Here is a 58,361-nt window from a genome sequence, read left to right as displayed (position 1 = left end):
AGAGGAGGTTCAGCCCACATTACAATGCTGTGCTCTTCCTATAATGTGTGATGGCATGTGAGAGCTAACATCAGTTTATGAGAATGCATGAAACTTTCATGGTGAAATTGTAGTGGTTCATTATCATTCTGGCAGCATATCTTGGTCCAGTGTGTGGTGTGGAAGAACTTGGTATCAGCACCAGTACATCACCCAGAATGTGTGGCCCACTCACAGCTGTGTGGCTTGGCCATCAGACAGTTTGAACAAAGATCCTTACTGGGGTTGTGTTAAGGATACAACCTCTGCATCCCAACGCCAGACTGATAATGCTCAAAGTGATTTATTCTAAAGCTCTTGGCACCATGGCTGCTATGTGTATTGGGTCCTGATACTGCTGCAACAAAAAGGGTCTAACCAGCACCTGGATTAGACAATTCAAGCCAAGCAAGAACAAATATTGACTTGAAAAAACACTTTTGCTGTGTTTGGGCCTCTTGGACATAAAGAATGGTATCTGCTGCAGGATAGATCTCCCAGTGTGCACTTCTCCAAATTGCGCACATTACACAGGTTGCTAAGTGAAAGTGGGTTGACGGTTCCATGGGCTGCACTTTAAATGCTTAATGTTTGTCATGCTGTCAAAGAGAAGTTCTGGTGTCATATTTTACAAAATAGAGAACAGGTAAGAGGACAAAAAGTACGAGAAGCAGCTCATATGTATTATAATTATATTATAATAGCGCAGATCATAAAAACTTTCAGGCGTCAGAGCCTCAGTGTGATCAGCTAACAGTGATTAGTGCAAACAAACTGATTAGGGATTTTGTGTGACTGATTCTTCCTGACTGCATTCACAGAGATATAGTGCTTTGATAAAGTGTTTGGCCCCTTATAGATGTCTGGTTTTGCTTTTTTGCCATGTTAAATGTTTTAGAACATCAAACAAATTTTAATATTGGGTGAAGATAACCTGAGTAAATGCAAAACGCAGTTTATAAATAATGATATCTTTCAACCTGACCTGGCGCTATGTGCAAAGTAATTGGCCCTTAGACCTAATACCTGGTTGTGCAACAACTGACATCAAGAGTTGCCATAGCTGGCAATGAGTCTTAAAAATTCCAGAGAGGGAGGGTTTTTGAGTACGAAGGGCATGTTTTAAGGTCATACTATCTGAATTGGACTGAAGTCCTGACTTTAACTAGGCCACTCCAAAACTTCATTTTGTTTTTTTTGTTTTTTGAGTCATTCAGAGGTGGTTGCTACTGTGCTTTGAATCAAGGTCCTGCTGCAGAAGTGTGATTGTGTACCAAGTTCCTCTCCTTCAGGGAACATTAGTTATATGCATAACACCACGTTCTCTTTCAGTCAGTTCACTTGGTAGAAACTATAAGTACGGGATATGTTTACACGGCCCGGAGGGCAGCCGTCAAACCTGAGCCAGTTTGTGGTGCCCCTTTAATCTAGCAGAAAGAACGGAGTGAGCCACAGAGAGGGCTGTCACATCCAGGTAATAATACTGAAGAAAAGCGTGTGGTGAAGACCAACTGGCTGCAGAACAGATATCACTCACAGAGACCCCTCCGAATAAGGCCCAGGATGCCACAACACCCCTGGTTGAATGTGCTCTCACACTGTGAGGTGAAGAGAGGCCCCTGCTGTTGTGAGAAAGATAGCCGACTGAGAGAGCTCGTGGTCAGAGTTGTGCCCCTAGCTGGATTGCCCAAATACACAAACCGTAAAGTGTCTTTTAGGACATCAGCTGAAAACTGAATATGAAAGGGGTGCACTGAAAGTGCATGCAGGTTTCCAATCCACTTTGTATATGTGAAAGCAAGAAGATGACTTGTCTTATTTGACAGAATTTTCATCTCAACCGACTCAAGGCGCTCAAATGGAGTGCTACAAAGAGCCTCCAGCACAACAGTCAGATCCTAGGTAGCAACACTAAATCTCATCCCTGGTCTTGGTCTACAAACCCCTATTAAAAATCGCACAGGCAGGGCATGAGCACCTGGTGTCTCTATTAAAGCTGACATGGCAAGCAGAGACAGCAGCCAGGTAAACCTTAAGTGTGTTGTGTTGGACCACTTGTTTGCTGAATATTGGACTACTTGTACGGTGCGGGATGCCACCAGGCTTCCTGGCGTTTTCGGCCATTTTGTATCCAGGACATTGCGACTGATATGACGGGACGCCCCAAGTCTGACGTCACAGGGCGCTATATATGGAGGCACCCAGTTTGAACATACGTCTTCAGCTGGAGACCGGGTCCGGTTACCAACATCTGAAGCATCACCTGGAGAAGAGTCCCGAGTGGATCTCATTTATTCTCTCTCGTTGGCCAACGAAGAATTCATAAAAGAGGTTTCTGGAATAAGAAGGCCAGAAATTTCACTTTGCCGATCGAAGACGTGAGCTTAACATGTAACTAAAAAAACACGGCGTTTCAAGGGCACGAATCGCCACCGTGTTTTTGTTCTAGTCGACTTTGATGGTCAGATCATATTTTCTCTTTCGCCAAGGAGGCCAGAGGACAAAGATTGACCGCTTTTCCTGAAGTTAACTGGATGCACAGTAACTTCCAACTTCCACCCCATTCTCTCTCACCTCCGCTCAGAAAGAAGGCTTCAACAAAGTAAAACACATCCTTTTATTAATTTTATTTCTTTATTAGGAATAGCCGGGCAGGGTAGAGGAGAATTTTAGTGCAGTTAGAATCTAATGTGTTCTGAATGATATGTGCATGTAACCTTGTTATTGAAACTTTGATGTGCCGTGTTTGACATGCCCTTCGTACTCGAAAACCCTCCTGTGGAATTTTTAAGACTCATTGCCAGCTATGGCAACTCTTGATATCAGTTGTTGCACAACCAGGTATTAGGTCTAGGAGCCAATTACTTTGCACATAGCGCCAGGTCAGGTTGAAAGATATCATCATTTATAAACTGTTTTGCTGTTTTGCTTTATTTTTGTTTAGTTAGATATTTTACCCCTTTTGTGTAGAACTTTGCATGTTTCAGTAGGTGAAGATTATTAAATCAGAAGAACGGATTGTATCAGGCTGTGATTTAATAAATATTCACATAGATAAAGAAGATGCGTTTCTGGGTTCATTGTGTGCAAAAGTGATTCGTCAGTCAAGATAAGGTTAAAAGTTCCACACGTTTCGGCAGAAATGGTCGATTAAACAGTGACATCTCCGGTAATAGTTATTAATTATTACTGAGTATGTAACGGTTGTAATTATCAAAGGCGTTGAGCCACAATTACAACACCAGAAGACATCTCTGGTCTCGATTCATAAATGAGGATTTTGGTTAAGAAATTAAATTAGTCAAATTATGATTTTTAATTATAATCATTGATAAAGATTAATCAATCAATCATAATTCCTAACAGTTGAATCCATCAGCTAGTGTAGAAATGTTAAAACATTCATGTTTTGCTGTGACACCACTGCTGCCATGTATTTGCATATAAGCGCCTAGTTGAAGATGCTCTGGCACTCTGAATGGTACTCTTAGCGGGTAGGCATGCAGCACCCACAGTTCTGGGTGTGGATTAAATATTCCTCCCTCTGGGTGCGAGAGGGGATTCCGATGGATAGAGAGCTTCCAGGGCTTCGCCACCACCATGCTGATTATTTCTGCATACTACTACTAACGTCGCTGGCCAGGTAAAGACCACCAGAACCACCACTGTGAGTGTGTGAGACAGCTTTAGCAAGGGAAGAGAGTGAGGGACCTCTGTTTATGTAAGACACCATAGTGGCATTGCATGTCCTGGTCCAAACATGGTGGTCCATCTAAACCCTGCAAAAATGTCTCAGATCTAGCAATAGCGCTAGGTACCAGGCGGGCTGACATGCAAGCGGCGGTTATTGCTCCTGTGTGAAAAGCCTGTGAAACACAGTCATACGGTGCTCTGAAAGGCGCACTTGAGCTCACAGAGAGCATATTTTCAGCACCAGAAATGAAAACTGCTGAATGGGGGTCAGTGAGCTTTTCTCAAAATTTACCAAAAAGACCAGGTACTCATATTCTATGTCCTCACAAAAAATCTCACAGACTGGCTCAGGATTTATCCGTACATGAAAGCAAACACCTGTGACATCGATTGTTTGAAACCAATTACATGGGCCAACACCATTCAGATACTATCTCAGAGTCAACATTTGAAATTTTGCAAAGGTTCTTGTTTGACACTCTTAAATCCAGGATGGGAAGAACCCCACCTTTCTTCTTCATTCGAAATGGCAGCTGTACCAACTATTATTGGTTTCCAAAGTGAAAACCATGTGCACATCTTGTTTTCCAAAAATATTTTTATTTCCTCCTTCAGAATCTTAACTGTTTTGGTTCCTAAAGTTGTATTTACAATGGAGAGGACTCTTGGCGGTCTTATCCATAACTGCAACTGCTAACCTGTGGCAACAGTCTTTTCCACTGATAGTAGGGGCAAGCATGTGTCCTAAAGAGATTTTTTTTCCTGAGTGTAAACTTCACTTTTATGGAATCCAGGGATTCTCCACACAGCCCTTTGGTGGACACCGGCCCTGTCTTTATCTAGGATGTCAGAAAGTGTTAGCCATAGATGTCTTTGCCCAACCACTGCCGAATCGCTCTTCCCAGTGAAAGTGCTGAACAGCAGGATGTGCAGAGGGTATAATCTGTGGAGATCCTGATCTCATTTAGGAGGGAGACCAGAGGGTTCTCAGGTGGCATCTGATCTCCGAGTTTGGATAGGCACATAGATTGATAGTTTTCCTGCATAGTAGCCGATGTCGGAGCATGAGCATTGGTCGCTTGAGTACAATAAGTTCCCATCCAGCCGAGATGTGGAAAATCTGCCTTGTTTAGATGGAATGGTTGTAGGGCCACTCACATGTAGATTATTTTGTAGATTATCAGAAAATCTCCTTGTGCAGATGTAATATCCATGGTGATAGTAGGATCACCAAGAAAGCAGCAGAGAAAAACCTATCCCCGGAGCATTAAATAGGCTGTTGGCTCATTCCATGTCTTTACACTGACATGAGCTTTTTTTTATTAATCACAATCTGAAGCATTCGAACAGTCTTGGAGATTTTGGAGAATGAAGGAGGGCTCATGACCCATTGTGAAGCCTAAAGGCTTGTTGTCAGTTAGAAACTAGCATCTGTAAGGTTATTGGGGTGCATTAGTTCAGGTAACATTGACTTGGACATGCACACCAACATTATACAATATAAATATTTTATTTTTGTATAGATATTAATATTATTACCTTTCACCTGTGAATTGCTGAATTAAGCAGTAATGAAGTAACTTCTCTGTCCTTCTCCAGCTGATTCAAGAGGTGGGAATCCAGAAGGATTTTCTTCCTGTTGGCAGAGAGGTGGCTGGGGTTGTCCTTGAAGGTATCAAACACATTGTTTAAAATACTTTATTGCATTAGCAAATAAATATCTGACATAATTAACATATACGTGTATGCCCTTATGGATCATTGTCTGCACTAGTTTAATAGGTCAGTATGTGTTTTTTTTGTTTTACACAGTTGGACCCAAAGTGACCTCCTTTCAGCCAGAGGATGAGGTTGTAGGTGAGAAATGACACTTTGGCTCTTAAAGCTGGGTGAAGATGATGAATAAGAGGGATGATGATTATTAAGTTAAGATAAAATATTTTTCCATGTTTTATTAATATTCTGATTCTTTTTACTGTGTTAGAGCAGCTTAAGTAGTGGTACTGAATAATTCTGCAAGTTTGTCACTTTTTGTCTTTTGCATTTAGTGCAATGCTTGGAAAAGACTTTTACCTGCACTTATCGGCCACTTCATTAGGTACACTTTGTTAGTATTGAGTTGGACCCTTTTGCTTTAACAACAGCCTTAATTCTTCATGACATGGATTCAACAAGGTGTCAGTAAAATGTTTCAGAGATTTTGGTCCAACTTGACTTTATATCATCACACAGTTGGTGCAGATTTGTCAGCTGCACATCCACGATTTAAACCCCCACATCCCAAAGGTGTTCAGTTGGATCAAGACCTCATGCACAAAAGAGGGCGCAGCATTCATACTAAAAGTTGATTGTGGGGAGAAATACTAAAATTTCAGCACACAAAAAAATTCAGATGTATGACACTGTGCATAGACATGTTACCGCACATGTTGCCTTCATACGTCCCAATTTGAGGTGAATTCTGCACAGCTGCACGTGGCGCTGGAACCGCCTGGTCTCCGCCCGTAAATACATATGCAAAAGAGTATAAATAACTGGAAGGCACCCACCACGTGTCCAAATAACCATGGCAACAGGAGTGGTCGGTAAGACAAGAGGAGATTCACTGAATATGAAATACAGATCTCAGTCTCTGAGATAAAGGCAAAAAGTTCATATTCATTCGGTATAAGTAATACATTTTAAAAACCGAGTGGCAGAAGGTTAAATGCCATTAACACGGTAGGAGCTGAATTATTATCCATGGCTGAAATAAAACTTATTTAGCAATTTAGGCTATGTGTCAAATCCAAACGATGCTATCTAGCTTCTGCATTAAGCTCAAATATAGTTGGCATGAATATTCATCCTATATTTCTTATAGTTAGAACAATGAGAATTATTATTATTATAGTATAAAGGAATCTTCAGTTCAGGAGGCCAACGTGCCATTGTGTTCATAGAATACATTTGTGCATCACATATATTGAATGAAGATGCTTTATATTCACAATAGAACATTAATTTAAAGATGGTGTCCTAAAGCAGTGCATAGCTCTGATTACATTTAGAAATCGTCAAATTGCTGCAAATTGCAATATAATGTTTACCATTATACCACAGTTTAGGGGAATTTAATATATATCTGAGCAACATACGTGTGAGGCCGTCCCATATAGCTGGCATGGCCCGGCTCAGGGATGACTGTTAAATACCCGACCTGTCAGTCAGCTCCCTCTGAAAAGCTTTGGTGGAAAAGACCGCAGCGTAGGGAGAACTGGAACTGGCACCAGCGGCCCACGGTTCCTCCTGGTTTCCCTCTGTAACACTGAGGCCAGCTCCATGCAGAGCTCCAAAATAATTGCTCTGGGCAATTTGAACCGGTTGATAAGCCATGCATCATCATGTACCAGCAGGTCAGTAGGATTTCTGAACAAAAGGCTCCCTCTCACTTTTTCCATTGATGGTGTTCTCCAGCTGAGCCAAAGCTGCCATGGTTCCATAATTATGCACAACTTTACACAGCTATTTATGGACATGTGTGATTATCTCTAGCTTGTCCAAACCCGACTTGTTTAGAATTAATCTGCTGATCCGACACAGTTTTCTTTCTCAGTGAGAATAAAAGTGACCCTTAGATGATTCACATGCATTTTATGCTCCTTGGCGCACAGACCGATGAACATTTCCATCAACAGGTGACAAAAACAAAAGAGGTTTCACGGTTTACATCTGACTGAGGTTGTTTCCATCATTTTCTGAGGTGTGTTACGTTATTGTATGAGGCTAAATGTGATTCAGTTCCATTGCTCAGATTTAAACCATAAAAGCTCAAACTTATAAAAACATCAGCTTTATTGCTCCATGTATTGAATAAAACTGAATGGAGTCATATTTCAGTGTATTCATATGAGTTTTAATTCCTTGTAGTTTGTTTTGTCGATTGAAAAGGTTTGCGTAGCTCCCGCACATTTTCACAGCAGGTTAAAAGTTGCGTGGATTTCCGCTCACTTTTACGCAACATTCATGTTTGCACATGCCAAACACTGTGCTGCAAGGTTTTTGTGTGTAAGTACACTTTGTACATGAGGCCCCTGGTGACTGCGAAGGCCATTGCATTACAGTGAACTCCTTGTCATGCTCAAGAAACCAGATTGAGATGGTCTGAGCTTTGTGAGATGGTGCATTATCCACCTGGAAGAAACCCTCAGAAGATGGCTACAGTATGGTCATAAAGGGATGGACGTGGTCAGTAACATTACTCTAGGAACGCTGACGGGTTTATACAATGCTCAATTGGTTCTGAGGGATCCAAAGTGTGCCAAGAAAATATTCCCCACACCACTGTTGTTCTTACCACCTGGTGTGGTCATCTGCCACTGTAGCACATCTGTTTTAAAGTACAACACGTTGTGTGTTTAAAGATGGTGTTCTTACATTTGTTGTAATTAGTTGTTATTTCAGCTACTATTGCCTTTCTTTTCACACCAACAAGTCTGCTCATTCTTGTCTGACATCACAAAAAATGTTTTGTCCACACAGCTGCCTCCTAATGGAGATTTCTTCTTTTTCAGACTAGTCTTTGTAGACCAGACAGATGGTTGTGTGTGAAAATACCAGCAGATCAGCAGTTTATGAAATGCTTAGAGCAGCATCCCAGTGTCATGTTCATTTAAGTCTTTCTTCCCTTTTCTGATGCATGGTCTGAACTTCAGCTAGTCATCCTCTCCAGTACCCCTTTTCCAGTTGTCCCTACTCAGCACGGTTTGGCACAGCTCACTCGCTATTCGGACTTTTCCATTAGTAACAGTTACGTGGAACCGTTACTAATTTGAGTACCTGGTTTCTTGCAGTTCCAAGCAAGCTGTTCCGTGCTAAACATGCAATGTCGGAAGAATGTAGATGACCAATTGGGTAGGGGGCGACATAACTAGTCTCAGTATATTTTAATAATTAATATCTTCAACAGTTGTTTATATGATCACTATAGCAAGCTAGCATTAGGTAGCATTAGCTTACCCTCATCTTCTAGCTTGCACCCTTCAGTTTGATACTGCTCCATGGCTTCCCTTTCTTTCCTATTCCTTTCCAGAGTGCTTTGTCTTGCTGCCTACAGCCTTCTCTGGATCTTTCCTTCAACTCTGAGTCTGACAACAGCCATAGACTGAGCAGCAGGTCCTCCATTGTTATGCTTGTGTCACTACAAACACATCATGTTACTTTTTCGGACTGTGGGGCCACCTTGCTCTTGATTTTGCCCACATTGAGATGGTACTCAAGTGTAATGGAAACAGAATCAAACCATGCAGAGCTGACCCGACCCGAGACGAACTGCGCTGAGTAGGTACTAATGGAAAAGGGGCACAAGTCTGAATGCCTAAATGCATTGAATTAATGCCATCTGATTGGCTGATTTGAAAAGTTGTACCTATAAAAGTGGCCAGTGAGTGTATGATTTTATATATATATATATATATATATATATGTGTGTGTGTGTGTATATATATATATATATATATATTTTTTTTTTTTTTTTACCATTTTAATGTCTATTGTTGTGACTAGTCTTAAAGAAAGAGGTCCCAGAATAAAGCTCCCATTAATCTGTTTGGCTAATGGCATTATGTTACAGGAGGGAAAGCACACAGTCTAATTTCTTCCACTATGTACTTGCTAGTTTAGTTTTTACTCCATTGGATGAGATGCTTTTGCTTCTTTTGGTTGAGATTTGTAGGACAACTGATGGTTAAATCCCAGGCTGCTCTCCTGTGAATTTGACACATTTTCCTCAAAGGAACGCTGGTTTTGTTGTCTGTTGGCAGTTTGAAATGTGTCAGGGAGACCCTGGTCAAGCTGCCTCCCCATTTGATTAGTGCTTGTTGTTATGCCCCTTCACCGTTTCATATCTTTGTGGTTTTGGTCAACTTATACTTGACCTTTTGGGTTTGAACTGGAGCCATTTGCCACAGAACATTTCATATTGACCAATCATCAATTAAAACCAACCAGGGGGGCAGTTTGTACCCACTTTGATTTAAAGTCATTTTCTTTATTTTTTCCCACATTACTGTAAGAAAATATTGGCAATATGACTCAAATAAATGATACCTTCAACTAGTAAGTCACTTAGAATTAATGTGATTTGGTCAAGGGAGAAGGGGTCTAATACAAATATTATTATTATATCAAATAAAACTTGAAAAACGTGCTTTTTTATTTCACAATTTCTCTCCACATTTCATCTAAATAAAATTGGCTAAACAAGTGGCACAGAAGAGAAAAATTCACCAGTTTGAGACCCGACTACAGAATGTGTTCTGTAAATCCTCACCATGCTCCCATCCACTGGTGGTGCTTTTCCGTAGTAGAGGCAGGAAACCCCTCCCAAAAATGACCTTTGACCACACCTCTAACACATTGAGTTAGGGCTGTGGTCAAAGATTTGACTCATCCCATATTTGACTTTTACCCAAACTGTACACTGCAGCGATATTTCAGTTTTACTCTCCACAAACTTGAACAAAAAAGAACCATTCTTTGTTTATGTGGAATTTTTTCATAGATGATTGAAGAAATTAAATATGAAATGAAATATGAGGCTGCATCATGTGAATATTTCAGAAGCAGCTGTAAAAGATGAAGATAACTCTTAGTGTTTTTTGATTATTCAGTTTTATTTACTTTTTTGTCATTGTGTTTAGGTTGTGTCTTATAGACCCAGTAAAAACAGTAAAAAAGACAATTACCTTTTGATTTTAGGTTTCTTTGTTGTGTTGTGTTGTTTTTTGTTTGTGCTTACTCTTTTCCTTCTCCAGGAGTTCTTCCTCTGGACTCTCTCTGTTCTGGACTCTGTGAAGTTATTGACGTAGATGAATACTATTTAGGTAAATGCATACCTACATATTCTTTACAATCAGCTTTTAGCCCCACTGCTACCATGTTATAAAAATAAGCCTTAGTTACTTTCCACTAAAAACATGAGTTGACTTAGTTTCCTTTTTCTTTAATTCGATACATTGAACCAACAGAACACAGGCTGAGAGGAGGGTGAGTTTGACAGAAGTCTGAAAGCACCTTAAGTGCAGCGACTCCATGACGCCTTTTCTAAAAGATGACAAATACAATATAATAATCCAAGCACTTACAGGTAAAGAATCTGTGATAGGTGTCAACAAATGGAATATCTACAATTAACCAAATTGTTTTTGTTGTCATTGAGATGATCCAGAAATCCTAATTCTTTTCATAATTCAGTACGTTGCAAAGGTTTTCACACCCTTCAACTTTTTTACATTTTGTCACATTAGAACTACAAGCTTCAGTGCATTTTATGTGATTGACCAACACAAAGTAGAGCATTATTGTCAATAGCAGGAAAACTCAAAAAGGTGTGCTGTGCATATATACATAGCTACCTTTACTCGGATACCTCTAAATAAAATTATTTGCCAAAAATTGCTTAGAGAAATCACCTAGATAGTAAATAGACGTCACCTGTGTATAATTTAAGCTCAGTATAAATCCAGCTGTTCTGCCTGAATGGTTTGTTAGAGAACATTAGAGAACAGGCAGCACCACGAAGACCAAGGAATGCCTCTCTGCTCAATCCATCATTCAAAAATGGAAAGAGTATGGCACAACTGCAGATCCGCTAAGACATGGCCGTCCACCTAAACCGACTGGCCAGGCAAGAAGAGCATTTACCAGAGAGTCATCCAATACCCACATCCTCTCTCTGGAGGAGCTGCAGAGATCCACAGCTCATCTATATCTAAATCTATAAACAGTACCTTTAACTTTATGACTCTACAGTGACAAAATGTTAAAATGTTGAAGGTGTGCAAATACTTTAGCAAACCACTGTAAAAACAAAATATTTGTTTGTTCTGCAGTTCAGAAGCCGGAAAAGCTTAGCTCAGTGTGTGTCGCGGGAGCGCTGCGTGATGGAGTCTGTGCTTACACTGCTCTACACACACATGCTCGCATGGCAGCCGGACACACACTACTGGTGATGGACGGGGCCAGTGTATGTAAAACACTAAATGCACACGTCATATAGTCTGAGAATGACCATGATGTCAGGGAAGTATGATTTGATCATTTTCATGTCTCCTCTCATTGTGCAGCCTTTTGGCCTCATGTGCATCCAGTTGGCTTGTTATCACGGAGTGAAGGTTCTCACAACATCACCCTCACCACAGAAACAAACCTTCCTGGAGCAGCTTCGGCCCAGCATAGGTTTGTACTCGCCAGCGCTTTGAAGGCTGCACATCATTTCATTAAATGCAGCTTTTTCTAGCTATACTCAGCTGCTGTTTTTCCTTCCTTCACTTTCATATTTGCTTCCTTTACTTCCCTCGTCTCCTTCATATGTTCCTCAGGCATTCAGGATCCTTTAGTAGGTGAGATCTTTTTCTTTCTTTTATTTTCAAACCCTACAGGCACATCTCAAAAAGTTAACATATGTTCAAAAAGTTCAATATTTTTTGTCACTCATTCAGAAAATTCATCTAATATATTTCATAGATTCCATGTGTAGGCTGTAATATGGCCATTCATACAGTCATACATTTAAAAAAGCTTTTTTTAAATTGGTGTAATGTAGTGTTCTAATTTTCTGAGATACAGAATTTTTTGTTTTCATTATCTCTATGTCAAAATTACAATAAATAAAAGCTTTAATTATTCCACTCTATGTGTAATAAATCTATATATGAGTTAAGTATGAGAAATAAGGGAGAAAGAAATCTGGAACTTTTCAACTTCATGATATTATAAAGTTCCTTTAAATGAATCTGTCTATACTTGGTTCTTTATAAGGTTTCTAAGTTCTGAAGAAGCTAACAGTGCAGCATTGTTATTAAACTTTTGTGAGACTGAAAGATATTTGATCAGTACAGGTATACACAGAGGTTTGGATTATAGTGTTTTTACCCTTTATTTTGGCTTTTTTTGCCGATACTTAAATGTATCCGATTACAATTTAATTATGATTTAATTTATTAAGGGAACAAAGCGACCCAAACCCACCTAGCCCTTTGGGAAAAACCTAAACCTATTAACTGTTGTGCCAGCCTGGGAATCAACAACTTCCATCAAGCGTTTGTAATAACTGGCAAAGATTGTTTCACATCACTGTGGAGGAATTTTACCGCATGTTTCTTTGCAGAATTGTTCGAGGTCCGAACTTTGATTAGGCCACTCCAAAGCCTTCTTTTTTCTTCTTTTCTTTTTCGGAGCCATTCAGATGTGGATCATTGTTGAGCTGCCTAACCCAAGTGTGCTTCACATTAAGGTGACCAACTGATGGTCTAACATCTGCTAGGGAGCAGAATTCTGGGTGCCATCGATTAGAGAGATCTTCCAGGTTTTGAACCAACAAACCAGCCCCAGACCATCATACTACCACCACCATGGTTGTCTGGGTACTATTTATGCCCAGTCTCTTTCTTACTGATGATTCACAAACTGTGACTTAAAATGACCTTAACTTTTTTTCTCAACGGAGAAACCTCCACAAACATCCAGAGAAAAGCTAACTTTGCACAAGCCTTTTGCTCCGTCTGTTCTTCCTGTAGACTCTTAGTCTGATCTTGGTGTTTTTGTTGGAAATGGGGGGCTTTTTGTGGCCATTTCTTCCACAAAGCTGTTTTTTCCAAAAGTCTTCAATATAATCTAACAATTTATTTAGGAAAACTGATGCAAAGGTTTGCAGAACAACGTTTTTGTAAATCCCAAAATGTTTGAGTGGTACTGTAGGATATAGAGACATTTAAATCTATTCAAATGCTTTGTTGAAATCTAAAATCAGCCCCAGTACCTCACTGTATGCTGTGGTTGTGTTTTTGTTCAAAAAGCCAGAGTTATTCCGGTGCATAACGGATCACCGGATCTGCTGTCAGCGGTTCTGGAGGAGACTGGAGGACTGGGAGTGGATATAGTTGTGGATTCTGAAGGTGAAAATACAATTGAGGATAAGCATGCCTGTGTTTAAAATGTAATGATTTATTAATGAAACTTTGGCCTTTTCTTATTTAAAGTTCGTCTGCATGGAGATGAGGAGGGGGAAGAGAAATTACTGCCTCACAAGCATGACATCATCAGTGTACTGGGAGTGGGCGGGCACTGGGTCACATCCCACAAAAACCTGCAGGTCAGACCTCAGAACGGTTCCTGCTAGTTTAGACTTTGGTCAAGTTCTGAAGAAATGTGCTGGTTAAGATATATTTTTTCTGTCTGCAGTTGGATCCTCCAGACTGCAGGTTACTGTATCTAAAATCAGCCTCTGTGTCATTCCTCAACCCCGAGGTCTGGACTGCTTCATCAGCTCAGCAAGGAAGATATCTCCGTATCCTGTGCTCGTAGCAACACTCACAAGTTTACATACACTCTTCACTTTCGTCAAAAACGATAATCGGTTGCACAAGTTTGAATTTATTGTGGATTTCATCTAATCCATACATAGTCATGATTACACACACAGCAAGCAGTCGCCTTGTCATCAAGGCCAAACAGCTCAATCTCTGTCACTTACATCCAAGTTCAACATGGATTGGGAGACTGCAGACCATAAAAGAAGCCCTTATTCCAAACACCTTCTAGCTTGACCGAAATTTGTAGCTGTCCTCATCGAAAGCCAAATGTCTTCTGGAGAAATGTTTATCATTGGGCAAGACAAAGATTGAGCTGCTTGGCCTCAGTGACAAGGCCAATGCCTGATGAAGTCCAGGTGAGGCTCTCAAACCCCAGAACACTGCAACAACTGTCAAGCATGGGAGTGGTGGCACCATGGTGCCAGAAGGTTAGGTGCTTTGGGATAATGGAGAGGAGGACTAGTTTTTAATATTACCTTAAATCAACAGCTAAATGTTTGAAACTTGGACACAGTTGAGTGTTCCAACAGGAAAATGATCCCAGAAGGACATGAAAACCGCTTTTAAAACTGATAAAGCAGACAAACATTAAGCTTTTCTAATGGCCCTGACTTTGAACCTATTGAAAATGTGTGAACTATGCTTGAAAGGCAGGACCTTGGAAAAGTATTCAGTCAGAATTACGCCAGCAGATTCTTTATGGCTACAACAAGCTTGTGGTTTGTCTGCACCCTGCAGAGGGACATTTAGCCCAATATTAGAGGTGTATGTAAATAATTAACCCTGTTTGAACCTGTTTGGGAAAAAGAAAAACTCACAGAATTTCCTGTAAAGTCAGTCCACCCTGGAAAAAAAAGCTGTTCAGTGCATCCTTAAAGACCAAGAACTAACCACTTATAGCGATGGTTAGTGCATGTAAACCTCTGACCGACGCTGGACCATCCATAGTATTAGTCTTTAACAGCTGTTTTCAGATATTCTGAAAGACATCGTGGAGAAGATGGCAGCTGGAGTTCTCAGGTAACTTTGACAAACATGCAGGTTTTTGGTTATATTTTATCCCTATATAAAAATGTATCACCAGGAAATTCAATTCAGTTTATTTATATAGTGCCAATTCACAACACATGTCGTCTCAAGGCACTTCACAACAGTTAGGTACATACATTCCAATTAATCCTAATCATTGAACAGTACAGTCAGATTCAGTTATTTATTCAAATTGGATAAAAAGTTTTTCTGTCTAAGGAAACCCAGCAGATTGCATCCAGTCAGAGACTTGTAGCATTACCTCCTCCTGGATGAGGATGTAGAGACTGTGGAGAGTCACTGGTGTTGACTCCCTCATACTGAGCATGCATGTAGCGACAGCGGAGAGGAAAAACTCCCTTTAACAGGAAGAAACCTCCAGCAGAACCAGGCTCAGTGTGAACGGCCATCTGCCACGACCGACTGGGGATTAGAGAGAACAGAGCAGAGACACAAAGAGAACAAAGAAGCACTGATCCAGGAGTACTTTCTATGGGAAGGAAAAGTACAGGGGTTGGACAATGAAACTGAAACACCTGTCATTTTAGTGTGGGAGGTTTCATGGCTAAATTGGACCAGCCTGGTAGCCAGTCTTCATTGATTGCACATTGCACCAGTAAGAGTAGAGTGTGAACGTTCAATTAGCAGGGTAAGAGCACAGTTTTGCTCAAAATATTGAAATGCACACAACATTATGGGTGACATACCAGAGTTCACAAGAGGACAAATTGTTGGTGCACGTCCTGCTGGCGCATCTGTGACCAAGACAGCAAGTCTTTGTGATGTATCAAGAACAACGGTATCCAGGGTAATGTGAGCATACCACCAAGAAGGACGAACCACATCCAACAGGATTAACTGTGGACGCAAGAGGAAGCTGTCTGAAAGGGATGTTCGGGTGCTAACCCGGATTGTATCCAAAAAACATAAAACCACGGCTGCCCAAATCACGGCAGAATTAAATGTGCACCTCAACTCTCCTGTTTCCACCAGAACTGTCCGTCAGGAGCTCCACAGGGTCAATATACACGGCCAGGCTGCTATAGCCAAACCTTTGGTCAATCATGCCAATGCCAAACGTCGCTTTCAATGGTGCAAGGAGCGCAAATCTTGGGCTGTGGACAATGTGAAACATGTATTGTTCTCTGATGAGTCCACCTTTACTGTTTTCCCCACATCCGGGAGAGTTACGGTGTGGAGAAGCTCTAAAGAAGCGTACCACCCAGACTGTTGCATGCCCAGAGTGAAGCATGGAGGTGGATCAGTGATGGTTTGGGCTGCCATATCATGGCATTCCCTTGGCCCAATACTTGTGCTAGATGGGTGCGTCACTGCCAAGGACTACCGAACCATTCTTGAGGACCATGTGCATCCAATGGTTCAAACATTGTATCCTGAAGGCGGTGCCATGTATCAGGATGACAATGCACCAATACACACAGCAAGACTGGTGAAAGATTGGTTTAATGAACATGAAAGGGAAGTTGAACATCTTCCATGGCCTGCACAGTCACCAGATCTAAATATTATTGAGCCACTTTGGGGTGTTTTGGAGGAGCGAGTCAGGAAACGTTTTCCTCCACCAGAATCACAAAGTGACCTGGCCACTATCCTGCAAGAAGAATGGCTTAAAATCCCTCTGACCACTGTGCAGGACTTGTATATGTCATTCCCAAGACGAATTGATGCTGTATTGGCCGCAAAAGGAGGCCCTACACCATACTAATAAATTATTGTGGTCTAAAACCAAGTGTTTCAGTTTCACTGTACAACCCCTGTATATGTTAATGGATGTAGCTCCTTTAGTCGTTTCACCTAGAAAGGAAGAACAGATAAACTCTGAGCCAGTTTTCAAAGTTAGAGTCTGAAAGAGAGCACATATAATTAGTTACAGTAAAAGCTCAGTCAATTGCCATGTCTAGGAGAGAGAAAGGGTTAAACACTGAAAGACAGGGCCATGTGGATCATCGGTAGAGGGTGAGCATTAAGTTGCTGCCAGCAGAAGCTTGGATGATGCCCCTCTCCAGAAAGGTGTCACAGGTAGACACAGAGTCAGGCCATGTGTAGCTTCTAGGAAGAGAAAAGAGAGAACAAAGTTAAAAGCTGAAATAACAGCAAATAATGCAAAATTAGAGAGTAGTGTGAGAATGTAGCAAAGAGGATGAAAGTGGTCATTATGTCCACTTTATGTCCATTAGGAACCACCAGTAAACCTGCAGTCTGAGAATGAAGTGCTCTGTTAGGAACGTATGGAACAATCAGATCTCTGATGTATGATGGAGCTAGATCATTAAGGGCTTTATATGTGAGGAGGAGAATTTTAAATTCTATTCTGGATTTAACAGGGAGCCAATGAAGGGGAAGCTAAAGTAGGGGAAATAGGATCTCTTTTTTTTATTTTCATCAGAACTCTTGCAGCATTTTGAATCAGCTGAAGGCTTTTAACTGCATTTTGTGGACATCCTGATAGTAAAGAATTACAATAATTCAGCCTTGAAGTAACAAATGCATGGACTAGTTTTTCAGTGTCACTCCTGGACAGGATATTTCTAACTTTGGCAATGTTCTGGAGGTGAAATAAGGAAATCCTAAAAACCTGTTTAATATAGGATTTAAATGACATGTCCTTGTCAAAAATAACACCAAGGTTTTTTACTTTATTACCGAAGGTCAATTTAATGCCATCCAGGTTAAGTGATTGACTAAGCATTTTCTTTTTTTAAGACAGCGGTCCAAAGACAACTACTTCTGTCTTGTCTGAATTTAGAAGCAACAAATTTAAAGTCATCCAAGTTTTTATATCTTCAAGACATGCTTGTAGTCTTTCTAACTGGTTGGGCTCATCAGGATTTATGGATAAGTAAAGCTGAGTATCATCAGCGTAACAGTGAAAATGTATCCCATGCTGCCTGATAATTTGACCTATTGGAAGCATATATATAGTAAAGAGAATTGGCCCAAGTACTGAACCCTGTGGTACTCCACAATTAACCCTGGAGTTTAAAGATGATTTATCTGGAATCTGTCAGACGGATAAGATTTAAACCAGCCTAGCACTGTTCCCCTGATCCCTACAGCATATTCCAGCCTTTTTAAGAGGATATTATGGTCGACTGTATCAAATGCAGCACTGAGAACTAACAGGACAAGTACAGACACAAGTCCATTATCTGAGGCCATAAGAATATCATTAGTGACTTTCAGCAGAGCTGTTTCAGTGCTATGATGAGCTCTGAAGCCTGACTGAAACTCTTCAAACAGGTCATTGCTGTGTAAATGCTCACACATTTAATTAGCAACTATTTTCTCAAGAATTTTAGATAAGAATGGAAGATTGGATATAGGTCTGTAATTTTTCAAGTCATCTCGATCAAGCGGTTTCTTAAGTAAAGGTTTAATTACAGCTACCTTAAAAGCCTGTGGTTCTGATCCATTTACTAAAGATAGATAAAGCTAATATTTCTGATAACTCAGGAAGCTTCACAGGATCAAAACAGTCCAAACTCAAATCAGGTTCTACAGTTATTTCCAATGTTGTCTCACTTGCTGAGGATGAAGTAATCATCTTTGGGAATTTGTCAAAGATTTTCTTTTTAATAGAATCAGTTTTATTTTGGAAAAATCCCATAAAATCATGACCGCTAAGAGCTAAGGGATTGGATGGCTCAACAGAGCTATGACTCTGTGTAAGTTTAGCAACTGTACTAAAGAGAAACCTAGGATTATTCTTGTTCTCTTCTATTAATGATGAGAAATAAGCTGTTCTAGCTTGGTGAAGTGTCTTTTTATACAACAGTAGGCTATTTTTTCAGCTTAAGTAGGAATCCTCCAGGTGTGTAGAGCGCTAATTTTCTAACATTGTGCTTTAAAGTATGCAGCTCTGAATTAAACCAGAGAGCCAGCCTCCTATGAATAATTACCTTCTTTTTCAAGGGGGCTGCATTATCTAATGCATCACGCAATGATGAAGTAACATTATGAACAAGAGAATCAATTTGTGAAGGGGCAAAAACAAAATTATTGCCCTCCACTGTGCTTTTCTGTGATAATGAGGAATTTAAAAGTGGAACAGATTCTTTAAAGGTTGTTAGAGCATTGTCTGATAATGATCTACTATAATGAAATGTTCTTTCAGGTGTGGAGTACTCGGTTAAATTAAACTCAAAAGGTTATTAAAAAATTATCAGACAGGACAGGGTTATGAGAAAATATTGTTATGTCTTTACACTCAATGCAATATGTCAGCACAAGGTCCAGAGAATGAAGACAAAGGTGGGTAGGTTTGTTATGTTTTTAGCAAAGCCAATTGAGTCTAAGATAGTATTAAACGCTATATTTAGGCTATCACTTTCAGCGTCAACATGAATGTTAAAATCCCCCACTATAATAACCTTATCTGTCTTTAACACTAAATCAGATAAAAGGTCTGAAAATTGATCTAAAAATTGAGAGTAACGGCCTGGTGGACGGTACAAAACAACAAACAGAAGAGGTTTTAGTGCTTTGCAATTTGGATGAAGAAAACTAAGGATTAAATATTCAAAAGAGTTGTAGCTATTGATTGGTCCGGGACTAGTCAATAAATCGGACTGAAAGATGGTTGCTACTCCTCCTCCTCGCCCAGTATTTCGAGGAAGGTGGAAATTTAAATAATTAGTAGGAGTTGACTCATTTATAGTAACATAATCCTCTTGCTGCAGCCAGGTTTCTGTGAGGCAAAATAAATCAATCTGATTGTCACAAATCAGGGCATTAACTAGCAAAGTCTTTGAAGAGAGAGATCTTATGTTCAATAAGCCACATTTAATTGTTTTATTTTTCTTTTTAGTCTGAGTTGTGTTTATTTTTATTAAATTTTCCTGATTTCCTCCTTTTAGATTATGTTTTAATCTATTATATTTTGGCTGTGGGCGAGACACTGTCTTAATAGGGTAATGGGTGGGTAGCAGTACAGAAGCTGCAGAGAGGAGTGTTAAACTACGACCCTGCTTCCTGGTCTGAACCCTGGGTTGTCAGAGTTTTGGAGAACTAATAAATTCGGCCAGATTCCTAGAAGGAAGAGCTTCTCCATCCAAAGTGGGATGGATGCCGTCTCTCCGGATCAGACCAGGTTTTCCCCAATCAATACCGACTGAGGTCCAACATTATCACATCTGACTTCTCTTGTCGCTGCAGACCTCAGACGCAAGAAGCTGTTCCTCTCTATGAAGCCACTGTTGCCATGGAGACTATCCAGCGTCATCCCAAGAAAAAGGTTGTTGTTCAGCTCTAATAAAACATAAAACCCACTCAGTTCTGGGTCCAGATCTTTGACATATTACACACTGGAAATTAAGTCATTGTGAACAGTTGTTTAAAAAATACATAAAAGCTGTTTGTTAAAAATATGTTGATAATACAATAAAAATAAAATTGCATGTGTGAAATTAGAAGATCAAGTGTGTCTGCTGTAAGGAAATGGTTGTTACTGCACAGTCAATTGAAATAGTTTTTTTTCAATAAATCAAGAAGACTAAAAACTATGTTTTCAATGACCAAATAAAAATCCATTCTTTCCTTGTTTGTTTATATCTTATAATTTCTAATGTTCTCAATCGGTGTAACATTGACAATAAAGGTGGAACATTATTTACAGCTGTCAGTCAAAGCCAGGTTTGTGGAAACTGTTAACATCTCTACATCCAAATGATGTAAAATTGACTTTATGTGTACTGACTCAATCAATACTGTCTTGTATAAGAATAGATGATTAGATGTAGCCGGCTGTGACCTGTGTTAATTCCTGCATCTTAAACCACTATTTCACACAGACCACCAATAATTAGTATTGCAACATTTTAGGATTCATGTTTTCTGTTCCAGTTTGTGACCCCCTAAAATTCAGTTACAGCAAAGGTACTGTAGGTAAAGATAAATCTTGAGATTTGGCTTGACATTCATGAATATTGTCAAGAATTTTGTACAATTTACAAGAATCTATTGAGAATACTTCAAGAACGATAGGAATGAGCTAACAATAGGCCGAATGCATTTAAGAATCAGGTACGATTACGTTTAAATTCGTTAATATTATTAACATTTCATGGGATTTTCCATCAAATATAAAAAAAGAGACTAAAAAGAGTTAATTTTATTTGAATAACTTGATATTTAGTAGTTAAAATCTTAAGTGATTGTTTTTGCCAATAGAATGAAGAAAACAAAGTGTTTGTTTTTGGACATAAATTGTAATAAACTAAATAAAAGATATAAAGTTTTACTTTGTTTTGATATTTCTTTGTATTTAAAAAATATCGTTTTGGTGTTTTGTTTTTTTACTTTTTTAAAATAGTAATTACCTTTATTTCTAATAATTATATATTTTTTTTCCAAGCACAGAGGAGAGATTTGGGCAGCTGTAGGAGCTGCAATAGCCCTGAGTGGTTAAGATAACGAATACTTTTTCCACGAATTCCAGATGGCTCAAGAATTGCAAGAACTAAGAAAAGATAAAACCTCACTGCAATGCATACACGTTACCATAACAACCACTGCATCTGGAATTGTAGTTTTAACTATTTTCGTGGTTGCCCACTTTAAGATTCTAGTTGACAATCATTTCCAAGTTGTTCTGAAGGAAGACTGCCAGCCGGTGCATGACGCTGATCTTTGGCTCATCTCAGATTCACATCTAATCTTTAATGTGGAGTTTAAGCTCAACATTGTGACTTATTAGCTTCTCTGCTAATATTCAGCTGATTTATTTTGAAAAGGTTTTGCTTTTTTGCCACAGTGACTTTGATTTTATTATGATTTATTTTCAAAATGAAAAACATCCAGTGAACAAACGAGAATATTACTCGTTTTTCCCTTTAAGCAGTTAACACTGATGTGGTTAAATGGCCAGAGAGTACAAGTCCCTGCAAAAGTATTCATACCTCTTAACCTTTTCCACATTTTGTCACAGTACTACCACAAACTTCCTGGAAGGAATGATACAGGGTTTTCCTTTGTTATTGTTGACAAAGACTGTGGGGGACCGAGTTGAAAACAGGAGGAGTCACAGGAATTATTCGAAAAATATGGTTTTTATTTTAACCTAAAAATTGAAATTATAAAATGCAGAGCTCATAAAAGAGGTCAAGTTTGTGCTTCTGATTAATCCTTGTTTCTTTTACCGGTACTTACCTGATGAGATCCCTGGGAGTTGCCTGACAAAAGATGCTGGCCACGGCACACTTAAATACAATGGACTGATTGGACTGCACCACCAGTTCCTGCTGGAGAGGGTGGGACTTGGAGTTTTTTAGTTAATCAAGCTTTTCCATTTAAGTTAATATCTGTATTTAAAGTTTAAGACTTTTGCTTTCCATTTGTCGGTATTTAGTTTATTTATGTCATTCCTTTGTTAGGTCAGTTATGTTTTGTTTGTGCAGCAAGTCTATTTGTTCACATTTTTGCCTGAGTTCAGCTTTGTTTCCAAAGATGAACCATGGGTTGAGAAAAATACATAAGTAAACTAAATGTGCGTGCTTACAAATAGAACAAATGTATTTAAACCAACCAATAAACATTTTATTGCAAACTAAAGTAGTGTTGTGTTTGAATGAATAATAGTGCATAAAGGGAGTTACTGACTTTAATGGAGTGTGGCCATGGGTTTGGCCATCACAAAGACAAATCTGGAAAGTGTGGCATGTATCCCTTAATTTCAATACTTTGTAGAATCATTTCGAAAACATCTATAAATCTTCTGAGGTATGTGTCTGACAGCTTTCCATGACAGTTTAATAGCTAAAGCTCAATCTGATTGGATAGTGTTTGTGAACATGTATTTCCAAATCTAGCCACAGATTCTTAAGTAGATCTAGGTCTGGACTTTGACTGGACCATTTTAACAAAAGTAATGCCATGATTGAACTCATTCCATGTAGCTCTACTTGTATGCTCACGGTTTATTTCCTACTGGAAGGTGAATCTCCAGTATTGCCCTGTACAGGTCCTTCTCAAAAAATTAGCATATTGTGATAAAGTTCATTATTTTCCTTAATGTCATGATGAAAATGTAACCATCATATATTTTAGATTCATTGCACACTACCTGAAATATTTCAGGTCTTTTATTGTCTTAATACAGATGATTTTGTCATACAGCTCATGAAAACCCAAAATTCCTATCTCACAAAATTAGCATATCATTAAAAGGGTCTCTAAACGAGCTATGAACCTAATCATCTGAATCAACAAGTTAACTCTAAACACCTGCAAAAGATTCCTGAGGCCTTTAAAACTCCCAGCCTGGTTCATCACTCAAAACCCCAATCATGGGTAAGACTGCCGACCTGACTGCTGTCCAGAAGGCCACTATTGACACCCTCAAGCAAGAGGGTAAGACACAGAAAGACATTTCTGAACAAATAGGCTGTTCCCAGAGTGTTGTATCAAGGCACCTCAGTGGGAAGTCTGTGGGAAGGAAAAAGTGTGGCAGAAAGCGCTGCACAACGAGAAGAGGTGACCGGATCCTGAGGAAGATTGTGGAGAAGGGCCGATTCCAGACCTTGGGGGACCTGCGGAAGCAGTGGACTGAGTCTGGAGTAGAAACATCCAGAGCCACCGTGCACAGGCGTGTGCAGGAAATGGGCTACAGGTGCCGCATTCCCCAGTCCTGGGCTACAGAGAAGCAGCACTGGACTGTTGCTCAGTGGTCCAAAGTACTTTTTTCGGATGAAAGCAAATTCTGCATGTCATTCGGAAATCAAGGTGCCAGAGTCTGGAGGAAGACTGGGGAGAAGGAAATGCCAAAATGCCAGAAGTCCAGTGTCAAGTACCCACAGTCAGTGATGGTCTGGGGTACCGTGTCAGCTGCTGGTGTTGGTCCACTGTGTTTTATCAAGGGCAGGGTCAATGCAGCTAGCTATCAGGAGCACTTCATGCTTCCATCTGCTGAAAAGCTTTATGGAGATGAAGATTTCATTTTTCAGCACGACCTGGCACCTGCTCACAGTGCCAAAACCACTGGTAAATGGTTTACTGACCATGGTATCACTGTGCTCAATTGGCCTGCCAACTCTCCTGACCTGAACCCCATGGAGAATCTGTGGGATATTGTGAAGAGAACGTTGAGAGACTCAAGACCCAACACTCTGGATGAGCTAAAGGCCGCTATCGAAGCATCCTGGGCCTCCATAAGACCTCAGCAGTGCCACAGGCTGATTGCCTCCATGCCACGCCGCATTGAAGCAGTCACTTCTGCAAAAGGATTACCGACCAAGTATTGAGTGCATAACTGTACATGATTATTTGAAGGTTGACGTTTTTTGTATTAAAAACACTTTTCTTTTATTGATCGGATGAAATATGCTAATTTTGTGAGATAGGAATTTGGGGTTTTCATGAGCTGTATGCCAAAATCATCCATATTAAGACAATAAAAGACCTGAAATATTTCAGTTAGTGTGCAATGAATCTAAAATATATGAATGTTAAATTTTCATCATTACATTATAGAAAATAATGAACTTTATCACAATATGCTAATTGTTTGAGAAGGACCTGTATATAGATCCATCTTCTCTTCAACTCTGACCAGACTCCCTGTCCCTTCTGAAGAAAAAAAAAACATCCCACAGCATTATACTGCCACTACCATGTTTCAGTGTCTGGATTGTACTTCAGGGTGATGTACAATTTTAATTTTCTTTCACATGCATGGTTTTGCATGTAGGCCAGAAAGGTTATATTTGATGTCATCTGATCAGAGAACCATCGTCCACATCCTTTTGCTGCGTCTATTATGTCACTTATGGCAAACTAGACTTCTTACAGAAATACCTTTATTTTTCCTTCCTAAAGGTCAGACGTGTGCCAGTTCCTCTCACCTGAGCTGGGGATCTTTGCAGCTCCCCCAGAGCTACCACAGGCCTTTCGGCTTATTTTCTGATTAATGCTCTCCTTACCCCTCCCTTCAGTTTAAGTTGACAGCCATATCTTGGTAGGTTTGCAGAATGTTTTATAACCTAAAACGGTCTGTCTGCTGTGTTTATTTGCCCTCTGATGCTGTTTGTTCTCTGATGTTCTCCAACAAACATCAGAGGCCTTCATAGAACAGCTGGGTTCACACAGACTCAGTTACAGACTGGTGGACTATATTTACTAATTAGGTAACTTCTTAAGTAATTCGGTTGCGCAGGACTTTTCTATGGGTATCAGAGCATAATGGATCTGAATACAATACACACCACATTTTTCAGATTTTTATTTTAACATTTTCTATAAACCACGTATCTTTTTCCTGCCACGTCACAATTAAACTACTTGTGTTGGTCTGCCACCCAAAACACACTTTGGAAACGTAAAAAAGTTCCAAGAGGTATGAATACTTTTAAAAGGCACTTTCACACATTTTCAGAGTTCATGTGATGGAGCTCCATAGATGGCAGCTACTGTTTTTATTCGCCAGATCAGACCTGCGATGCTCCGTTTGCAGCACACCAGGCAGTCGTACTGAACTTCTTGGCAGCCTTCTATGCAGGAAGCAGTTCAGCCAATAATGTGGTTCGATACGGCAATTGTGAGAACAGAAGTTCGGTCAGCTCATTGCTCCAATGTTTGCCTTGCATGAGGACATCTCATCATCTAGATGGACTGAGTCTTTTAGAGCTTTAACACAGCACTCCAGGATCCACATCTCCTCCTTCCGCAACGCCTTCACCACTTCCAGCTGCTCCCTGTCTGGCTGCCCACACTGAGCAAGAAGGTGCAAGATCTAAGCAAGGACAGAAAGATAAGACTTCCAGGTCTGTTTTAACATGAAATAGTTTAATCTGTATTTATGTGCACCTTATCTAGAGCCTTTTGTGTATCTTTCAGCAGCTGTTGACATAAAGTCCTGGCTGTCTGGTTGCTTCTGGCCTCTGTCTTTTCACCCACAATCTGACCGTGCAAGGCTGCCCTCCACAGGTGGCTGTAAAAACACAAATATAACTGAACTTTATCTGGACAAACAGGCCAAACAAGACAAAAGGCTATCATTTAGGATTAAGAGAAAACAAAACTTGCTGGAATGATGTTTTTGTGCAGATGGAAATGTCATCTTACTGTAGTGTTTGTGGCAGAGATAACAGCCTGAGAGCCACCATCAGCCTCCAACTGGGACCCTCACTGGACACGGTGAGATTACTGACAGGAATGAGGAAAACCACACTAAGTTAAAAAAAAAAACATTCACTATCTTCTTCCTTATAAAAAGCTTAATAACATCTTTAAATGCTCTAGTGCCTAAAAGTAGATTTGGGACATGTAACATATATAAGCCAATATTTTGGTGTGTGAGGTTTAGTGGTAATTTGAGCATAAAATAAGTAAGAAGGAACTGAGGCATGGGAGAGGAGCCTGCAGGACAATTTAAATCACATTTTTACAGTTTTTTTCTAAAATACATCAGAAACAAGCTTTTGTCTGTTAGCTGAATACAAAAAACATAAACTTCTCTGATAGTTTAGAGGCACTTTAGAAGTAGTATGAACCCCTTTTATGAAACAAAGTGGTGGTAGAATCATAGTTTGGGCCATTTTTGCTACTACTGTTTCAGCGGGGCTAAGTCAGCGTCCCAAACCTAATTCTAGACACACAGACTCAATACTAATCCACAGTCACTAAAAACATCAAGCTGCAGTTATTTGGAAAGATGTGAAATTCGCAAGGCAGAATTACAATGTAACTCTTCCCATATATGGGATAGAGGATCACTTTTTTATAGAAAATGACTGTTTATATCGCAATAGCACGACTTTGAATTACTTCTAGGTGAGATCCGTGCTGAACTGTACATCCTTAAAGGTACAAATGTTTTTATGAACCACTGTTAAACTAGTTAATACAACAAAGAAACATGGAGATGTTTATGGCACAGACTTACTGAAGGAAATTATTCTCTTTGAGGAACTTCATCTTCTGATCCAAACTCTTATCGTCTCTTAAAACGTCACATATGAGATCTGAGGAACCGTAGTAAAAGATCAGCATTTTTAGGCTAGTATGCTAAATTTATTCCATTAAGACTTTTTACTTTCTTTATCAAGATAAAATTGGAAAATTTCTTTCAATTTATTATGAAATCCATTAAACACAGATACATGCTGCCTTTGACTACACCCAGACCCTTCTTATGCAGATGTACAAATCTACGTCCTTCTGGGATTTACCTGTTTCCACATAGACAACGCTATGAGGACTGCTCATGGTGACAAATCCGTACTCCAACAACAAGCGCTGGTTGTCATGGGGACCGTAGTTAATGAATGCCTGCTCATAGCGCTGTGTCCCGCAAACACTCCTGATTTCGTAGCATTTTGTCTGGTTATTAAAGCCTGCTTTTACCTGGTGGAAAGATTTGTGATTTTGTAAACTAAAGTCAGAAAGCTGAGTAGGAAATGATAAAACACAAATGCAGTTGGGATGTAAAACCAGTTTTTACTAACCCTCTAAAGTGTTCCCATATTTAAAATATCAGCTTACCTGCACATCAGGACGGTGGTTAAGGAGGTCCAGAAATGGAGCTAAAGCGTAATTATCTGGTCCAGACAGGAAGCTGTTAGACGGTCGGGACATGAAGACAGAGCGTGTGTTCACACTACACCAGGCCCACCTGAAGGAGGAAGAGAACAGTTTCAATAGCAGACTGAAAACTCTACCTTACATTTTAATTCAGTTATTTTTCATTGCTGCATATCACAGGTGTGTTGGAAGGTAATAAAACAAGGTTAGTTGAACATCTGTGTGTTTCTGTACCTCAGTGCATCATAGGTAAGTACATCTTCTGTGCACTGGCTTAGAACTGGCTGCAGAGTCCTGAACCAATAAAACAAACACAGCTTGAGCGGATTTTAAAGACTCCAAGAAAAGCATTGAAAACCTTTAACTTTTTCACATTTTGTCCAATTGCAACTACTAACATCCACCTCTTTTACTGGGATTTTAAGTGACAGACCAACACAAAGTGTGATTTTATATGCCAAAATAAAATCTTTTTAGCAAATGTTTCTATTTGCCTCACATGTCTAGAGAACAGAACAGAGCCAGTCTTCCTTATCAGCTTGTTGAGCTTTTTTAAGTCCCTGGTTCTGATGCTGCTTCCCCAGCAGATGATGGCAGAAGAGATCACACTTTCCACAACAGACTTATAGAAGATATGCAGCATCTTGCTGCAAACACCAAAGGACCTAAGCTTCCTCAAGAAGTACAGTCTGCTCTGTCCCTTCTTGTAGATGGTTTCACAGTTGCATCTCCACTCTAGTCTGTTGTCCAGGTGAACACCGAGGTATTTATACTCCTCCACTACCTCCACTTCTTCTCCCATGATAGAAATAGTGTCTGACCAATTCTTGTTTCTCTTAAAATCTACAATCATCTCCTTTGTTTTATTCACATTCAAGATGAGATGATTGTTTCCACACCATGCCACAAAGTGGTCCACCACCTTCCTGTACTCAGTCTCTCCAGTTGTCTTTTCACGTGACTTCTTGAGACACACAGGTGGAAGGGGGAACCAAAGGAAGCATCAGCATCTTCTGATATGGTTGAAGGCAAACATGTAGAAGCAGAAGGGTCTAGGGCTGAGGTGGAAGATAAAAAATGTGAGGTGTTACTGGACAGCTGTGGGTCCTGTTGGTCAAAGGAAGGTGGAATGTCTGTTTGGCTGTGAGCAGGAGAGGAGGATGCTGAGCTTGTTTCTGAACTGAACCTATTGAAGAATGTGTTTAGTTCATTGGCTCTGTCCAGACCTCCATCGGTCTGATCATCCTTCTGCTTGAAGCCTGTGATCTTCTTCATCCCTGTCCACACATCTCTGATATTGTTTTGCTGGAGCTTGCTCTCCAGCTTCTTCTTGTACACCTCCTTGCTGTCTCTTATCTTGACTTTAAGTTGCTTCTGTAAACTCCTCAATAATTATCTGTCTCCCTCTCTGAAGGCTCTTTTTTTCTTGTTAAGCAGGTCCTTCAGGTCACTGGTGATCCAAGGTTTGTTATTGGGGAAGCATCTCACGGTTCTGGTGAGGATGATGTTATCCACACAGAAGTTTATATAGTCGGTTACACACTCAGTCATGGCATTGATGTCCTCTCCATGTGGCTGGCACAGTGCGTCCCAGTCTGTAGCCTCAAAGCAACCTTGCAGAACTTCTTCAGCTTTCTGAGACCATTTTCTCACAGTCCTCTTTATTACAGGTTGCCTCTGAACAAGGGGCTTATATTTCGAGCAGAGAAAAACAAGATTGTGATCTGATTTGCCTAGAGGAGGTCTTGCTGTAGAGATGTATGAGTCCTTGACATTTGCATAAAACAAATCCAATGTTTTGTTTTCTCTGGTAGAGCAGCTGACAAACTGTTGAAACGTTGGAAGTGTAGCAGAGAGTGAAGCATGGTTAAAATCACCAGAAATTGCCACAAAAGCATTGGGGTTTTGTGTCTGTAGCTTAGCAACAAGTGAGCTGATGGCATCACATGCAGTGTCAGCAACAGCGGAAGGTGGAACGTAAACTGTTGCCAAAATAACACTGGTGAACTCTCTGGGTAAATAATATGGACGAAAACTTACTGCCAACAGTTCAATATCTGGACTGCAGAGATGACACTTCACAGTAACATGTCCTGGATTACACCATCTGTTGTTCACAAGTACTGCCAGTCCACCTCCTTTAGATACAGCACCTCCTGCACTAAGAACGTTTTCAAAAGATTGTGCAAAGGTCTCGAGTCACCCTTCTTGATATTTTACTTACAAACCAACATATTTTCTGATTATTTTCTTGATTCTCCAGGGTTTCAGAAGGTCTTTTAAAGTTGTTCTCTTCACTTCAGCTGTCTTTAAACATGACCCTTTTCAGAGAAATGTTTCTTTTTTATTTGTTTGTTAAGCCAATAACTGTGACTTTTGAATCCTTCAGGCATAAAAACAGAACTTATCACCACTATTTTTAACAGTGGAACCATCCCAAAGCTGTACATCCTGCAAAGAACACACAGGAGATCGCAGCTCAACTCACCTGAAAAACTCCTGATTGGAGGAGTGCATCTCTCGCACCTCCTCCCTCTGCTCTAAGGCCCACCTCCTCATGGCGACTGGCAGAACATCTAAGACCGCATCCGAGAAATATGCTGGGCAGGTGTAAGAGCTGGGCAGCACGTCGATGTAGGGGAACCAATCAGAGCCCTCCCCATGTTGGCGCTCACACACCAGAAAGACACAAAGTGCCAAGAGAGGTGAAAGACGGGGATTCCAACTGCAGACAGGGTACAGATTCAAACTGCAAATGAAATCCTTTATTCATGAAAAAGCACAGAGTTAGGAGAAATTAATTCCAACGTTCGTAGCGTTACCTCTTGATATACTGTCCCAGGTAGCTGTTCAGAACCGTTGATGTTGTGAGAAGACAGGATTCTGGGAGAGAAATGACCAGCTCCCCTGGCTGATGAACAAGATGTTAGTAATGTTTCCTCATTTCAACAAGACATTCCTGAATTAATCCACATTACACCAAATTTATTCTCTGTAAATGTGCAACAATTTACTAGTGACCCTCCTAAAAATCAAAAGAAAATATGGAAGAGCTCCCCAGTAAACTTCTTCAGCACCTTTTCCCATTTTGTCACATCATCAATGATGATTTCAGTTCAGGGCATGGCAGTGTCCGACCCATGTAAGATGTTCCCATGTTCGAGTGCCGGCCCATTGATGTTTGCCACATGTGATCCCCCTCTCTCCACCCCATTTCCTGTCATCTCACTATCAAAACTACTGAGAAAAAATGAAAGCTCATTTTATTTTATGTGATAGACCGACACAAAGGAGTGGAGGTGGAAGGAAAAGAATACATGGTTTTGGGAATTGTTTATCAATAAAAATCAAAAGAGTGTGGCGTACCCGTTTCCTGAGCCACCTTAAGTCAATACTTACTTTGTTGAACTACCTTTCACTGCAATTACAGCTACAAACGTGTTGAGGTAGAGCTCTACCAGTTTTAAACACCCAAAGACTTCTGCTCATTCTTCTATGTAAGACCTCAGACTGATTCCCAACTGATTTAGTTGTTGGACTTTGATTGGGCATTTTAAACATAAATATCCCTGCAGCATGATGCTATCACTATGTTTGGCCTTGGGAATGGTGCGTTCAGACAGATGTGCATTGTTGGTTTTCCACCACACTTACCACTATGTATGTAGATCAAAAGGTTCAGTTTTGATCTTATCTGAGCAGAGCACCTTCTTCCACCTTCTGCTGTGTCCCCTTCATGGACTTATAATTGCTTTATTCTTGCTATGCTTCCATGAAGACCATTTTAGAAGAGTACACGACTAATAGATGTCCTATTAACAGACTGTCCAACTTGAGCAGCAGATCTCTCCAGCTTCTCCAGTTACCATGGGCATTTTAGCTGCTTCTCTGATTAATTAATACATTTAGGAGGACAGCCATGTCTTGGTAGGCTCTCAGTTGTACCATTCTCTTTGCATAATCAGATGATGGACTGATGATGTTCACAGCTTGGGATATTGTTTTATAACCCAACCCTAAACATCTCCCCAGCTATCTGTCTGCTCGGTTCCTTGGTCTTTATGATACTGTATGTTCACTAATGTTCTCAACCAACCTCTGAGGAACAGCTGGATTTATACAGAGATTAAGTTACCCACAGGCAGACTATCAACTACTTAGGTGATCTTTGAAAGCACTTTTTGGTTTAGTGTTGACTAAACACACTTTGTGTTGGTCTATCTCACAATAACACACTGCATTTTGGAATTTGAATTGTTCAAACTAATAAATAAGCATGGTTTCCTAAATAATGATTTTTTGAATTTAAATCAAGACATGCCATCATATACGTTTTATGATCATAACAACAAAATAAATAAAAAACACCCAAACTGCGTAGATACTTTCACTACTCAAAAAAAGTTAGGGATATTGTGCTTTCGGGTGAAATTCCAGGATGAACCTAACATGCACTATAACCTTTACAGATGAACCTAATGTGATCTCTAAACTTTTGAATGCACATGTCCAACTGTTCAGTGTTTCAGTACTTTTTTACAACTTGCTGTTCTCTAACAAGGAGCTAATGGAAAAATTCACAACTGGTGTTTGATTCATGAATCAACCGAGACATTTTCTGGTTCAGTCCTAACTGGTATTTAAACAGTCCTCCTCATCGTGGTATTCACATGCTGATATCATGAAACCAAGACGACACCTAATAATTGACCAGCAGTACCTCGCCTTTGCAAGGCTTCAAACACGATGTTCTGAGATGAACAAAGAAGTGGCCACTGAGCTTAGTGTCATCAGCAGGTTGCAACAGAGATCCAGAGAGACGGGCAGAGTCATACAAAGGCATAGAAATGGACGTCCTTTGAACACATCCCACACTGATGACCGCTTCATTGGGAACAGAACTCTGCAGAACCAGATGATGAATGCCACTCATCTCCAGGCACATTTAATGGAGGTGAGAGTCACCTAAGTGTTACATAAGATCATTAGAAACCGTTCACATCAGGGTGGTCTGCGTGCTAGACGACCTGTAAGAGTACCTGAACACACCACCAGGCAGGCCAGGGAGTGTTTATGCTGGATGAGGGACCAGTGGGCCTCGATGCTGTTCTCTGATAAAATCCAGTTGTTTCTCTGCATGAACAACACAGGCCAAATTTAATCTTCATGGACAACAATGCTTCAGCTCCTCATCGGATCATTAGGAAACAGCTGCTGGAGACTGGGGTACATTGAATAGAGTGACCTGTGCTTTCTCCAGACCTGAATTACATAGAAACCCAATGGGATCAGCTGAGTCGCTGTCTAGAGGCTCGTAACTCTGTACCCCAGAAACTCAAAGACCTTAGAGACGCCCTTTAAGAAGAGTGGGATGTTATGCCTCAGCAGACAAAACGTTGACTTGTGAACACCATGAGATGATGTTGTCAAGCTGTAATTGATGCTCAATGTCACCTGACACGTTATTGAGAAATTGTGGTATACCCACCGCTGTTGTTGGCTTTTGTTTCAATAAATTGTTTGATATTAAGAAATCATCAATTTATGCTCCTACTTAAATGCTGTAATTTCATAATATAATTTCACTGTAGCTTGAAGTTTTTATGTTTTCCATAGAGTTCACCCAAAAGCCAAATATCACTAAGTGTATAAGGGAAACTCTTTGTCTAGGATAATTTAGAGATTAGGAAACAATCTGTTTAGTTACTGAGAGGATGATGATAATAAGCTCAGTTTGGTGGAGAAGTTTGGATGGACGTCTTTGCAGATATGAAACATAAAAACTCTTTACAAAAAAAACAATACGCTTGATTCAAAGCGTTTCTAACCAGATATTACAAATATGTTAAAATATTACCTTGATAGTCTGGACAGTCTGCAGTCCTCTGCCTGTATCTGAGTGAAAATACACACAAACTGAGGTAGCATCCATAACAAGAACAGCTAAAAACACATCTGAAGATCCTTTAAATTTGCTAAATGTGTCACTCTCATATGTTCTCAATGCTGCTGATGGTGCAAAATAACACCAACAGAAAGTCTCGTCAAGGAGATAAAAACTAACACCTGCTGACAGGACTATTTATAAAGCTAGTGTATCTAAAGCAGGACAGCAGAGTTGTACCAGAGAACAGTGCTGGCTGCAGGAACGTTGAGGTGAATCCTCTCTGGTGGAGAAACTTCATGAGTCTTACGTACTGCAGCTGATGACTAAGAGAGGCTGGCAGTTCAGAGAGACATGGAGAGTGTTAATGTTTCTGTGATGACTCAGGTTTACTGCTGTGAAACTAGGAACTAGAACTTCTTTCCTGCCTGAATGGATGGCGGTGGAACGTTTCCGTCTCCTCTTTCTCGCAGCCCTTCCTACTCTGTGGCTGTGACCTCTCATGGCTTCCACCAAGTCCTGTGGGGAATAAACATAAGAATGACATTTTAACTTACACTAAAGGTCATCATAATCTACAAGACTGAAAAATTCTCACACTTTTCTGTCTGACAGATCAGCGTGTGTACAGACAGAAAATTCATCTGACTCAGGACCATGATAAAAGTAAAAATAAGACAAGTGTCCCACTAACCAAAGCTTATCATTACAAAATATTTGGCTTCCTTCTTCAAATCTACTGACCATATTACTGTCTTAAATTTATGGTCAGAACATTGCTGATCTTAGACTTCCTCAGGCTTGTCTGGTAGACATTTGACATGACTGCTACCAACACTTTCACACTGTTAAGCTCTGAACAGATTGGATGACCTGTTTCTGATTGCTGTGGGTGTGACCTTTTCTCTGTTTTCTTACAGACTAGCATCATGTTTAAGTAACCTCTTATTATTATTCAAGCTTCGGTTGTTTTAATTACTTGATGCATAGACAACATTCTTTCCAGGATAACAGAATAAATATTCTGACATGCTTTGTTTTCCTTTTCAAATAAAAATATGAAAGGTGTGGCATTGTCTGTCTTCAAGTTTCCTGTGTCAACAAGTTCTTCTGCAGTGTCTAACTGGTTTTCTGCCAGTATTGTCCTGCATCTAGCTCCATCTATTTTTACATCCACACAGCATGATACAGCCACTTACATGTTTACCAGTAGAAACGATGTGTTCAGGGTGATGTGCAATGTTATTTTTCCACCACAAAAAAGGCATTCGCGAAAACCTTCTATTTTGATCTCACCCAACCAGAGCCCCTTCTTCTACATGTTCTCGGTGTGACTTGTGGAAAAATTCAAATGTGACTTCTTATGACTTTCTTTCAAGAATTGGCCTCGTCCAGTCAGTCAGTTGAGGTGGATCTCTGGGTAGGTTTGCAGAAGCCTTATAACCTCACTGTGCTTTAAACTTCTCTACAACTTCAACCCTGACCTGTCTGCTGTGTTCCTGGGTCAGCATGATGCTGTTTGTTCACTAATGTTATTTAACAAACCTCTGATGGCTTCGAAGAACAGCTGGATTTATACTGAGATTACAATACATCCCAGTGGAATCTATTTACTAATTAGGTGACCTCTGGGGGCAACTGATTGCACTGGATTTTATTCTTAGACATTACAAAAAAGGAGGCCAAGTAGAAACGCACGCCACACTGGTAAGATTTATGTTTAGAAAACATCTTCATCCTTCATCCAACAAATATTTCATCTCATATAAAGATCACTCTCCAATAGTTATGGTGTTTAACCAACGTACTTACTTTCTGATTGTAGAATCAGAACAACCAGAAACATCTTTTCTTTTTTTGGTCCTATTAACGGGATCGTATGCTTCATCGCTAATATTTAATGTGCCAACAATGAATTGTCAGTGATACCCATGTTAAAACTTTAGAAACAGAACAGTACCATAAATACTTGAAGTTCAGGGTTCCATATGAAAACCATCATATTTTGTTTATACCTTATTATACCAGCACTAAGGGCAACTGTTCATAAATACAGGTAAACGAATTGAGTTTGTATGGATAAAACACTTACTGGTCAAGAATCGATGGTGGACCTTCTAGCCATGCCTTGCTAGCTTCTTTGCCTCTTTATTTTTCCGGGTATGCGTAGTACAGCTGCGCGGTGCAGCCAGCCGACAGCCTATAGTTTCTCTAGAGCTGGTCGCTTTTCAGTCCCACTTCACTCGGCTCACAGAAGTTTGAAATAAACCTTCCCTTCTTAATTGGCATCTATAATGTATACATTTTAGTTTACGGTTTTTATTGGGATATTCAAAACAGAAAGTCAGTTTTATGTCACTCTCTTAGCTGAATCCATCTTTTAAATCTGTTTTGTTGATCCAGGGACATTTAGGAAGTTCTTCATCGGTTCTTCCTCTTCATCTACCAATTTGTATCATATCTTTAAAAACATAAGAAACATTACTGTGTGAGATTATAAAAAGAGCAGATAAATAAACACCAGGTGAGGGTGTCAACATTAGATAAAAAGGAGCATTTTCAAAACTTTTTGGCCCTCTCTACACTTTTGTAAAATGTAGATTCCCTACTGCGAAAGCATCTCTTATCCACATGCAAGCTGAGTATTTTTTTAATGCTACAACAAAAGAACCGTCACCTTAACGTGGTGGAGGGGTTTGAGTGCTCAAATGATCCTAGAGGCTATGTTGTCTGGGGCCTAAATGCCCCTGGTAGGGTCTCCCATGGCAAAGAGGCTCTAGGTGATGGGTCAGACAAAGAATGGTTCAAGAACCCCTCATGAAGAACAAAATATCGAGGCACGTGACGTCGCCCGGTACGGCGGAGCCGGGGTCCCACCCTGGAGCCAGGCCTGGGGTCGGGACTCGTCGGAGAGCGCCTGGTGGCCGGGTTGCTCCTCACGGGACCCGGCCGGGCCAAGCCCGAACGAGAGCCATCCCCCAGTGGGCCCACCACCTGCAGGGGGAACCGTGAGGGACCGGTGCAAAGAGGATTGGGTGGCGGACGAAGGTGGAGACCTCAGCGGCCCGATCCCCGGATGCTTAGGCTGGCTCTAGGGACGTGGAATGTCACCTCGCTGGGGGGGAAGGAGCCTGAGCTTGTGCGGGAGGTTGAGAGATATCGACTAGAAATAGTCGGGCTCGCCTCCACGCACAGCGTGGGCTCTGGAACCCATCTCCTTGAGAGGGGTTGGACTCTCTTCTACTCTGGAGTGGCCCACGGGGAGAGGCGGCGGGCTGGCGTGGGTTTGCTTGTTGCCCCCCAGCTCAGCCATCTCATGTTGGGTTTACCCCAGTGAATGAGAGGGTCGTATCCCTGCGCCTTCGGGTTGGGGAGAGGTCTCTGACTATCATTTCAGCCTACGGGCCGAGTGGTAGTGCAGAGTACCAGGCCTTCTTGGCGTCCCTGCTGGGGGTGCTGGATAGTGCCCCTCCCGGGGACTCCATTATTCTGCTGGGGGACTTCAACGCCCACGTGGGGAACGACAGTGACACCTGGAGAGGTGTGATCGGGAGGAATGGCCTCCCCGATCTGAATCCGAGCGGTGTTTTGTTATTGGACTTCTGTGCTAGTCACGGATTGTCCATAATGAACACCATGTTCAAACATAAGGGTGTCCATCAGTGCACTTAGCACCAGGACACCCTAGGCAGGAGGTCGATGATCGACTTTGTTGTCGTATCATTAGACCTTCGGCCGCATGTTTTGGACACTCGGGTGAAGAGAGGGGCTGAGCTGTCCACTGACCATCACCTGGTGGTGAGTTGGATCCGCTGGAGGAGGAGAAAGCCAGACAGACTTGGCAGGCCCAAGCGCATAGTGAGGGTCTGCTGGGAATGCCTGGCGGAGCCCTCGGCCAGGGATGTATTCAACTCCCACCTCCGGGAGAGCTTCGACCAGATCCCGGGGGATGTTGGAGACATAGAATCCGAGTGGACCATGTTCTCCGCATCTATTGTCGATGCTGCTGCCCATAGCTGCGGCCGTAAGGTCTGCGGTGCCTGTCGTGGCGGCAATCCCAGAACCCGGTGGTGGACACCGGCAGTAAGGGATGCTGTTAAGCTGAAGAAGGAGTCCTATCGGCTGTGGTTGGCTTGTGGGACTCCTGAGGCGGCTGACGGGTACCGTGAGGCCAAGCATGCTGCGGCCCGGGCTGTGGCAGAGGCAAAAACTCGGGCCTGGGAAGAGTTCGGTGAGGCCATGGAGAAGGACTACCGGTTGGCCTCGAAGCGATTCTGGCAAACCGTCCAGCGCCTCGGGAGGGGGAAGCAGTGCTTTGCCAACACTGTTTATAGTGGGGGCAGGAGACTGCTGACCTCGACTGAGGACATTATCGGGCGGTGGAAGGAGTACTTCGAGGATCTCCTCAATCCTGTCATCACGCATTCCGTGGTGGAAACAGAGGCTGGGGACTCGGGGTTGGACTTTTTCATCACCCAGGCTGAAGTCACCGAGGTGGTTAAAAAGCTCCGCGGTGGCAAGGCTTCGGGGGTGGATGAGATCCGCCCTGAGTACCTCAAGTCTCTGGATGTTGTAGGGCTGTCATGGTTGACACGCCTCTTCAACATTGCGTGGCGGTCGGGGACAGTGCCTCTGGACTGGCAGACTGGGGTGGTGGTCCCCCTTTATAAGAAGGGGGACCGGAGGGTGTGTTCCAACTACAGGGGGATCACACTCCTCAGCCTCCCTGGTAAGGCCTACGTCAGGGTATTGGAGAGGAGAGTCCGACCGATAGTCGAACCTCGGCTTCAGGAGGAGCAGTATGGTTTTCGTCCCGGCCGTGGAACACTGGACCAGCTCTATACCCTCTACAGGGTGCCCGAGGGTTCATGGGAGTTTGCCGAACCGGTTCACATGTGTTTTGTGGACCTGGAGAAGACATTCGACTGTGTCCCTCGTGATGCCCTTGGGGGGTGCTCCAGGAGTATGGAATCGGGGGCCCTTTATTAGGGGCCATCCAGTCCCTGTACGAGCGGAGCAGGAGTTTGGTCCGCATTGCCGGCACTAAGTCGGACCTGTTCCCAGTGCATGTTGGACTCCGGCAGGGCTGCCCTTTGTCACCGGTCCTGTTCATAACTTTTATGGACAGGATTTCTAGACGCAGCCAAGGGCCGGAGGGGGTCTGGTTTGGGGACCAGTGGATTTTGTCTCTTCTTTTTGCGGATGACGTGGTCCTGCTTGCCCCCTCTAGCCAAGACCTACAGCATGCGCTGTGGCGGTTCGCAGCCGAGTGTGAAGCGGCTGAGATGAGGATCAGCTCCTCCAAGTCAGAGGCCTTGGTACTCGACCGGAAAAGGGTGGCTTGTCCTCTTCAGGTTGGAGGGGAGTTCCTGCCTCAAGTGGAGGAGTTTAAGTATCTCGGGGTCTTGTTCACGAGTGAGGGAAGAATTGAGCGGGAGATCAACAGACGGATCGGTGCGGCTGCCACAGTAATGGAGGTGCTGTGCCGGTCCATTGTGGTGAAGAGAGAGCTAAGCCAAAAAGCAAAGCTCTCAATTTACTGGCCGGTCTACGTTCCTACCCTCACCTATGGCCATGAACTTTGGGTCATGACCGAAAGAACGAGATCACGGATACAAGCGGCTGAAATGAGCTTCCTCCGTAGGGTGGCCGGGCACTCCCTTAGAGATAGGGTGAGGAGCTCGGCCATCCGGGAGGGGCTCGGAGTAGAGCCGCTGCTCCTCCACATCAAGAAGAGCCAGTTGAGGTGGCTCGGGCATCTATACCGGATGCCTCCTGGACGCCTTCCTCGGGAGGTGTTCCAGGCACGTCCCACCGGGAGGAGGCCCAAGGGACGGCCCAGGACACGCTGGAGGGACTATGTCTCTCGGCTGGCCTGGGAACGCCTTGGGCTCCCCCTGGAGGAACTGGAGGAGGTGTCTGGAGAGAGGGACATCTGGGCGTCTCTGCTGAGTCTGCTGCCCCCGCGACCCGGTCCTGGATAAGCGGAAGACGACGAACGAACAAACAAAAGAAGGGTTTTTAATAATGACGTAGCAGCTCATAAAATGCAGATGCTTACTAGGCTTTCTGCTCTATAAAACGCAACTATAAAGTTGTTTTCACGTTTATATGCAGCCTTGCTTTTCTTTATCCTGAGTCTGTTCCTATAAGAGGCTGGAAAGACTTGAGGTTGGAGTGGAGATTCACCTGCCAGCAGGACAAAATCCCTAAATGTACAGCCAGAGCTACTCTTACAGTTTAGTAAAAATCATTCCACACACTCATCTCATTAGTTGATTTTGTTATGCAATTAAACATGTATTTTAGTCAAGTTATTCATTAATTTCTTTACTTCAGAACACACACCTAATAGCACTGTGTTGTTTTATTCTTTTTTGAGTTACCTGGTTTGGGGAGTTGGCTGCTTCCTGTCCTGGCAAGAGGCATGACCAAGAGCTGAGGACTTTGAAAGCATGTCAGCTCAGCAGGACCAACTGCTACTCAGAAGGTAGTTTAAATTACATAATTTGCTTCTTAAGTACTATTGATGTTTAGTTCTGGTTCCCCTATTGTATGTAAATAGTCTGACCAAATCACTATGTAGGTTAACCTTCTGCGTCTTTGCGTTAAGTAAGTTTTGAGTTTTGGTGTGTAAACTTTGCTTCCTTAGTTAATAGTCTGTAGGTTCTCATTTTGAGTAGAGTTATATTTAGTTGACCTCCTTTATGGGCCCATCAGATTTTCAATCTAATTTTAGATTCTAATCCAATAGAGAAATAAAAGACTCAAACAATATGCACACAGATGCTTTACATCCCGTTTGACAGAGCTGGAACTATTTTGTAACAAAAGTGGGCAAAATGTTCTGTTTTTAGATTTGCAAAGGTGGTAGAGAGATTCCCCAAAAGATCTTGTAGCAAAAAGTGTTTCTACCAAATATTGCCTCAGCCTACAATGTTTTAGATTTTTATTTGAAAAAAACCAACAATTAAGCAATGCTATATTTGACATTGGTGTAGATTCTCAGTCATCCAGGACATACCCCTCATCCAAACAACAGAACTGAAGAAGCCTATTGAATGAGAGGTGAAACATCTCCAAGAAACAAGAGGGGAAGTCCAGTTGCCTTCTACGTAAGAACTTCCAATCTTTTCTGGCCACTTCACTGAGCTGCTTAACTTTTTGTCTGAAACATATAATCCCAATGAAAAACAGTGAAGTTTGTGGTTAAACTGTGACAAAATGTAAGAAAGTTCATGAGGTATGAATACTTTTACAAAGCACTGATAGTGATGGTAAGTTTGAATGTATCATTATGCTCATGCATTTATTTGTATCTTGTTTACCCAAACTTGACGTGAAAATCTTGGATTCAGCAGAAATTCCTTTAAAAAACAATGGGACCTCTCTGTTCTTTGCACTTTGGTTTGTCTTGTGTATGAATGGTGCTATAAAATAAACTTGCCTTGCCTCTGTTTTCACTTGAAGCTAAAAGTAGTGGAATGAAAGCCCAAATCCAGGCATGCTTACTGGGTAAGCATGCCTGGTTGTAGGTGGCTGGTGGTGCTGCATCAGGATAGATGCAGCACCACCAGCCCTCGTGCCCTGCTTACTATAGAAGAAGCAGACAGCACCACCATGCTACCTCCTCAATCCACTGACTTCTTCCCACCAGAATATTGTGCAGTCTTGCGTCATTCAGTCCGTAAAACCCATCAAGCAGGACATTTCAGAATCAGAAAAGCTTTATTGCCAAGTACGTTTTTGGACATACAAGGAATTTGTTTTGGCGTAGTCAGTGCAATACAATAAAAATTAAACAGTATAAACATATCTACAATATAATATACATATATGTGCACAGTTTTAAGTGAGTGAGAGTAAATGTAGAGCAGTATAGGATGCCAGAGCGGTACAACAGTACAGGTGATCAGTGTGCAAGTATGGCAGTGCAAGTAAAGCAGGAGTCCAAGCTGAGCGTTAATGTAACGCATAAAGTTGCATTTGAAACTATTCTGGAGTTACGCTTGAGTTAAAAAATATTCCACCACACAAGTTAAAAACTATATATTTTTAAAGCTATTTTAAAGCTTTTTAAAGTGTTCCTACTCCAAAAATTTGGTATTTCCCGTTCATCGCTTCCTTTTTCTGTGGAGCTCCACTTTATGTCTGCATCCAGACCACTCTCTCATCTCAATAATAGATCAGTTTAAGAAATGTTACACATTATTTTAAGAGAAACAGGAATAAGTCAAAAACTATTTCCATCATGGGAGAAGAAGTGGAGGTGGTGGAGGAGTATAAATACCTCAGTGTTCACCTGGATAACAGACTAGAGTGGAGATGCAACTGTGAAGCCATCTACAAGAAGGGACAAAGCAGACTGTACTTCTTGAGGAAGCTTAGGTCCTTTGGTGTTTGCAGCAAGATGCTGCATATCTTCTATAAGTCTGTTGTGGAGAGTGTGATCTCTTCTGCCATCATCTGCTGGGGAAGCAGCATCTGAGCCAGGGACTTAAAAAAGCTTAATAAGCTGATAAAGAAGGCTGGCTCTGTTCTGGGGACTCCTCTGGAACCTCTGGAGATCATTCTGGAAAGAAGGATTCTTCATAAAATGAAGAACATTATGGAGAACCCTGAGCATCCTCTTCATGAGACTGTCCTACAACAACAGAGTGTCTTCAGTCAGAGGCTTCTTCAGATCTGCTGTAAGACGGAGCGCTACAGGAGATCCTTCCTGCTCACAGCCATCAGCATCTACAATGGCTCTTTGAAGAAGCCTGCATAATATGAGCTACAACATCATTTAATTTCCCTTTGGGATTAATAAAGTATTTTTGAATTGAATTGAATTATGAGGTGTTCTGCTGGAAGTGACTGGGAAGTTGACAGAAATTCCTTAAAAGCCATTTATACAGGGTTTATTAGGTCAGATCTGGCTCATGTGTATAGTTTACAATTTAGCAGACATAAACCTCCATTAATTAAACCATATCCAGTATTAGGCTCTAAGAATCTGTACGGGTGCTTGTGTATACTGGACTAAACAGAACCTTTTATTATAACAGGGAAACAGCAGACAGGGAAATGTGACTGTCTGTGGGGAAGATGAGACAATAGAACATGTTTTTGCATTGTATTATCATTATAAGAGAAATCAACTAATTCAACATCTTAATAATAGGAAAATAAAACTAGACCTTATTGACTTGTTTCAGAAAGACTCAGGTGAAAGCTGTCAGGCCATATTCTTTTTTTTTTTAACAGTAATTTGTTTGATAGGATCTGATTATTCTTTTTTTTTTTTAGCGACATTCGGCCCACACTCCTTACCAGTTGATGGCGGTAACGAACCATTACGTTGTTTGCTAACCGTCAATAAATAACAGGAAGAAGAAGAGGAAGAAGCCTCGTCTCGTCTTGTCTGGTTGATCAACTGCTCGGTGTGGTCTGCTATTCCGCTTCGACGCAAGATTATAGTAAGTCGCCTTCACCAAACCGCATTGTTTATTGAGATTGTTTTTTTTTTATGTCTATTCGTTGTATGGATAAAATAAAAATGTTTCACGTTGACATTCAAAAGCACAAGTCATAATCTTCTTGGATTTATTTTTGTTTTACCTAACATTATTGTTTAAACAGTGCGTTATATTCTCCGAGTTGGTCATAATGTTAAATTTAGTATGATTTTTGGTATTAGTGGAGATAGGGCAGACATGTTGTAGAATTCATGCTAAACCGGTTTTACGTCTACGAGTCTGTAGCCAAAGGCTTAGATAAATAGGCATAATGTTGTAGTTCATAAAGTAGATGCTCGTATTTCAATTTAAACTACAAACACAGACGGATCTGTTCTTTGCTTGTTGGTTTCAATAATAAGAAAACAAATAGTTTCTAGAGTAAATAAGGTAATTTTATTGACATTAAATCGGATCTTGAAGGTAATTTCAGCAGATTCATGATAATGTATGAAAGGCAAAGAAAAACAGAAATGGTTTTAAATATAGTATTTTAAAAGACAAGGGGGCACCATTGGGTATTAAAAGAGTGTCTATGAAAAATCATCAGTCTCTCCAGGTAGGGATTTAATGTTGCTAATAATTATTGACTTGTGGGTCAATAATATGACCTTCAAAGTCGCCATAATGTCTGTAACAATACACGAAAAACACTAACCGTGTGTTGTGCTCGAGAACATAAAAGCATTATGACTTTATATATTGGATATAACGGCTCTGGGTAAATTTGCCCCTTGACCATTTTGTACCTTCGAATCACCATTCTGTTCCTTTCTACTTCAATGTCATACATGTAAACAAACCACTTTGTAACTGTGTACCTAAACCATTGTTTTATTTAAGTATTTACATGAAATGTGGAGGTATTTGGTTGTAAAAATTCTGAGCCCCATGATTCAAACATTTGACTACTTATGACCCCTGATCACATTAGAATAATCTAATCACTCTCCTGCTACTAAATATTTGTTATTGTAATCACATTGCCACATTTTCATACAGTAAATTATTGTAAATTGTCAGTTGTCAAAGCTGGTATGACTTTCCTGCTGGATATGGATTGACTGACGTTTGGTATGAGACACTCCATGGTAGACCGCTTAATTTCACCCCTGAAGACGTCTGGTATTAAACGAACAAAACTGTGAAGACATGAAATGATGAGGGGATGAACTGGCCTGTTCCTGGATATCATGATATCCAGGATGCTTTTCATCACACAAAATCTATTAAGATGCATTGATGAGACTTTACCTTGCCTGTGCCAATTTCTTGTTTTCCTTAAGGTCTGACCTTTCAGTTCCCCTTTTGACTGATTATGGTTCATGTTTTTTCTTTAATGTCATGCGGATGTCTTGCTAGAGGTAGCAGTTTTAAATCCAACAGAAAACAAAACAATTACAAGATTGTCCCCAAGTCTGTTCATTACCTTTATCTGATTTTTATCACTCAGAGAAGTGCATCAAAAGCTGCACTGTTTATTTATACAGGGAAAATGGTGGAAGCTCTTGGTTTTGATGTCTTTTTTTTTCAGTGTCTCACCTGCTGTATTCAATTCAGTTTATTTATATAGCGCCAAATCACAACACATGTCGTCTCAAGGCACTTTACAACAGTCAGGTACATAAATTCCAATTAATCCTAACCATTGAACAGTGCAGTCGGATTTAGTTATTTATTCAAATTGGATAAAAAGTTTTTCTATCTAAGGAAACCCAGCAGATTGCATCCAGTCAGTGACTTGCAGCATTCACTCCTCCTGGATGAGCATGTAGAGACAGTGGACAGTCACTGGCGTTGACTTTGCAGCAATCCCTCATACTGAGCAAGCATGTAGCGACAGTGGAGAGGAAAAACTCCCTTTTAACAAGAAGAAACCTCCAGCAGAACCAGGCTCAGTGTGAGCGGCCATCTGCTATGACCGACTGGGGGTTTGAGAGAACAGAGCAGAGACACAAAGAGAACACAGAAGCACTGATCCAGGAGTCCTTTCTATGTGAAGAAAAAGTAAATGTTAATGGATGTAGCTCCTTTAGTCGTTTCACCTAGAAAGAAAGAACAGATAAACTCAGAGCCAGTTTTCAAGGTTAGAGTCTGAAAGAGAGCACATAGAGTTTGTTACAGTTAAGCTCTGTCAATTGCTATATCTAGGAGAGAGAAAGGGTTAAACACTAAAAGACAGGGCCATGTGGATCATCTGTAGAAGGTGAGCATTAAGTTGTTGCCAGCGGAAGCTTGGACAATGCCCCTCTCCAGAAAGGTGTCACAGGTAGACACAGAGTCAGGCCAGGTGTAGCTTCTAGGAAGAGAATAGAGAGAACAGGATTAAAAGCTGAAATAACTGCAAATAATGCAAAATTGGAGAGTAGTGTGAGAAAGTAGCGAAGAGGGTGAAAGTGGTCGTTATGTCCTCCAGCAGCCTAAGCCTATAGCAGCATAACTACACAGATAGCTCAGGATAACCTAAGCCACTCTAACTATAAGCTTTATCAAAAGGAAAGTTTTAAGCCTAGCCTTAAAAGTAGACAGGGTGTCTGCCTCATGGACTAAAACTGGGAGCTGGTTCCACAGGAGAGGAGCCTGATAACTAAAAGATCTGCCTCCCATTCTACTTCTAGAGTCTCTAGGAACCACCAGTAAACCTGCAGTCTGAGAACAAAGTGCTCTGTTAGGAACATATGGAACCATCAGATCTCTGATGTATGATGGAGCTAGATCATTAAGGGCTTTATATGTGAGGAGGAGAATTTTAAATTCTATTCTGGATTTAATGGAGCCAATGAAGGGGAAGCTAAAGTAGGGGAAATAGGATCTCTTTTTTTAAATTTTCATCAGAACTCTTGCTGCAGCATTTTGAATCAGCTGAAGGCTTTTAACTGCATTTTGTAGACATCCTGATAGTAAAGAATTACAATAGTCCAGTCTTGAAGTAACAAATGCATGGACTAGTTTTTCAGCGTCACTCCTGGACAGGATATTTCTAATTTTGGCAATGTTCCGGAGGTGAAAGAAGGAAATCCTAGAAACCAGTTTAATATGGGATTTAAATGACATGTCCTGGTCAAAAATAACACCAAGGTTTTTTACTTTATTACTGGAGGTCATTCCATTCAGAGCTGATCAAATGATCATTTTTCTAATTCCAATCTCTGGCTCACCGCGTGGTACTTCTATAATCGTCGTAGAGTGTCTGAAATATGACACAAACCCGATGAAGAGTCCTTTGAAAAATCATAGTCACTTTACTCTGCTGTGTGACACCAAGTGCAACTGGAAACTGTATTCCCCACGTAATGAGCCACATTTGAAACACAGGAAAAACCTCAGATAAAGCAAAAGATGGCAGTCATGCATTCTATAATCAGAGATGTCCCCAACTTTGCTAGATTCTTAAGGGAACAAGTTAAGTTTGTGTAGCGTGTGCCAAAAGTTATCACTTAGGAAGAGGATGCATGAGTGCTTACTAAGATGAGGTGTGTATGTGTGGTGGTACCAATAATTGTTGGGGTAATTTAACCTTATTTCGCCAAACCTCAGAATTGATCTGTTTACAAGCAGTAAAATACTTCAGTCTTTTTGCTGCTGTATAATCAGACAAATACAGTATACTTTAAATTGTCAGCAAGACTAATTTTAGAGTAAAAAAAATGTGTTTGTTTAAGGTGTTGCTTGTTCACTGTTGGACTTTATGTTCTGGTCTTTCTCCCTTCAGTCATGTCAACCAAGGTTGTTGTCGTCACTGGAAGTAACAAAGGCATCGGGTTTGCCATCGTCAGAGGGCTCTGCAAGCAGTTCCATGGAGACGTTTACCTCACTTCCAGAGACGTGTAGGTAGCTCCCTTGGCAACAGCTGAAGCAACATTGAATTGTCCCTGTTAAAATTAGTTTATATGCAGAAGTTAAAAGTGTTATTCTCATTTCGCCTCCTTGTATGGTTTTTCTTTTTTCTTTTATCAAGAGTTATAAATTAATAAGGAACCTCAGTAAAAGACTGATTGAGTCTTTATCAGAATTTATGGTTTGCTGCTTTTGTTACCCTCTTGTTTGACCCAGAAGGTAAGCTCTAAAGAACAAACAAACAGAAGATTTTTACTGAACTGAAACACTTTGAACAGTTTTCACATAAAACCCTTATCACCAGGAGTAAGCTGAGATGGCTGCAAAAAAAATATTCCTAATCAAAATGTTCAACGTCCAGAACCAACTAACTGACAGGAAAATAAATGAAACTTTCTGCAGCGGTCGAGGTCAGGCTGCCATGGAGTCTCTGGCCTCTGAGGGACTGAAGCCCTTGTTTCACCAGCTGGACATCAACGACCTGAACAGCATCACCACAGCTGCTGCTTTTTTCAAGAAGAAGTATGGAGGAGTGGACATCCTCATCAATAATGCTGGGATAGCATTCAAAGGTAACTTTGGAACAACTGAGGTCAAATAGTGATGATTTACATTTACTCGTGCTATATCATAACAGAGTAACCTGTTTTATTTGCCTCTTCTTACTATATTTAATATGTTATTGAGATTGAGTAAAACATGCTGGTAGGTACTCTAAAGGTAAATGATGTGTGGTGCAAACTGCAATAAAAATAATTTCATTTCCCCTCTGGGCTCAAATGAATGGTCTGATTTTGCTTTGTGAATTGACAGAATCAGGTTCAGAAATTCTTTAAGAAAGTCTTTAATTTGGCCGTTGGTTAATATCTGACTCTGACATCATGTTGATGCGCTCTCTTTAGTGGCTGACACGGCCACTTTTGGAACGCAGGCCGAGGTCACTTTGAAGACAAACTTCTTCGCCACCAGAGACATGCTGACTCACTTCATGCCGCTCATCAAAGCTGGAGGTACAAAGTCAAATCCTATTCTGTTTTATTGAAAATATGAAATCATCCCGTCAACGATTCTGTGAAAAAAAAATACAAAATGTTTTTACGGCACTGCACATATTTGATTTTGAAGATTTCAATTGAATTAACCCTTAAATCTAAACAAAACATTGTATCACAAAAAAATAATTAAAATGACATAAAAAGTATCACTAGTTTTTTTTTTTTACTCCAAAATACATTTTCACTTTATGAGACGGTAGTAAATTATCACCACAGTCATGGGGTTTTCTGGACCTTGTCCAGCTGATATCTTCACACGTATTTATGCAAGGTTAATTTAACCCCATGTGAACATAGATATTTTACATTATGTTTATTCTTTCCTTGCATTCATTCTGACACATTTTTTCTGCTCCCGCCACCGTGTGTTAAAATACTATTTCATGTTTATTAAACTATGACTCATGGGATTCAGGAAAAGAAATAGAAACATTTAGCAGCAATAATAATTTCTTTTTTGTGAAGCACCAATACAACTGTTTTTCAAACTGACCACAAGAGGCCCCATTTGAGTACCCACTGATGCTGAGTACCCATATGAGAGCTTTTTATTGCCTTTACACTTCTTGCAAATCATTTGACAAACATTTAGAGACTGTAGCATGTAGAATATACTACACTAGCAGGTCTGCACATCCTGTTGCAGTTTTTAATGTACTGCTTGAGCTGCTCATGGAAATCTGCAAGGTGGAAGGAGGCTGATGTGGAATGTTTAAATTATCTTCTTACTTTCAGGCCCTCGTTCACCTGAAGGATGTTTGCAACATACGGCAGGTTCAGTTCAGCATCACTCATGGTTTTATCAGGTTTCTTTGAACCTGCCGTTGGGTTGGTTTTCAGATGTTTGATCAAGATGCTAGTGTAGAAAGTGCTTGGGTAGAACATTGCGGTGCATTTAAGTGGTGTCAGTCATTCCTCTTTTTCTTTTAACTCATCTTGCATCCATTTTATGTTATTGCTGCTTACTGGGCTGCACAGTGAGGCTATCTATTGCGAAGGAAATTTAGCTCCCGTCACGCTGGTGTCGGTTCCTGTAGTACAAGTACACACACACTTAATATGGGCCAGATATCAGATGCTGGTATTAGGGGTGGATATAAATGATGGAATATTTCATCAATTAGTGGGATAGATGCATTGTAAAAAGTTCTCTGGGTAATCTGTTTCAGATTTGAATATACAGATGCATGAAGAGTTATCTTACTTCTAATGAATGAATCTGCCTGCCTTGATGCATTATTTTGAAGCATTGGGTTCTATAATGTTGAATATTAGTTGTATTTTATATGGTATAACGAGTTGCTCAGTGGGCCTCACCTGTATAAATAAGTAATTAATAAATGATTGGAATGTAGTACATAAAGAAAGAAAAATCTAAAACTCTTTTTGTCCAACTTAGTGCTTGATCATATTCCCACATGTTTTTAAACAGTTTTCTTTATTATCATAATAGTAAAAGAAATTCAAGCAAAAACCTCCTAGATATTCTTAGCTGGAAAGTTGGGGTCCACCAAGTCATGATTTCTTTCAAAGAAAATCTCTTCATCGGTACTTCATCTAACTTCCAGTATTTTCCTCTCCGAGGCTGATAAAGACGCTTGGAGCCAAACTGTCCCATCGGTGAAGCGCCTCATTACAGCTCATCATTTTCAGCTTCTCTTACTCACATCCAGACTCAGCCTTGTTCATGATGATTCCAGGTCATCATCTGACCGTGGCTCCAGTAAAGAATGGATTATGTTAATCAGGTATAGGTATTTTCAGCTCCACCACACTGTATCGGCTGAAGTGTGACCGCGGTGCACTGTGACAGATCCTGAAAAAGCCAATAGAGACGGAAATCTATCAAAACTCTCCAGGCCGAGCAGAAAGCAGCCAAAACAGAGCTCTTTCACAAGCTCCACATTGCTCTGTTTTTTCTTTTCCTTCTGAGTGTTGTGCAACCGCACTAACCGTCCCCCTGTAAAAGAAGTGGCTGCGTGTGGAAACAGGATGGAGTTATATCAAATAAAAAGAGAATTTAGGCAAGAGATTTTTCTTCAAGGATTTTTTTTAACAGAATCATTGAAGGAACTGTTCCAGCCTTAGCTGGTGTCGGAGTTAAGAGGCTAAGCTAACAGTCGCTGTGTTGTTATCACCAAATCATCCAAAAAGTAGCCAGTGTGCAGGAAAGGAAGGTCCTTTAAGGATCTTCATGAGACCTTGAGATTCATTTTTCAAAACTACTACTAAGTTTTTTTTCCGTTTCAGGTTTTCACTACTGACAGTTGTTTCTATCCTAAAGGAGGTATGACTTTTTGACATCCTCTCTGTGGTTTTTAGGTCGCGTAGTGAATGTTTCCAGCTTTGTCAGCTCCCGTACGTTGAACCAGTGCAGCCCTGAGCTCCAGCAGCGTTTCCGTAGTGAGGACATCACAGAGGACGAGCTGGTGGGACTGATGCAGCGATTTGTCGAAAAGGCCAAAAGTGGCGAACACAACCAAGACGGCTGGCCTGACACAGCATATGGAGTGTCGAAGACTGGACTGACGGTATGATCCACAGAGCTGTGAAATAGTATTCATCCCCTCTTACAGATTTCGTCTTTTTGCACTTTTGTCATATTTAAAACATGCAGGTTGTGAAATATATTTAAATTTCCAACAAATTGACTGGAGTCCTTGCATATTGTAAAATCAGTGCTATGATAATTCTTTATTAATGGAGGATAAGATGCCTTTTTAAGGTCATGCTACATCATCTGAATCTGATTTACGTACAGACCCACTCACTCCAGAGCCTTCTTTTTGCCTCCTGACCAGTTCAGAGGTGGATTTGCTAATCATTGTCCTGTTGCCCAGGTGTCTTTTAGCAAAAGGTCACCACGATGGCTAAATGGTTCCTTTCTTGTCTCATCAGTACACAGAATATTTTACCCAAAGTCCTGGAGATGATCAAGATGTTTTTGGACCTTTGTGTTTTTTTTTTTGTGTTTTTTTTTAGTTTGTAGGTTTTGGTCTTGGAACTCTCCCATGGAAGCCACTTTTGTCCAGTTTCTAATTGTTAAAACTTGAACCTTGGCCTAAACTGAGGCAAGTGAGGCCTGCAGAGCTTTAGGCTAGAGACACACTACACAACTGTTACCCAATTTTACCCCCAGTTCCCAGTTGGGAAAACTCCAGGTTGGTCTGCGGACTTTGTGGTCACAGGAACCGACATAACCCAATCTCAGTACCAGTCAAATAAACATGTTTGAAATTTCCGAATGTGGACACAGTCGGGTAATGTTAACCGATCATCGACCCAACTAAGGCTGGGGCGCTACATCAGCTGCAAGCAGGCTTTTTTTTTTTTACTTTTTATTTGTAACTATACTACAGCATTATTACATCATTAACCAAACAATTCACATATTGAACATAAAGGTAATGGGACTTTACTGAATAAAATATTTTCCAAATAGAATCAAGTTATTCATCATAAATCCTAAATGTTTATTCGTGCAATCCAGACTAACCATTATATTATGTTAAGATTAAAAACAAATGATATCTGAATCTTTTTAGGAAGTATCATTCAAAATGGTTAAAGACAACATTTTAACGTTGATGTTCTTAAATGTTTCGTCTGAAAAGATGAGGAAAGAAGTCTCTCACTGAGGCATGCTTTTTATTTTGAAAGCGGCATTCTACACAGGAATGTCTTAATACTTAGTACTTCTGCAACCTGAAGACAGTGGACACAATACAGTAAATAACTAACAGTGTTCTCTACTGCTTGCGCTATTTGATGCCTAACCTCCAACACGCCCAAGTTCATTAGCAGCACCGGGACACAAGTTAGCCGTTGCTAATATCTCCTTATGAAAACCAGGTGTCCATAATGAAGCGTGGAACACACTGCCTACAGGCTCGACAAGAGTTATTTAAAATAATATATATTTTTCAAGGAGATCTTAGGGGGGAAATATATTTGTGAGGGAATAAATATTAAAGAAAGGAAAAAGTTGGGGAAAATAATACAACAATAACGTCACATCTTTCCAAATAAAAACTAAGACAAGATACAGAGACATTACAATACAAAAGAAGAATAAGAGAAAAAAATACAAATGTATGTCATTTGTTAATCCACTTCTAAATAAATCTATTTTATTCTGTTCCATTTAATGAAATATTAACTCATTTCTTACACTTTTTAGTGGGCAATTAACTGAATAAAAGTTATTTATTTTTTTAAATTCTTTATTATGGCTGGTTTGGTCTTCCGTGGTGATCCTCGGTCTTTCGGTGATGAAACAGAAATCTGCTGAAACAAGTCAGTGTGAAATCTGTGAAGAGTCTGGAAGTTTAGATGTTCTTGGGTCTTTTGGGATCTCCAAGGTGAGTCGTTTGTGAGATTATAAAAGAATTTAGGTGGGTCAGCCTCTCCTGGGTAGGGATGGGTACCGAACTTGGCACCTTTTATAGGTTACGACCAAATTCCGTTGGTACTATCAAGTACCTATTCATGTAAAATCAAACGGTACCGTGTTTACGGTTCCTAAATGCATCATTGTGACAGTGAGGGAGTGGCAGAGTGGAAGATTTTCCATGCCGGACATAAACACAGCATTGCACACGCAGAAGCGTAATGACGTCAGGAGCCGCTGCCAGAGACAGCAAAGAATGTCTGATAAAAGGCGCTCAAAAATTTGGCTCCCTTTTCAAAATGCGACGCAGATCACGCTCGCTGCAATCTTTGTGACGTGAGGCGCAAGACCAGTGGTGGGAATACTTCTAATCTGAGGAAGCACCTGGTTAAGCACACAATTTTCCTCAAGGCTAAAGTCTGCACAATTTTCGACAGCCACAGATCTACGGCTACAACTCCTGCATTCGGCACCGTTAGCACGCCTGCATTTGTTAGTGCGTCGTCGTCTGCAGCCAGAAACATGGTTTATTAAGAAAAAACACTGTGTTGAAGAAATGTTTGAAACAACTGAGCTGTTAGAATACAAACAGCTGGATGTTGTTTTGATATATTTGTTAAAGTTTATATATTGACAAATGAATATGTTAAATTGAAAAATGTTGCGATTTTATTATTAAATGAATTGACATTTATTACGCCCTGCGATGGACTGGTGACCTATCCAGGGTGTACCCCACCTCCGGACCATAGACTACTGGAGATTTAAGTAGGCACCAGCTTCCCCACAACCCACGATGGAAGAAGTGGTAGAAAATGACTGACTGATGACGAGAAACAAAATCATTGAGATCTATCAGTTTGGAAAAGGTTACAGATTTATTTTTAAGGCTTTGGTACTCCAGTGAACCACAGTAAGAGCCATTATCCACAAATGGAGAAAAAGTGGAATTGAAGGAAACCTTCCTTGGAGTGTTCAGCCAAACACAATTACCCAAATACTGCATTGAAGGTGATGACAGAACAACCCAAAACAACATCTAAAGCCCCTCAGTTGCCACAGTAGAGGTCAGTGTTCATCATTCAACAATAACTGGAAAATGAAGGCCTCCATAGAAAAGTTCCAAGGTGAAAACCACCGCTGACTGACTGACATTTATTGCCACATAAACACACACACACAAAAGTACAGAAAACTGGTTCCATTGAGTACCGGTACCGATTCCCAGGTAGCGGGTATCGGTTCAAATGTGAGAGGTACCCATCCCTATCCCGCAGGAAATAACGTTTTGTGGCCATTTCCCACATGTCTCACGGGACGACGCAATGGAGGCGCATGTCTGGAGAGACAAAAGGTCGCTGGCGAACTTTTGCTCCACAAGGCCATTCCTGGAAGAGCTTGAAAGCTGGAAATCTGTCTGATACAAGAATGTCAGAAGATTCATAAACCGATTGAAGACCCCGCCAACATCCGGTGCAGGTAGAAACCCACAAAGGTTTATTTCCAAGGAGATGAGTTTCCTCCTTGTTGATTCAGTCGACTAAACGGTTCTTCATATTTTCACCTCCTGGACGGATGAGAAGTTTACTGTTTTTTTTCTTGAGGGGATCACGAACGCGTGATCAACCTCCTCCCCTCATTTTTCTTCAGACTTGACCCATCGTCTACCAGAGAAGAGAAGGAATCAACTCAAAGTAATTTTGTTCTTTTCAAATTAAATCAGATAGGTGCATTTAGAGGTCTGGGCAGGATGAGACAGTTAAGGTGATGTAGGATCATCTGTAGTTAATCTAAGGTATTAACTTGTTGCAGGCAATACTGATTGAAGTGTTTTATGCTGAGCTGTGTTCTGATTTGCTGTGCAAGCTGCTGTATCATGTGTGGTTCATGTTTTTGTCCGGCTGATCCCAAATCAGCCAGGAGTTAGAAGTTGGACTTTAAAAGTTTTTCATTCAAAGCAACTGCGGTCTGGGCCTCACCTGACCACTCCTTTGCTCCACTTTTATTACTGGAGTTTCTCCACTGAGTTCCTGCCTCAGAGTTTTATGAATCTTTGTTCGAGATTTGGGGCGATCAGCTGGTTGTGGCTAAAGGGGCTTGGCCCCACCGTTTCATTAGCTGACCGCTGCAATCGAGACATCAACACCAAGAGGGCTTCTCTTTCCATTGAACCCAAATTATACATTTGGTCCATAAATCTACTGGTTTGATCTTCATAGACACTAAATGCATATATATTTTTCTTTTATTATCATTGTTAGGTAGACATTTTTATTCCCTTTGTGTAGAACGGTGCTTGTTAGGTGAAGGTAAAAATGGTATATCAGAATTATTTGGCTTCAATAAATCTTCAAATATATAATTAAGTGAAGCGTTTGTGTTTATTTTGTGCAAGAGTGATTTATCTGTCAGAACAAGGTCGAAGATCCTCCACCTTCGGTGAAGTGGTTGAATAAACATTGACGGTGGTATTGGTTAATAATTTATCAATTATTAATGATGAATAGCTAATTGTAATTATTAAAGAGCTTTGAGCTCATAATCACAACACCAGAGGACATCTCTGATTTCTATTCGTAAGTGACGATTTTTGGTTAAGAAATACATTTTTTTCAAATTGTAATTTTAAATTATAATTCTTAATAAATATTAATTAATCAAGAATCATAATTCTTACACACTGATCTGTCACTTTTTGAGATCTTTTCTGATGTCAGAAAGGTTCTGTTGAATAATTTGATTTCTAACAGGTCCAACAATAATCAGACCGATGCGTTGCCAGTCAAATTATATCTAGTTTTTGACAGTACGGTTAGTCACATTTAATTCATGATTAAATTAGTGGAGCAACTACATAGAGCCAGGTCTGTTTGCATATTAAATCAAATAAAACCTGTTACTGTATTTACTCAGTTTATCTTTGTCTGATTGCAATGTTTGTTTTTTATCTGAAGCATTTAGGTGTAACAAAAAAAGCAAGAAATCTGTCGGGGTAAATACTTTTCTTTTACCCCATAAAGAATAGTTAATGGCTTTGTATTATGTGAAAACTAAGCGAGAGGTTCAGAAATATAACTTTATATCTGCTGATCTAAATTAGAATATTAAAATTATCCACCTAAGGTATTTCTGTTTTGTTTGTCTTTAGACGCTGTCTATGATTCTGGCTCGTCGTCTGTCTAAGGAGAGACCAAATGACGGGGTATCCCACTTTGACTTTTGAAACCTTTTTTTTTTTTTATTTGCATTCTGTGTCCAGTAGGTCCACCTGCTAACATAGATCTTTTGGTGTTTTTGAACTCTTTAGATTTTGCTTAATGCCTGCTGTCCTGGGTGGGTGCGCACAGACATGGCTGGTCCGAAAGCCCCTAAGACACCAGACGAGGGCGCTGTAACTCCGATGTACTTGGCTTTGATTCCAGCCGGAGCCACAGAACCACATGGGAAGTTCGTCTCTGAGAAGGAAGTTTATCCGTGGTGAAAAACATACAGGGAGCTGATGTTTCAACGTAAACATTAATTTCATTAGTGTAATTCATAACGTTGGATATTATGTATTTTATCCTTACAGTAAATGAACAAATGTTCTCAAGATGAATTTCTGAATAAGGTTTGGTGCTTTAATGATCAAACCAATACTAAAAGATTCTGTTTGTGCCTGTTACTTTAAATCCGTTATTATCTGAATGAATGTTTAAAATGCTAACCAAGTTTGTTTTTGCCTTCAGTCATCTATCTTCCTGTTATTACAGGGGTAAATCTTTGGATTGCCTTACTGTTATGAGGTTAGTTGTTCTGACATGAAAAGAGAAAATGTTTTTCTACAATAAAGATTATTTTCTTAACGAACTTCCAGAAAGGAAATTAAATCCTAATCATCCTTCTCGGACTGAGAGTTGTCCTACTCATTTTAATACATGTTGGTCAACGATCGCTCTTTTTGGGCGATTTTTACATAAGATATAAGGAGACATGACAGTGGTGAGACATTTTTGCTTTCCCTTTAGTAAAATATCATTTGAATATTAAGTTCCATTAAAGCCTGCTGGTATATTATCACTCATGTGCTAGATGACCCTGCACAGATGGCCTGCTTTAAAGCATCCACCATCATCCCTGTCTCCAAGAAACCAAGGACCACAGGACTAAATGACTTCAGACCCATCACCCTGCCCTCTGTGGTAATGAAGTCCTTGTGTTGACCCATCCTAACTCCATCACAGACCCATTTCTGGATCCCCTGCATTTTGCTCACAGAGCCAACAGGTCTGTGGATGATATAATAAACATGGCCCTTCACTGCACTCTGCAGCACCTGTTCTCCCCAGGAAGCTACCAGGGGTTATTTTTGTGGACTTTGGCTCTGCTTTCAACACCATCGACCCGGCCCTGTAGCAGGAATGCTGCTTGTTATTCTCATACTTTCTGTGTATTTATGAGCTCAATCAGCCTCTCTGTGTGAGACAGTGATAAGAGGGTCATCATTGTTTGTAATGTCATGTTTTCAGTTTCACATAATCAGGTAGTGCAGCTTTAATATATAAATGTATTCAGACACAGACATGCATGATTTATTCAATGCAGACAAGAAATGTAAAGTTCATATACTATCTAAACATGTTCCTAGAAATTAGTTATTAAATTAGGAATAGTCTTGAGTAAAGAAAATAAATAGCATATTTTATAAAATATTGTATTAAATTTAAACATGGAAACCTATGTTATTAGTTGAATTTTTGACAGAAATGTGATATAATGTACATAATTTGTTAGTAACAGGCTATTTACGTCATTCTAACCTTTAAAACAGCTGATTGATTGAAGTACAACTGTATTTAGTGGCCCCCAAAAAGGTTAAATATATATAAATTGCAGCACCAATGCATCTCATCACACGTCCTCAAAGTAGGTTTTCTACCAATATTATAGTAATACTGAGTGACAGCTTCTGTTACGCTAACGGGAAGAGGCTGTTTAAACACCTACAAAGTCTTTAGCTAGAAGCTGGCTCATGATTCGACAATGAACTACTGTCCGAGTCATAAAACCTGAATGGTCAGGTAATAGCTTCTCACCTGTCTCCTCCTGTTTTCTGTTTTAGACATTAACAGATCCAGTGTGATGACTGTGATAGAGGGGTCCATGCCCCGTGCCTAAACACAAACAGCACCGAATATGAAAAGGTAAAAAAAGGCAGCTGGAGATGTCCATCGTTCAAAGAGTGAAGTGTGTTTAATAATGTTAGAAAGAAATTGTTATAAATTATGTTGGAAATAAAACTGTACATCTGTTTGATTGCTTTAAGACTGTCTCTTCTGTCACGTTTAGTAGAATAATTTAATACACATTAGTGAAAGCAATTTGAAAACAAATGAAATTTCATTACACAAATTCATAACAGAAAATGCATTAAAAATCAGAGAAAAAAAGTGTGTCTCTTCTAATTTTTCACCGCGCTGCATGCACCAGCACACTGAGAAATATACAGAGTCCTGTCCTGCTGTGTATGAAAGCATGAAGCTAAATAAATTTAATAGAGTGAAGTTCAAAAGGTAAAATTACTTAAAAACAGCCTCAGGGAAAAACAAAGCTGTTCACAAATGAAGGAACAGGAGATTTCTGCTAAAGCACTGCACTAAACATTGTTTTTCACACCATGTGCTTTTATTTCAAACATATACAGTGAAATTTGCTTCGGATGTAATCAATAAAACTAAAAATACATTTTTGGCATTTTGAGTTTCTGTTCACAAGGTAATGTTATGGTTTTTAAAAGTAACACAAATGGCTCTGCTCTTTTGTAAAGGTAAAGGCAAGTAGTGGACTCAATTTTATTGTGTTGTTGGAAATTGCAGTTACTGTTTGTTTCTTTATTTAAAAAACCATCCACAAATGCCATAAATTGCAAAAATAAAAAAAACAATGTTGTATTGCTAAACTTTCTGTTAATTTTTATTGAGAAATGGGAACTAGATGTGGAACAACATATTGATAAAGAAGTGGCAAAAGATCCATTTAAATGGGTTCTTTGCTATGTTCTCTGTTGATTTAACACGGTTCATTGCTTGG

The 58,361-nt window shown here is 40.5% G+C and overlaps 3 protein-coding genes across 15 annotated transcripts in view; 2 read left to right on the top strand and 1 right to left on the bottom strand.

The window, feature by feature from the left end:
• The window catches only part of cryzl1 (crystallin, zeta (quinone reductase)-like 1), a 22,197-nt gene extending 846 nt beyond the window's left edge, over positions 1-21,351 (top strand). Inside the window, exons 3-13 of one of the 2 annotated variants that reach the window (XM_047352556.1) lie at positions 5,311-5,383; positions 5,524-5,568; positions 10,506-10,574; positions 11,583-11,716; positions 11,817-11,928; positions 12,072-12,092; positions 13,548-13,646; positions 13,731-13,843; positions 13,933-14,038; positions 15,038-15,083; positions 20,268-21,351. In XM_047352556.1, coding sequence (XP_047208512.1) covers positions 5,311-5,383; positions 5,524-5,568; positions 10,506-10,574; positions 11,583-11,716; positions 11,817-11,928; positions 12,072-12,092; positions 13,548-13,646; positions 13,731-13,843; positions 13,933-14,038; positions 15,038-15,083; positions 20,268-20,364 — 915 coding nt within the window. In that variant the 3' untranslated portion in view covers positions 20,365-21,351. The remainder of the gene's footprint in view (positions 1-5,310; positions 5,384-5,523; positions 5,569-10,505; positions 10,575-11,582; positions 11,717-11,816; positions 11,929-12,071; positions 12,093-13,547; positions 13,647-13,730; positions 13,844-13,932; positions 14,039-15,037; positions 15,084-20,267) is intronic. The other variant, XM_047352557.1, reaches the window with a different exon arrangement.
• A 3,960-nt stretch (positions 21,352-25,311) lies between these two features.
• Positions 25,312-35,721, bottom strand: setd4 (SET domain containing 4). Of its 7 annotated transcripts, none has more exons than XM_047350711.1 (14): positions 35,603-35,660; positions 33,751-34,029; positions 33,484-33,521; positions 32,666-32,759; positions 32,347-32,591; positions 30,449-30,537; positions 30,115-30,375; positions 27,861-27,920; positions 27,588-27,717; positions 27,275-27,449; positions 26,989-27,067; positions 26,169-26,249; positions 25,911-26,034; positions 25,312-25,836 (listed from the first exon to the last, which is right to left on the bottom strand). In XM_047350711.1, exons 5-14 carry the CDS (start codon positions 32,569-32,571, stop codon positions 25,660-25,662), a joined length of 1,401 nt encoding a protein of 466 aa, XP_047206667.1. In that variant the 5' UTR covers positions 32,572-32,591; positions 32,666-32,759; positions 33,484-33,521; positions 33,751-34,029; positions 35,603-35,660; the 3' UTR covers positions 25,312-25,659. The 7 variants fall into 7 exon arrangements, with proteins under 7 accessions (XP_047206667.1, XP_047206671.1, XP_047206669.1 ...); XM_047350715.1 differs by having other exon boundaries at positions 30,115-30,351; XM_047350713.1 differs by lacking the exons at positions 32,347-32,591; positions 32,666-32,759 and having other exon boundaries at positions 33,751-33,846; positions 33,939-34,029; positions 35,603-35,721.
• A 7,114-nt stretch (positions 35,722-42,835) lies between these two features.
• Positions 42,836-57,596, top strand: cbr1 (carbonyl reductase 1). Of its 6 annotated transcripts, XR_007036075.1 has the most exons (9): positions 42,836-42,971; positions 46,723-46,837; positions 47,250-47,419; positions 47,750-47,857; positions 50,225-50,433; positions 55,441-55,494; positions 55,600-55,801; positions 56,045-56,077; positions 57,394-57,596. XR_007036075.1 is itself a non-coding variant. In XM_047352126.1 (8 exons), the coding sequence occupies exons 2-7, from the start codon at positions 46,725-46,727 to the stop codon at positions 55,771-55,773; spliced, it is 828 nt and encodes a 275-aa protein (XP_047208082.1). In that variant the 5' UTR covers positions 42,836-42,971; positions 46,723-46,724; the 3' UTR covers positions 55,774-55,801; positions 57,394-57,596. The 6 variants fall into 6 exon arrangements, 4 of the variants coding, with proteins under 4 accessions (XP_047208082.1, XP_047208083.1, XP_047208081.1 ...); XR_007036074.1 differs by having other exon boundaries at positions 55,600-56,077; XM_047352126.1 differs by lacking the exon at positions 56,045-56,077.
• Positions 57,597-58,361: the final 765 nt, after the last annotated feature.

Source organism: Girardinichthys multiradiatus, chromosome 22 (assembly GCF_021462225.1).
Source record: "Girardinichthys multiradiatus isolate DD_20200921_A chromosome 22, DD_fGirMul_XY1, whole genome shotgun sequence".
NCBI lineage: Eukaryota > Metazoa > Chordata > Actinopteri > Cyprinodontiformes > Goodeidae > Girardinichthys > Girardinichthys multiradiatus.
Note: the sequence above shows the minus strand (reverse complement) of the source record. Positions and strands in the feature narration are given on the sequence as shown.

Coding starts and splice junctions, on each gene's coding strand:
- setd4 (XM_047350712.1), bottom strand. CDS start 32,571: ATGTGCCTGGAGATGAGTGGCATTCATCATCTGGTTCTGCAGAGTTCT. Junction 27,068..27,274: donor CGTTGTCTATGTGGAAACAG/GTAAATCCCAGA, acceptor ACGGTTCCTCAG/ATCTCATATGTGACGTTTTA. Junction 25,837..25,910: donor CACAAAAGGCTCTAGATAAG/GTGCACATAAAT, acceptor GTCCTTGCTTAG/ATCTTGCACCTTCTTGCTCA.
- cbr1 (XM_047352126.1), top strand. CDS start 46,725: ATGTCAACCAAGGTTGTTGTCGTCACTGGAAGTAACAAAGGCATCGGG. Junction 47,858..50,224: donor GCCGCTCATCAAAGCTGGAG/GTACAAAGTCAA, acceptor TGTGGTTTTTAG/GTCGCGTAGTGAATGTTTCC. Junction 55,495..55,599: donor AGGAGAGACCAAATGACGGG/GTATCCCACTTT, acceptor TGAACTCTTTAG/ATTTTGCTTAATGCCTGCTG.